The sequence below is a fragment of the Procambarus clarkii genome, chromosome 23 (genome assembly GCF_040958095.1).
Source record: "Procambarus clarkii isolate CNS0578487 chromosome 23, FALCON_Pclarkii_2.0, whole genome shotgun sequence".
Taxonomy (NCBI): domain Eukaryota; kingdom Metazoa; phylum Arthropoda; class Malacostraca; order Decapoda; family Cambaridae; genus Procambarus; species Procambarus clarkii.
The window spans coordinates 22,662,016-22,734,104 of record NC_091172.1 but is presented as its reverse complement, the minus strand read 5'-3'; the positions used below and the strand labels follow the sequence as shown (position 1 = coordinate 22,734,104).

At 43.5% G+C, this 72,089-nt stretch overlaps 1 protein-coding gene across 1 annotated transcript; it reads right to left on the bottom strand.

The window, feature by feature from the left end:
- Positions 1–35,344: 35,344 nt before the first annotated feature.
- On the bottom strand, positions 35,345–68,922 carry LOC123763870 (integumentary mucin A.1-like). Its single transcript, XM_069329725.1, has 2 exons — positions 68,698–68,922; positions 35,345–36,094 (listed from the first exon to the last, which is right to left on the bottom strand). Exons 1-2 carry the CDS (start codon positions 68,920–68,922, stop codon positions 35,345–35,347), a joined length of 975 nt encoding a protein of 324 aa, XP_069185826.1.
- Positions 68,923–72,089: the final 3,167 nt, after the last annotated feature.

Genomic DNA, 72,089 nt, shown 5'->3' with positions numbered 1-72,089 from the left:
ACCACAACACCACCACAACACACCACAACACCACACACCACAACACCACACACCACAACACCACCACACACCACAACACACCACAACACCACACACCACAACACACCACAACACCCCCACACACCACCACAACATCACTTCAACAATGACCTCCCTTGCGACCATAACGCAGTAAGCACGATATCACCTCCACTTACATACTGTGGAAAATACTTGAGAATGATACGTCTCTTGTAGTTTTTAAAAGATAAAAGTTTATTGGTGTCCTGGAGAGAGAGAGAGAGAGAGAGAGAGAGAGAGAGAGAGAGAGAGAGAGAGAGAGAGAGAGAGAGAGAGAGAGAGAGAGAGAGAGAGAGAGTGTGTGTGTGTGTTCTACCAATGTTCTTCCGTTATCAACGCACACACGGGTTGGGGTTGGGTCGCTGCTCCCACCCACTACGATAGTCAAACACTGGATTTTTCCGCTGTTATCCAGCCACACTGCCTATATCATCTAATCTTAACTCCCTAAGATATCAGTAGACACCCACACAAACCTTCACACTACAGGAACAATTATCGCTCTTTGGTGAGTCGCGAGGCTTCCCCGACGGCTTTTTCTCTCTATTTCTGAGTCGTGAGGCTTCCCGACGGCTTTTTCTATCTATTTCTGAGTCGTGAGGCTTCCCGACGGCTTTTTCTATCTATTTCTGAGTCGTGAGGCTTCCCGACGGCTTTTTCTATCTATTTCTGAGTCGTGAGGCTTCTCGACGGTTTTTTCTTTCTATTTCTGAGTCGCGAGGCTTCCCCGATCTCTCTTTTTGAGTCGCGAGGCTTCCCGACGGCTTTTTCTCTCTCTTTCTGAGTCGCGAGGCTTCCCGACGGGTTTTTCTCTCTCTTTCTGAGTCGCGAGGCTTCCCGACGGCTTTTTTCTCTCTTTCTGAGTCGCGAGGGGCTTCCCGACGGCTTTTCTCTCTCTTTCTGAGTCGCGAGGCTTCCCACCGGCTTTTCTCTCTATTTCTGAGTCGCGAGGCTTCCCGACGGCTTTTCTCTCTATTTCTGAGTCGCGAGGCTTCATCGGACGGGGGTTTAAAGTTCAGTATTGATCCACAAATCTTGTTTGCTATTCTCTTTGGCTGTTGGAATAAATCATTTTGAATGCTCTTAAAAGCTCAATTTGAATAGTAAAGTATTAGTTGCTTTGACCTCTCAGACTGTGTTGAAACTTGGCTCCTGTGTCAAGTGTGTGTGTGAGTTCCTGTTGTGGTGACATCTTTCTTTTGTCAGATATGTGTGGTAGGTTATGTCATAGGCTCTATCATATCTACACTTGAAACTGTGTATGGAGTCAGCCTCCACCACATCACTTCCTAATGCATTCCATTTGTCAACCACTCTGACACTAAAAAAGTTCTTTCTAATATCTCTGTGGCTCATTTGGGCACTCAGTTTCCACCTGTGTCCCCTTGTGCGTGTGCCCCTTGTGTTAAATACCCCTTGCCTGTCTTTATCTACCCTATCAATTCCCTTCAGAATCTTGAATGTGGTGATCATGTGTCCCCCTAACTCTTCTGTCTTCCAGCGAAGTGAGGTTTAATTCCCGTAGTCTCTCCTCGTAGCTCATACCTCTCAGCTCGGGTACTAGTCTGGTGGCAAACCTTTGAACCTTTTCCAGTTTAGTCTTATGCTTGACTAGATATGGACTCCGTGCTGGGGCTGCATACTCCAGGATTGGCCTGACATATGTGGTATAGAAAGTTCTGAAAGTGTTTGTGTGTGTGTGTGTGTGTGTGTGTGTGTGTGTGTGTGTGTGTGTGTGTGTGTGTGTGTGTGTGTGTGTGTGACATATGTAATACAGAACAATAGATCAGGATTCAATATATTAGACAATCAATTAACGATTAGGAAGATGGGGGTCCAAGAGCTAACAACTCGATCCCGCAGTCACAAAGAGTAAACACACACACACACAAGAACACAATAACACCCTACACGCACACACACACACGCACACATATAAGTATACGTACATTCAAACATATCTATATTCGTATATAATCACGTGTTCACACGAACGTGAGATTCATAAGGAAATAATGTACTGATCGCTGGCAATGTTCTCTACCCCATCACTGGAGGAGGGGGGGGAGGAGCTACCAGAGTTGGAGGAAGCCTCATGTCGAAGAACCAGTCTGTATCACTAGGCTACAGACCAGTATCCTTACCCTGCAAAGTAATGACTGGAATAATTAGTAAGAAAGAAATGAAGTACTTACAGATAATTAGATTCGAGCACCAACACGGATCTAGGGAACGAAATTGGCGCCTAACCCATGTGAGTTCTATGGCAGAATAACAGAGATCAGATCAAGAAAGGAAGGAGTGAGCGGGCTGCATATTATTAGTTTTCCAGAAAGCATTTGACACAGTCCCACATAAGAGGCTCCTGTACAAGTTGGAGAACCAGACCGGAGTAGCTGCTTGAGTACTTAATTGGGCGAAAAATTATCTATTGAAATGTAAACTGAGTAATGGTTTGAGGCGTAATATTAGAATTGAGAAATGTTATCAGTGGAGCCCCATAATGGTCAGTGCTGGGACCCATGGTGCTCCTTGTACTCTTAAGTGACAGAGCTGATAAAACAAACTTGTATATCACTGCTTGCTGACGGTTCGTAGCCGGCGAGATAGCCCGGGACTAGAAAAAGGAGAGATAGCGGCAGCTATCGATGACTTGACTCCGATATTTTTTTTTTTTTTTGCAAGGGAAATTCTTGCCCGGGCTTTAGCCTCTGGCTGGCCCACTAAGTGTTGCTTGTTTCTGTTTTACTCGGGCGGAGTATGAGTATTTATGACTCATATGGTCGCTTCAGTAAGGTTTTGCCATATGTGTTTAACAACTTCTTCTGCTCTGTTGAAATCTTATTGAGTTTGTAACTGTGCACTGTGTTAGATAATGTTCCAGTGGTCTGTCGAGCATTTCTCCCACAGTGTTGACATTTCTCTCATCTTCTGGAACCATTGGAACCTTTTTCCCATGCACATGGGTATCCAAGCCTGATGCGATGTAAGTGTACTTCTGTTGTTCTACTGCTCCCTTTCATCAAAATAAGTGATTCGTAGTTGGTTGAATTCTTGTACCAACCCGCAGATCCTGATGTTGCAACTGCTGTGTTGTGGTCACTGTACATCTTTTGCATTGTTCTGTTTCTAATTACTTTCTTAATCTGTGATAGACTCTGTGGTATGTAAATGTCTACATTTCTTCTCTTAGTTGCAAGTTTTGCAGCTTCGTTTGCAATGTCATATCCTATTATTCCCACATGACTTGGCATCCAATTGATAAGTACCCGTCGGCCTTGACGTTTGAGTGTTTGCATTAATGATATGACATTTGTAATCAGATGTATGTTATCACATATGTCTTCTTTTTGCAAGGTTTCAGTGGCAGTTCTTTAATTTGTGTGTATGATAACATGTTGTCGGTGTTCAGCAAGAGCATGTTCCAAAGCTCTTTGAATGGCTAGCATCTCTGTTTGTAGAGTTGAACACCCATTTAAGAGTCTCCAACAATTTACAGAGTTTCCTGCTTTAACTGCAGCTCCGGTTTCTTGTCCCTGCTGGACTACTGATTCATCTGTGAAGTGAAGCTGTCGGATGCCATGTTTGCTTCTATATGCATCTGTGCAATGTTACATAGCAGATGAGGATTAGTCTGTTTTTTTCCTTCAAGAGCCATAATCTTAAAGTCTGCTGGCAGGGATTCCCAAGGGGCTTGCATGACAAAGTCTGCATGTATTTCGTCGACACCCCTCTCAGTGACTGTGTTTGTTATATCGAATGTATTGATGGTGTTTATCACACAATGGGTCCACCTGTTGCTATTGGAGGCTCTTCTGTCCAGAGTTAGTGCTCCAGTGATTATATCTTTAAGTGAACTGATTCAAGGTCTAGTCAATATCTTGGTCAGCATGCACGCAGCGATTCCATTTACTCTTATTTCAGTTGACGTTAGCCTGGTTTCTAGTCTTAGGTTCAGTATTTTAATCCATCTGGGAACTCTTGTTATGACTCGCATTGCATCGTTTTGAATAACCTCAACATTTGTCCACTGACCAGGAGAAAGAGTGAGTAAGGCAGGCGCTGCATAATCAACCAGGGAACGAACGGCGTGTATGTAAAACATTCTTAACACTTTGTGTCCCGCTCCTAGACGGGGCCCTGTGATTGTTCTCATTATATTCAGTCGTGATTTTGATTTCTCCTTCAGATGTTGAATTTGCTTGTTGAATGTCATTTTAAAATCTATCCACACTCCGAGATATTGATATTGTGTAACCCACTGAAGGTTAATGTCTTGAATGCGTAGGTGCCTGTCTGGAGTGTTGCCGCCTAGTCTCATTGCCTTAGACTTGTGTAAATATTTTTAGCTCTAAAATATTGCATTCAGATGTTACTTTATCTAATGCACTTTGTGCTTTATTTAGAAGTAAAGGACCTGTAATGACTAATGCTATATCATCAGCATAGCTTAGCAATTTAACCCCTTCTGTAAATGTCATGGTAACAAGGTTTGCAAAAAAGATGTTAAAAAGACTAGGACTGAGGACTCCTCCTTGTGGAGTCCCATTCTCATGTAAGTGGTAGTTCAACACTTGTCCTTGCAACTTTACTCTGGCATACCTGTGACTTAGGTAATCTTGAATCCATGCTAACATATTTCCCTTTTATGACTTGGTCACACAAACGGTTACTAGTCCTTAATACAGATAAGTGCAAAGTAATGAGGATGGGGACATGAGCAAGGTGAACAGAAGAGCACTTTATAATGTTGACCAGACCACACACTAGAAGGTGAAGGGACGACGACGTTTCGGTCCGTCCTGGACCATTCTCAAGTGGACTTCAGAATGGTCCAGGACGGACCGTAACGTCATCGTCCCTTCACCTTCTAGTGTGTGGTCTGGTCAACATAATTTAGCCACGTTATTGTGACTCATCGCCTGCGTACTTTATAATAAAAGAGAGGAGTCTAATATGGCCAGTGAGAGTAATACTTCCATATAAAGTAATATACCCACACAAGAAGCATATGCTAAACCACCAACATCGTAAAAGTTTTCGTGAAGCTGAGCATAGATGCCTTCAGAATGCTTCATACAGCATACAGCAATCTGTTATCATTTTATTAATTCTGCTAGAATTTACCTACTTAAAATTATCTGCTTGATTAAGGACCTGCCCGAAACGCTGCGCGTACTAGTGGCTTTACGAGATTGTAAATATTATGCTATGTATTCTCACAAATCCAATGTACCTTCTTGTATATAAATAAATAAATAAATAAATAAATAAATAAATAAATAAATAAATAAATAAATATGTTAAACCATGACTAGAGTATGCGCCATCAGCATGGAGCCTTCGCCCTGAAAGCCACATTGTACAGAGATTTGCTTCACATCTTGATTCAGAATTGAGAAAGGGGATTGAGCTTTCAGTATAACCTGAAGGAACTATACATAACGATTGTGAAAGAAATGAGCAACAGAGGGGATATGGTCCTAACATGTTAAATACTCAGATATTGATGGATAATTTGAGACAATGTTTACGCTTAGCGGAGTGAAACGAGAAGGAAGGGAAGGGAACTATCAAGGGAAAACGCCAAGCCGTTACGATTATATAGCCCTTAGAAGGGGTCAGGATAATGATTAGGGATGCGACGGGAGAAACGAATTGTGCCCAACCACTTGGAGGGTCGGGGATTGAACGCCGACCTGCATGACTGCGAGACCGTCGCTCTTCCGTCCAGCCCAAGTGGTTGGGGTCATGCAAGAATGCTACACGCACGCATGAGCTATATAAATATGAGGAAATATTTCTTGAGTGTAAGGCTAGTACTCCAGTACTGAGTACTCAAGTACTCCAATATTGCCATAAGTTCTGGATGTTTATTTAAGTTAATAAAGAACAGGGAACCTATACAACCCCCCCCCCCCGACCCAGCGAGTAACAATGTAAACCCCTTTCTTGTTCCGCCCCCCGCCCCCCCGCCCCAGGTGGTAAGGGGTGTAGGGGGGGGGGGGGAAGGTGGAGGTTGGTCTTAACCCTTAAGGATCGTGAGGGTGCATGATGTGGCTGTTACAGACGCCCAGCGTCCTCTTCCCCAACCACTGCCTCCCTTCCATATATCCTGTATACACACACACACACACGTTATATATATAACGTATATATATATATATATATATATATATATATATATATATATATATATATATATATATATATATATAATAGGGGGTATAGGTGTTGTGTTAGTTGTCTCTTCAGAGACAACTAACACAACACCTATACCCCCTATTAGACTATTTTACAGGAACTTCTTTTCCACAGCTCATAAAACGGAGGAAAGGGTCCTGAAAGATATTGTTAATAGAAACGTTATCCCTACAGACAAAAATCAGAGGATACAACTGACGATTTACTATAAAACCAGAAAAACGGCCAGCCTACTCATGAGAAACTCTCCAGACACAAAACAGAACGCTTTAAAAGAGACTAACGTCGTCTATGCCTTCAAATGCCCACTTGGGGACTGTAAGCTCCAAAAAACCCAGTATATAGGCAAGACAACAACATCTCTTTCTAGGCGTTTAACGATGCATAAGCAACAGGGCTCCATTAAGGAACATATAATCTCTTCCCATAACCAAACCATCGCCAGAGAAATCCTAGTAAACAACACAGAAATCATCGATAGATACAGCGATAGCAGGCGGCTTGACGTTTGCGAGGCACTACACATCAAGAAGTCAACACCAGCAATCAACAGCCAATTATTGCACAACTATATTCTACCCACCTCAAGACTCCGCTCCAATATAGAAGCATCAAGAAATATGGACCAATAGGCTTGCTACAAACACTTCTATTCAATACCCATTGTTTCTGTTCTGTCTTGTGTTGATACTTTTAATACCCTATTAATATCCCCTCCTGTTCTGTCTTGTGTTAATGCCACATCACCCTTCCCACCTCACTCAAATGTAGATATAATATCAGAGAGACGTAAGTTCTAATCAGTTGTGTATTTGTGAAGTCTTTGAAAATGTAATAAGTTTTACGAAACGCGCCCGTGTCGCGTCAGACTAGAAATATATATATATATATATATATATATATATATATATATATTAGTATATTTTGGTAGCAGTCTTTCTTGTAAACATATATTGTTGAATATGGCCGAAAGGGTAAGATTAATGATTGATTCTAACACAAATCCTTTCAATATTTCTTACGTTTTTCTTCACTGTCGAGCGTAATTGAAAAATTAACTCTAAAGTTCATTTTCACATTTTTATTTATGGTCTGATGCCTAGAAGCATTTCGCAAGAGACTTCTCACATTTTCAAAGATAAATTTTGATGTACTCTGTTTTATGCGTATATTTGTTTTTGGGTGAGGTGATATTACATAAATGTTTTTGGGTGAGGTGATATTACATAAATGTTTTTGGGTGAGGTGATATTACATAAATGTTTTTGGGTGAGGTGATATTACATAAATGTTTTTGGGTGAGGTGATATTACATAAATGTTTTTGGGTGAGGTGATATTACATAAATGTTTTTGGGTGAGGTGATATTACATAAATGTTTTTGGGTGAGGTGATATTACATAAATGTTTTTGGGTGAGGTGATATTACATAAATGTTTTTGGGTGAGGTGATATTACATAAATGTTTTTGGGTGAGGTGATAGAACACAAACCAATGGGTAATCATTGGCTAAAGATAATTTTACATAATCAGAACACGAATTATTGCATATTTTCTCTTCTTGTTTCTGTGTTGGTTGTGGGTCCCGTAGAATGTGTTAATTGGCTGTTGATTGCTGGTGTTGACTTTTTGATGTCTAATCGCCTAGAAAGAGGCGTTGTTGTCTTGCCAATATACTGAGATCTTTGGGGCTGACAGTCCCCAAGTGGGCATGAGAAGCCATAGACGACGTTGGTTTCTTTGAAGGCGTTCTGTTTGGTGTCTGGAGAGTTCTTCATGAGTAGGTTGGCCGTTTTCTTGTTTTTGTAGTAAATTGTTAATTGTATCTTCTGATTTTTGTCTGTGGGGATAACGTTCCTATTAGTAATATATTTCAGGACACTTTTCTCCGTTTTATGAGTCGTTGAAATGAGGTTCCTGTAAAACAGTTTAATAGGGGGTACAAGTGTTGTGTTGGTTGAATCTTCAGAAGTTGCATGGTGTTTCACCTTTCTTTTAATGACGCCTTCGACATAATCATTAGAGAAGCCATTGGTGACTAGGACCTGCCATACCCTACAGAGTTCTTCATCGACCTACTTCCAACCAGAGCTGTGAGTGGGAGCCCGGTCGACGTAAGTGTTGACAAAACTCATCTTGTACCTGTCTGGCCAGGCACATTTCTATGTTCGTTTCCCTAGTGTAGACTGCAGGGGGTGAAGCCACCATTCCTTTCGTGACTGTTACATCTAGAAAGGGCAGCTTCCCATCACTCTCCATCTCGTAAGTGAAACTTAACACCGAATTTTGCTCGAATGCCTCCTTCAGCTACTACAAACGTCTGACGTCAGGTACCTGCATAAAAATGTCGTCAACATACCTGCAGTATATGGCGGGTTTCAAGTCCATGTCAACTAAGACCCTCTGCTCTATGGTACCCATGTAGAAGTTCGTAAACAGGACACTTAGGGGGAGAACCCATGGCGACCCCCATCTACTTGCTTATACATGTGCTCATTGAGACTCAAGAAGGGTGCCCCACAGACAAAAATCAGAAGAGACAATTGACAATTTACAACAAAAAGAAGAAAACGGCCAACCTACTCATGAAGAACTCTCCAGACACCAAACAGAACACCTTGAAAGACACCAACGTGGCCTATACCTTCACATGCCCACTTGGAGACTGTCAGCCCAAAGATCTCAGTATATAGACAAGACAACAATGTCTCTCTCTTGGCGAATAACAATGCACAAACAACAGGGCTCCATGAAGGAGTATATAATCTCATCACACAACCAGACCATCACCAGAGAAATCTTAACAAGCAACACAGAAATCATCGATGGACACAGTGACAGCAGGAGGCTCGACATCAGCGAGGCACTACACATCAAAAAGTCAACACCAGTAATCAACAGCCAGTTAACACATAGTTACATTCTACCCACTTCAAGACCCCGGACCAACACAGAAGCAAGAAGAGAAAATATGCAATAATTCCGTGATCTGACTATATAAAATTATCTTTAGCCAATGATTACCCATTAGTTTGTGTTCTATCACCTCACTCAAAAACATTTATGTCATATCACCTCACCAAAAAAAAACAAATATAAGCAAGAAACGGAGTACATAAAAATTTGTCTTTGAAACTGCGAAACGCTTCTTGGCATCAGACCATAAATAAAAATGTGAAAATGAACTTTGGAGAGTTAATTTTTCAATTACCCTCGACAGTGAAGAAAAACGTAAGAAATATTGAGAAGATTCGCGTTGGTCAGAATTGCATTTTACCTTTGTAAACGCACAATTAATGCGTTTACACCTCCTGTAAAAGTACACCTCGAACACTTTTTATGTTGGACAGACGTAAATCTGTGTACTTATGTCTCTAGGTTTAGCTTACCATTTTAAAAGCACTACAATGTGCTTTTATTGAACCACAAATTGTTCACTAATTCGCTGAACTATATGTTGAACAGATCTCTCACCCTGTCCATGGAAGACAGAAGAAAATGTATATATTCTGGTTAGCATTGTTAATGTCCGGCCACGTCTGTGGCAGAAAATAATAATAGAAAAGAAACAAAAAACCTGCGGGCCTATAGCGCCACTCTCAGTGCTCACACACACACCTGCTGGTGTACTGGACAGTAACTCTCAGTGCTCACACACACACCTGCTGGTGTACTGGACAGTAGCTCTCAGTGCTCACACACACACCTGCTGGTGTAGTGGACAGTAACTCTCAGTGCTCACACACACACCTGCTGGTGTACTGGACAGTAACTCTCAGTCCTCACACACACACCTGCTGGTGTAGTGGACAGTAACTCTCAGTGCTCACACACACACCTGCTGGTGTACTGGACAGTCACTCTCAGTCCTCACACACCTGCTGGTGTACTGGACAGTAACTCTCAGTCCTCACACACACACCTGCTGGTGTAGTGGACAGTAACTCTCAGTCCTCACACACCTGCTGGTGTAGTGGACAGTAACTCTCAGTCCTCACACACACACCTGCTGGTGTACTGGACAGTAACTCTCAGTCCTCATACACACACCTGCTGGTGTACTGGACAGTAACTCTCAGTCCTCACACACACACCTGCTGGTGTACTGGACAGTAACTCTCAGTCCTCACACACACACCTGCTGGTGTAGTGGACAGTAACTCTCAGTGCTCACACACCTGCTGGTGTACTGGACAGTAACTCTCAGTCCTCACACACCTGCTGGTGTACTGGACAGTAACTCTCAGTGCTCACACACCTGCTGGTGTACTGGACAGTAACTCTCAGTCCTCACACACCTGCTGGTGTACTGGACAGGAACGCTACATTGACTGTGTAATGTATCAGTTATGTAATATATGTGATAATAAGTTATGTAATATATATTATAACTTAATAGATGTCTGTGTTTGAGTGCACAATATCACACATGTTTCTAAAGCAGCCATCTTACACTGCCAAAGAACGAGAGACCTAAATCTATAAGAGAGAGTGCATGTTTGTCTGTTCAAAGTTGGAGGCCACACGGTTGGGCTAACTCTCACCCAAATTGGCAGAGAGAATGGTCTACGGTATGGGATGAACATAGGACGGTCGGAGTCCCCAGAGCTCAAAAGGAAACAGCGTGCCAGGGCCACATTCAAACCCCCCCCTCCTACCCCCACGACGATTGTGTGTGTGTGTACTCACCTAGTTGTGCTTGCGGGGGTTGAGCTTTGGCTCTTTGGTCCCGCCTCTCAACTGTCAATCAACTGGTGTACAGGTTCCTGAGCCTACTGGGCTCAATCATATTTACACTTGAAACTGTGTATGGAGTCAGCCTCCACCACATCACTGCCTAATGCATTCCATTTGTCAACCACTCTGACACTAAAAAAGTTCTTTCTAATATCTCTGTGGCTTATTTAGGCACTCAGTTTCCACCTGTGTCCCCTAGTGCGTGTGCCCCTTGTGTTAAACAGCCTGTCTTTATCAACCCTGTGTGTGTGTGTGTGTGTGTGTGTGTGTGTATCTATCCATCCATCGAAAGATGGATGGATAGATGAATAAATCGACAGATAGAAGCATAGACAAATGAGAAGATGGATGGTTAGGAAGATGAGTAGGTGGATGTATCGATGAATGTATTGATGAATGAATGGATAGATGGACAGACAAATGAGCAGGTGGACGGATGGAAAAATGGAGAGATACAAGGATGGACAGGTGGATGGGTAGATAGACGCATATAGATGGACAGTTGGATAGAGAAATAAACAGAATGATAGCTGGATAGACCTACCATCCACCACCACCAGCCCCACACACACGTTACCGGGGTTGAAGTGTATCTTATCCATCTCCCTTTAAACCCGTCGAGCAGGTTGTCAGCCGGGCGAGCGGAAGCCACTGTAGGGAGAGTGTTACGCTGTTCACACACCCTCAGCAGCAGCAGCAGCAGCAACAGCAGCAGCAAAAGCAGCATCATTAGCAGCAGCAACAACAGCAGCAGCAACAGCATCAACAGCAGGAACAGCAACAGTCGTGCAGCAGCAGTCATTAAGCACCATCGGGGTCAGTAACACTGACAGGTTACTACTCTCCACCTCACGGTGTGGTCAGTGACAGACCAGCAACAGTATGGCTGCTGACACATCCTTAAGGGACTCTGTTTATTTCTCTGAGCCACTGTGACTTATCTTCTCCTGCCGGTGACACTCTGGGTTCTGTCCGTGAGGTACACTTTTGCCCAGTTCAGTGCTCTTGCAGTTAATATTGTCAGTTTCACATGTTTGTGTAATATTTTATGTGGAAAAGTGTCAAAGTATTTTGGAAATAAACCCATAATTCTGTTCCTTCTATAATAAATAAACCTTCTTTTGTTCATATATATATAATGATACCACATTTGCTTTCTTCCCGCTGCTGGGCAACTCTCCTCGTGACAATGAATCACTCGAGTTCAATACCAGAGGCATCCTGAGGACCCGAGCACCTTCTTTTAGTATCCAGGATGATACATTATCAAGTGCTAGAGCCTTTGTTTATCTGAATGCTTCTAGTGCCCTCAATCCCTCTAGCACTATATCAGCGTGCTGCCATGACCCGCTGTGGTGTGTTCTAGCGGGCCATGGTTCGAGGCACAGAACACGTGGTGGTAAAGATTGGCATCAGCATAAGTGGAGCAGCCTCGTCCTTCAGTCAACATACTATATGTCAGCAACTTTTAATCTAGGTTTGATGGTGGCCTTGAGAGTAAGTACTTGTTAATGGCGGCCACAGAAGTGCCACTTGGGACCGGCAGCGCATGCAGTGCCAACTCGTTGCAAGGACAAGGCGGCACCATCCCTTTCTGGTGCCTCACGTCCCCCATCTCCCGTCTACACCCCCTAACTGCGCCCCCTCACCCCCTCCTTCTCACCTCATATCCCTCCTGCTCCCGTCCCTGCTCTCATAGCCTCCTCCTGCGCCTGTTATGTGGACATGGAGGCAGCTGTTGTTGCTGCCACAACAACAGGTCTCAGCCCCAGACCTGCCCCAGCACTAATAAACAACAACACAGGTGGTAAACAACAACACAGGTGGTAAACAACAACACAGGTGGTAAACAACAACATGGTGAGAACCTTGCTCGCCTCCCACATGTTGCTGTCCTGTTTCTATTACTGCAAGTTTATCGCTCACCTCCTCTCTCTCTCTCATCCAGGGAGAAGGAGGTGTATTCACGATACGCCCGGCATGCACTCAAGCAGGTATGTAATAAGGTATGTATTAGGTATTTTCAAAAAAGCATGTTTTTTCCCCCGTCACAGACGTGACATCTATATAGTATGTATATAAAAACCTGCTCAGATGCGAATGGGACATCGTGTCAAAATTTCAAAGCAATGATTGAAGAACTTTCGGAGATTATCGATTATGAACAAACGAACATTTACAATTTTATTTATATATATGTCGTACCTAGTAGCCAGAACGCACTTCTCGGCCTACTATGCAAGGCACGATTTGCCTAATAGGCCGAGTGATTTTCTTTATTTTTCATAAATTGTTTCCAATTGGTTTATTTGAATTATTATTATTATATTTTACTAGGAACATAAATTATTGACTTAGTTATATTGGTTTAGGATAGGTTAATGTAGATTAGGTTAGGTTAATGTAGATTAGGTTAGGTTAATGTAGATTAGGATAGGTTAATGTAGATTAGGTTAGGTTAGGTAGGGTAGGTCAGGTTAGGTAGGGTAGGTTAGGTTCGGTCACATATCTACATTAGTTTTAACTCAAATTAAACAAAACGAACTCATACATAATGAAACGGATAGCTATATAATTTGATTAGAAAAATATATAAATTCAGGAAAACTGGTCAGGAAGTAATTAGATGGTCATTAGTTGTAGGGCAACGTGAGCAACACAAATGCGAACAAGCCAAGACTCAGGCATATATGCAACTGAAAACTCCACGCCCCAGAAGGCTCAGCAACACGTGTGCGTTGCTGGTATGGTAATCAAAATGAAAATAAATCAAAATCTATGAAAATTCTATTTATCAATGAAATCGGAAACGTTGAAATGGAATCGTAACATATTTAGTATAGCTTGTGTTGCTCTTATGTGCAACAGATGATGCTGTTTCTTAAAAAAAAGAATGTTTTCACGTGTCGCAGGTGTTGCATCTATACTTATACAGTACCTACGAAATGAACGGTATGGTAAACTACACAGCTCAAATCAGAGCTGTCTCTGCTTCTGAATTGAGCTCTGAAGCTTCAAAGCTTCAGAGCTGAATGCAATGTCACACAAAATAATTTAATCAAAATAAAAAAAAACGAAATCATATGAAAATTCAGTTTGTTAATGAAATCGGAAACATTGAAATTGAATCGTAACATGTTTAGTATAGCATGTGTTGCTATTACGTGCAACATATGGCGTTATTTTTCAAAAAAAACTTTTTTTTTGAGATATATACAAGAGTTGTTACATTCTTGTAGAGTCACTAGTACGCGTAGCGTTTCGGGCAGGTTCCTGGAATACGATCCCCGCCGCGAAGAATTGTTTTTACAACCAAGTACACATTTTACTGTTGAGTTAAACGGAGGCTACAGTTAAGGATTTGAGCCCAGTAAATCCTCCCCGGCCAGGATACGAACCCATGACAAAGCGCTCGCGGAACGCCAGGCGAGTGTCTTACCACTGCACCACTGGGACTAATAAAATCGGATTTTTTCGGAGCTTATTTTTATCTGTCACAGGTGTGGCATCTATATAGTAGGTAAATAAAAATACACATGCATTCAAATAGAACGTTGTGTCAAAATTTCAAAGCAATCGGGTGAAAATTTTTCATAGATTACAACGTGTGTTGCTCTTACGTCCAACAGATGGCACTGTTGTTAAAAAAAAAAAAAACATGTTTATTCATGTCACAGGTGGGGCATGTATATAGTAGGTAAATAAAAACACGCACCTATTCGAATGCAACGTTGTGTCAAAATTTTAAAGCAATCGGTAAAGAAGTTTCGAAGATTTCCCTCACATAGAAAAACACATGAAAAACAAAGTTTAAAAAAAAAGTTTGTTTTTTCCCGTCACAGACGTGACTTGTATATAATATGTATATAAAAACCCGCTCGGATGCGAATGGAACGTTGTGTGAAAATTTCAAAGCAATCGGTGAAGAACTTTCGGAGATTAGCGATTTTGAACAAACGAACATTTACATTTTTATTTATATAGATCTATAAACCTTTGAGAGGAGCTTTTCGAGACGAACTGACTGAAAGATACGTCGTCTGTGCATTTATAGATTACTTAAATACTTTGAAACACGAGTATTAAATTGTTTTGCTTTCTGTAAACTGATCGACTGGTGTCGAACCCTGGTCAGTTGCTCTGTAGCTGCCTCCTGGTGTTGTCTAGCTCAAAATTACTTCATTCTCTCAGGATTTCTTTGTATCGAGATGTTTTTGTTGTCTCAAGCATATTAACCTGTTCGTCAACGACTCAACAGTCAAACACATACTGTCAATGACTGGTGTCAAAACATACTCACAATTTGTGAAGATAATTACAGTCGTTTGCCACAGTCAGCAGTAGATAATTATGGCCACGTGTTCAACTGGCGGGAACATTTGGCACCGTAACGATACAACTTCCTGCCAGCGGTTTAATTATACTATTATGTCATCTTGGCAACATGTGTCGCCTCGAGGGGGTTGTGGGAGGAGGGGACGGCTCGGCCAGCGGGCCAAGGCCACGAACCAGTAATGGGAGGTTTTGGCTACATTCTTGTGGACTACGAGCAACCCAGTTAAAGCTACAAGGCCTAGACAACCACACTACCGCATGGAGTGTACTCACCTAGTTGTGCATGCGGGGGGGGGGGTGAGCTCTGGCTCTTTGGTCCCGCCTCTCAACTGTCAATCAACTGGTGTACAGGTTCCTGAGCCTACTGGGCTCTATAATATCTACATTTGAAAACTGTGTATGGAGTCAGCCTCCACCACATCACTGCCTAATGCATTCCATTCGTTAACTACTTTGACACTGAAAATGTAAAATGTGTGAGTGTGAGTGAGTGAGTGAGTGAGTCAGCTAGAGTGTGTGTGTGTGTGTGTTCGCACGCGCGAGTGCTGTGTGTATGAGGGGGGGGGGGGTTAGATATATATTCCAATCTTGTTCTGGCAGAGTGTGGCGCCGCCCCAAAGGCCCCAGCAGCCGTGTACTACTCTGTACCACGTCTTGGCGGCTGCTTCACCACAGACCAGTAAACACCTGTGTTTCACAACCTTCCGTCTCTTATGGCACTCTCACCTACTCTGATCGCCATTATAATGCATCATATTGTATTATAATGCATCGTATTGCATTATCAACACCTGACAACAAGACCTTTCAACACATGGGATATCAACTAACTCTTTATGGTAAGTTAATAAACTGAACAATAAGATATTTTATGAATTACCTATCATTGTGCTATAACAACTTTATGGGACAATAATTGTACTATACCACATATTATGGGGACATTAATGGTGATATACCACACATTATGGGACAATAATGGTGCTATAGCAACATTATGGGACAATAATTGTCCTATAGCAACATTATGGGACAATAATTGTGCTATAGCAACATTATGGGACAATAATTGTCCTATAGCAACATTATGGGACAATAATTGTCCTATAGCAACATTATGGGACAATAATTGTCCTATAGCAACATTATGGGACAATAGTGGTGCTATACCAATGTAACACCCATACCCCCCCCCCCAGTGCTCACACCCAGGGAAGCCGTCTCCGAGAGGTCACCCCAGATGACTTCTGGATCGTCTTGCAAAAGTTAATTACAAATATTCCTGGGCTAGTCTTAGTCAGCTACTTTCAAGTAGGTGATATTTCGTGATCATCTTGTCAAACATTGTAATGGAATTACACCTCCCAGATTCTTTATATGTAAACACCCAGGGATCTACCCCTTTCTGCCAGGTCAGAGGTCAACCACCTGCAGGGGGAGTGTTGGCTGTGTAAAGATTCAGTGAGGAAAACGTTCCTTCCCTCTTGCACCCCCTCCCATAATTAATAATTCCCATCCTTAAAGAGGTGTATGGTGGCTGTCAAACATCTTAATGACAAATTCTCGAGTGTTTGTGCACGTGTGGGGCAGCCTTAATGTTGGTTAGCAACAGCAAATCTCCCCCCTCCTCCCCCCCCCCACCTTTTCTCAGCTGATAGGGGTGTGTGGCTGTTTTGGGGGGGCGTGTATATATGCCCCCTGTAGGGGAGTTAGGAGAGATAGTGGTGGGTACCAGAGTCGAGTGTTGATCTGTAAGAACATCACACAGTCAGGGAGAGATAGAGTAAATCCAACAGATTGTGAGGCAGTGGTCTTAAGGTAATGTGTGATCTCTGACGGTATTTTTCCATCTCTAAATTACTTAACATTTGCCAGTGTTAGAGTAGGGACTTATAGTTGGTGAATATCATATTTTGTTCTCAGTAAACTCATGTTAAACTTTCCCTCTGTGTCAGTTAACTGGAACCGTTCAAATTCCTCTGTGTATAGTTTTGTTAACAACCGGCCCGTAATTAATGACAGTTAAAAAAAGAAGACTCTCCAAGTCAAGCAATGTTTCTTGCCTCATTGCTTGATGTAGCCACTGGACAGCCAGGATGGTGGCAGCGCAGTTAATTGATTTGTTCCTGTGTAGAACATCACATATTATGGTACATTATGGTACCCTTCTATTTCCTTGGAAGGGTACCTTTGGTTCCGGTTTTAACCCTCAGTGGTACACCATATGTCAGTTCATATTACATTAAATATAAGTAACCAGTGTTCAATTACTAATACCCTCAAGGCTTTACCTTTATCAATTTTTTCAAAGTGTTACCAAGTGCAATCAGTAAGAAGTGTTTCTCAGTATATATTAGCATTAATCAGTATAGTCTAGTGTACAATAATTCTTAGTGTACAATCGTAAAGATTGTGTTACACCAACTACATAGAACATTCAAATGATTCTACACTAATTGTCATCCTGGCCACCCAAACAAGTACATGAGGTTGATCACAGTTGTGTCTGGGGGCTCAGGAAAGTCTTACTGACCAGGTGAGGTTGAGCACCGTCCTCTCTCTCCCGTAGTCACCGACAGGAAGCTACTGATGGTTAAGTACCTCCCCATAAACCCATCCTGCGGCAAGAGGAAGAGGTGCAGGCCCTCAGACACCAGTTGCTGACGACAGTCTCTCCCCCAGTCACCCCAGTCGCTGGGTATCACCAGTACACTCTGCACCAGTCACCCCAGTCGCTGGGTATCACCAGTACACTCTGCACCAGTCACCCCAGTCGCTGGGTATCACCAGTACACTCTGCACCAGTCACCCCAGTCGCTGGGTATCACCAGTACACTCTGCACCAGTCACCCCAGTCGCTGGGTATCACCAGTACACTCTGCATCAGTCGGGAATTTTTGTTACGTCACGTGTTTCAGAGAAACCGGTCCCCTGTGGCGCAGAGGTGAAACACTCGACGCCCCGCGCTGCGCGAGCGATTTGGCCTGGGTTCGTATCTTGCCCGGGGAGGATTGACTAGGCGGCAGTCCTTAACGGTTCAATCCTCTGTTTACCCAACAGTAAAATGGGTACCTGGTTGTTAAACGATTTGGCGGGTAGCATTCCAGGGAAAATTAGGATTAAGGACCTGCTCGAAACGCTGCGCGAGAGTAAGCACGCTTGTGTATATATGCAATAAACAAACACTAAAAGTAAAATGTGTTGCTGGTATATACTGGCGAGTATATACCAGGTATATTCACTCTGGTAAATAATAAGCTGAGGGCCGATGAAGACTTGTGGGCTGGAATAACAGACATTCATGTTATGTTACGCACCAACTTTATTGTGGTGAAGACTGATTAATTCAGGAAAGTTGTCGTCACTAGCGAGTGCTTGGCTACCAACTTCTCCACCCCTCCCTCCCACCCTGCACCTCCACCTTGTCAATCCTGCTATCTACCCCCCCCCCTCCCTTGACTCCCCCCCCCCTTCCCTTGACTCCACCTATCTCCTTCTCCCTCCCCTTTTCTCCCCTATTACCTCCCTCCCTCCCCTCACTCCCTCTACTTCTCCCATCACCTCCTCCCAAAACAATTTTGAGAAACAATGGAAAATAAGCACAAATAAACAAAAATTCCAGATAATACACATTGCAAAAAGAAACCTGCACCCCATTATCCTTGACAACTGTCCGATCCAATATGCGGAGGTTGGCAGAATACTGGGACTCATGATCAATAGAACAGGGATAACAATTCCCGTAAGGGACCGACTAAACAAAGCCAAAGCAGCCTTAGGAAAACTGAGGAGATTCCGAAGCCTCAGTACTAACATTCAGATCCACCTTAAGGCTCTAGTTCGGCCGCATCTAGAGTATCCCCCAGTACCACTACACACCATAAAGAAAACTAACATGCAGAAACTGCAAGCAGTGCAAAATAAGGCGCTAAGGAGAGCAGCAAAACACCGTCCACCATATGATCAGACAATCCAGGAGCTCCATGAACTCCTGAACATACAACCACGGGGGAGTCTGCCTGTCAACTGTCCACCCCCCCCCCCCCCACTCTCTATCCAGCTTAGTATCAGTCCCTGGTGAGTTTGAACGTTAAGGTGACTTATTTCGTGCTTTCCAAACTTAAGGTATTGTGTGATTATCAGGAGCAGACAGTCGTACTGGCCTCAATATCTTGTGTGGTAACTCTCGTTGTATATTAATCCTGACATATTGAACATTAAGTTCGATTGCTTGAATTATGATACTTATGTTAAATATTCACTTGATTAACTTACTTTTGAATCTAACTTTAATTGTGGTCCCTAGATCTTAGATTTTCTGATATATTGCAAGCTAGAGTGGAGGGCACTCTGAGATTACTGCTTTAAGGAGTATGATTACATGCTTACTGCTGATTCCAGTTAATACATGCCAAAAACATCTTTGATAATTTTGTGATACAGACAAGTGCCATTCCTTGTCTTGTATGTACTGAGTTTAGAATGGATGGTGGCAGCTACTTTCTACCTTCAACCTTTTCTACGACTCTACTTACTTCTACTCCTCTCCGTGTTCTCAGTCTCTCCCTCCGCATCTTTAAAAACGTCCCCTTTTACCTGACCACACTCCTGGCTACTCTCATGCTCCTCCCATCTCCCTTCTACCTCTCTAACTCCCTAACCTCATGCCCTCGCCACATTTAATAGCGCCTTCATTTCTTTTCAGTTTTCTTTTCCGTTCGTGGCAGTGAAATGTTCTAGAGTTCTCTAGAGTTGCTGGTAGCTGGTCAGGTACAATGCCTTGTTGATGTAGCACCTAGGTGTTAGTACCTGGGTGTTAGTCAGCTGTCACGGGCTGCTTCCTGGGGGTGGTCTGGTCGAGGACCGGGCCGCGGGGACACTAAAAGCCCCGAAATCATCTCAAGATAACCTCAAGATAGGTAATCATTTACCGAGGTGACAAGGTGTTGAACTAGAGGTGGCAGTAGGAACTCTGGGGGACCTCTAGACATAGTTAACTAAGGGCGGGCTAATGGACAAAAGAGAGCCATTACCCCAGACCTCGTTACAAGGAGAGGCAGCGTATGGGGTCACGATGCTTAGGTCATCCAGGAGAGGCAGCGTTGGGGTCATCCAGGAGAGGCAGCGTTGGGGTCATCCAGGAGAGGCAGGGTTGGGGTCATCCAGGAGAGGCAGCGTTGGGGTCATCCAGGAGAGGCAGGGTTGGGGTCATCCAGGAGAGGCAGCGTTGGGGTCATCCAGGAGAGGCAGCGTTGGGGTCATCCAGGAGAGGCAGCGTTGGGGTCATCCAGGAGAGGCAGCGTTGGGGTCATCCAGGAGAGGCAGCGTTGGGGTCATCCAGGAGAGGCAGCGTTGGGGTCATCCAGGAGAGGCAGCGTTGGGGTCATCCAGGAGAGGCAGCGTTGGGGTCATCCAGGAGAGGCAGCGTTGGGGTCATCCAGGAGAGGCAGCGTTGGGGTCATCCAGGAGAGGCAGCGTTGGGGTCATTCAGGAGAGGCAGCGTTGGGGTCATTCAGAAAAAGATGATTTTGTCCCCTAACTCCCCTTGCCACTTCGGGGGGGTATAGGGTTTTTATGTAGCTTCGGAGCCCGATCCCCCCAGCCACAGGGCATGGCGAGACGGACCCCTAAGCATACCTAATACTTAAATTATGGATTATTACATCGCCAAAGCTTTCGAAAAACCATCCTCCACAGCCCCACGGACGGGACGACCCTGTGTGCAGCTGCTTAAAGTTTTCCTAGAGTCTGGAGGCTGCATTACTGACGAGTAGAGTCTAGGACCTGAGGAACGTGTGCAAACCCCAACATCATCACTAATCCTTAAACATCCCTAATCTAACCCAAGCTAACGAAAATAAGTAATTATCAAAAAGAAGGCACCAAGCCGGGAAGACACTGTAGCCCTAACGAAAATAAGAGAGAAAATCTTGTGTCACATGTGGAGTACAGGAAGTGTGTGACGTCACTATGACCTCAGAATATTCATGCCAGTACAGGTTCTGGACGCTGCTGCGTGCTACGGGATCCGAGAATCCACTCAGTGAATCTATCCTCGCCTACACGAGCTGTCACGAATCGTTCGTCGTTCGATGATACTCGTTTGACTTTCTTGGGGAACGAATGTCATTGCGGGACCTAAACTGGGCATTAATGGAAACAACGTCAATATATCAACACGTTTGTAACATTTTGGGTCATTAGCGCGGCCATCAGGTAGTTAACTGTGTACCTGCTAAGGCCCGCGGTCACCCTGGCAACACCACACCAGCTTTGTGCTACAATGGCCGCTTTTTCTGCGTGTGATGCATGGCCGCCCTCCCCAATCATCATTCCTTCCCTCTCCGTCTCTCTCTCTCTCTCTCTCTTTCTCTCTCTCTCTCTCTCAGGTTTCTAATTAAACCCCTGGGTATAGCATTTCTAGGGAAATGCAGTATTTTAAATGAGAAGCAAAATATACTGGAGTCTAACACATCATCTTCACGTGTATGAAGTTGATGTGTTAGGCATCACATGATGTGTACTTTTATTCAGAGAAGAAAAACACGTCAAACCAGTCAATCAAACAGGTCCCGTGACAGCTTCCAGCATACTTGAGGGCCCACAACCCCCTCTACCCCACCTTCCGTTATAATGGGCTCCCAACAGCCTGTGGCTTCCCATACTTGAACCGCCGCTGACAATCACAATATCGGGGATTCCACGGCAATATATACAAATCCCTTGAAATATGGGTCACTGTGACCTAAACCTTGTAAACAGAGGTCTCACTATTATATTAAATACGCCCAGCCTCCAGTAAATGTTTAGTGTCTAACGTCCCCCCCCCTCCCCCCCGAGGCTGGCTGGGCACACAAGTACCCGACTGTTCTCATGCCTCGAAAAAGTGCCATTTTTTCCCCCAGTTATCAGAATAAAGTCAACAAGTGCCATCCTCTGCTCCTGGCATCACTGGCACCATCGCCCTCCGTGCAGCAGCGGGTTAGTGAAGCACCAGCTTGATGACTCCGGCAGCTTTATGAAGACTGGCCTCCTGGGGGCCGTGTGGGTGCAGGGAGGGGGCGTGGGGGAGTCATCAGCCAAGCAATAAAACTGCAGCTTCCAAGGGGGAGGGAGGGGGGGGGGGAGAAGTAGCCTAAGCTACTCTATCCCTTTGAGATGTATTTTCTTGTCTCAATAAACATACTTGAACTGCAGCTTCCATAATGAATCAGTGTTGGCAGCCGTCGGGTCTAGGACACTCGACGCTGTCATCAGCCACATGAGACAGTGAAGGAGGCCTCGAGAGCATGAGGTATTTCTCCAGTATAACCTAACAAAATAATAATTCGAGTGCCACTCCACGAGGAGTGAAGTGTAACCTAGAGCGCCTATCCTGCAAGCAGCTATACCTAACCCCTATCCCAGAATGCTCTCACAATGCCCACCACGAGTGATCAGAAGAAATCTCAACCTGTCCTTAGTCTATGTTCATTTAAACCGTCCTCGACTCAAGTCCATTACATCCAGCGGTCGACCCCACAGACGCATTCATAAATTTTAACATGCTGTTCATTCAAAACGGGAATTTTCTCAAATATAAATTAATATTATAAAATATTTTCATATTGTGCATATATAGGCATAGGTTAGGTTAGGTGTTTAGGTTCTGTTGGCGATTATTTGTATTTGTAGTACCTGGGTGAAGCATTTACAGCGTTGTGGTTCGAACAAAATTCGTCAGTGAAGAACTTGTTCCGGAATTGCTCGAACGAAATCAGTTGTGAGTCGTGTGTAAACCGTTTTTCATTCATAAACTGGGGTGGAGGACGGACTGAAAAATATATGAATGCGTATGTAGGGTCGACCGCTGGATGTAATGGAATTGAGTCGAGGACGAGTTAGAATTCTTCCCCCACTCACTACAAATACAAATAATCGCCAATAGAACATATCCACTTAATCTTACCTAACCAATGCCTAAATATACACAGTATGCTAATACATAACATTATTAATTTATATTTGAGAAAATTTCTATTTTGAATTAAAAGTATGTTAAAATTGATGAATGCGTCTCTGGGGTCGACCGTTAAATGAAATGGACTTGGTCTGAGGACGGGTAGTACTAACTATTCCTTTGTGGTAGATAGTAGTTAACTTATGCACGGGAATATAATGCCATTGCATAACACACAGAAATCACAATTGCGTGATGCATCAAATGAACTCCCGGTTGCAATTCTTTTGACCGTGTCGTGGCACAGTCGATTAAGGTACATTTAATGGATTAAGGTACAATCCATTAAACTACAAGATGAATTTTATAGCTACTAAAACAAACCATTCTATTAAACTTACGTGAAGTGATCAACAGTGGAACTTGATAACTAGCTAAGAGATATTAAACACTATAACAAATATTCATATAATGACTACAAATATACAAAAAATGTATATAAAATACAAACAGAATAAACGACAATTATAAAGTACTAACCAAAATCTTATAAAAACTCAAATATTAAATAAAATTAAATACCAAAAAATGTAATTATATATCCTAAATAAAAGATTATAATAATGTATAATGTCAAGACTTGTAATTTGATTTATAGTTCATTCTGGTAGTGTAATTTTATTATAATTTTGTTTAGTTTACCATGTCTTTGCCCTTTCTTACTTATTTCAAGTCTTGAACATTGGACATTATTATAATCTTTTATTTAGGATATATAATACATTTTTTGGTATTTAATTTTATTTAATATTTGAGTTTTTATAAGATTTTGGTTAGTACTTTATAATTGTCGTTTATTCTGTTTGTATTTTATATACATTTTTTGTAGATTTGTAGTCATTATATGAATATTTGTTATAGTGTTTAGTATCTATTTGTTAGGTATCAAGTTCCACTTCTGAATCACTTTACATAAGTTTAATAGAAAGGTTTGTTTAAGTAGTTATAAAATTCATCTTGTAGTTTAATGGATTTTTAAATTAGCTTTCATATTTGTGACAGTTAATAAGTTTTATTTGTATTGATCACTTTAAGTGCGCTTAAGTGTTTTGTTTTTTAAGCATTTTCCTTTCTTTGTTTACCAGCTATTTGATTGTGATTTCTGTTTTTTCTTTTAGATCTGATGATGAATACGAGAAGTATTCGAAACGTTATACATCTTAAAGTAAAGAATCTGAAACAATATGTTCAGTATATCCCTGGTTTTCCTATTCATTCCTATATATATATATATATATATATATATATATATATATATATATATATATATATATATATATATAATGTTAGACCAGTTTAATGTTGCTTTATATGAACACAAATCAGGGGTGTTAAAATGTTAATATAAAATGTTGAATTTAGATAGCAAAAATGTTTATTAATAACTTTAAACCAAATGAATAGGAATGATATGTTCTGCTTAGGTCCCATTTACAACTCCACTGTCCCTATCCGCCCCACAATCCTCATCCCTCCCCCTCCCTCACCCCAAACGTCATTTCGTCTATGCATCAATAACTATTCTCAGCACTGATGCGCAGCCAAGGGCTCCCGTTGCGAGTCAGAAATATCTAACGTGACGTTCCTGACCATTACAAATAATTAAGGATAATTTAAAATTCATGTCCTGATCAAACTAGTAAAAATTGGCCTAGTTCCCAGACAACTTAGTGTATTAGAGGTGCCATTTAGAGCAGTTACCAACTGAGTGAAGTGGCCATTTATCACTTGGTGCCACATCCTCAGTAGCCTCAGTGCCATTCAGGAGATGTTGACCACCTGAATATATACAGAGAGTACCCTATTTCTAGGTGGGTATACACTGAGAGTTTACTTTAGTCTAGGACTATGTTCAGGGATAAAGTATACTTGCTACATGGTTCGTCATAGGCTATTGTAATGGCCTTTAATAACCCCTCGTGTTGTTGTTAGGGTTTACGCCCAATACTAAACCCATCCTTAGCCAGAATAATTTGTTACATATAAGTACAATACTTATTTACCAAAAGCTTCGGTGATGGATATCTTGATATTCTAAATTTATGCTCTATTAATACAAATTTACAATACGTAATTGGTTAAAATTATTAAAGTCGTAACCTAACAATATTGATTTATCAAATTTATAACGCCCCTCTTGAATATTGTGTCCACCGGTTTGTTATGGAGGAAGAATTGACAGTGAGGACGACACAAGGGCGAGTCAGGTCCCATGTATGACAATCCCTGAAGTGGAGGAACAGTGTTGGAAGAGACTCGTGTAGTGTGCGATTAGTGAGTGTTGTCGGTAGTTCTTACACTTGTATACAAAGAGTAAAATTGACAATATATAATTATGTGTGTGTGGGTGGGTGGAGATTAGTAATTAAGCCGGTGTTGGGCACCGAGACGTTGTGTGGGATCTAAATCTAATCTAAATTTCGCGTGGAGGGCCCCAAACGGCTGGTGTATATAGTGTGACGGCGGATAAGACTACAATGCACAAATGCCAGAGTTAAACATGAGAGCGTTTGTCTTGTGTTGTAAAGCCCGGCGCTGCACGTTAGTGGCTTTGCAAGAATCCTTGAAATACGTATTTTTACAACCTACTTTCTTGTATATAAATATATTTATAAACATTTTGGTTTATGTGCTTGCTAGAGTGTCAAGTGAGATCATCAGATAACACGTTCGTCGAAAACTTTACAGTTCCTATTAATTTTCAAAGACCCTAAATGGAAGATCGGAAACATTCCACCACGCTACATAAAATGTGTCTTTTTTTCAGTAGCGGTGCCAGACACCACCGGAGCAGCGCCATCTATTTACTGATACCCACATATTAAGTTGTCGTCCTCACCTCAAGGCCAAGCAGAACAATAAAACTCGCGCTTTGCCTCTATATTATTTTGCGTTAGAGCAAGAACTTTCATAATAAACATATTCTCCCAGAACTTGTGAAATATATAATAGAATGAACAGAGAACGAGATAACCAGGGCATACACCACAAGCCATCGACGGAGACTGAGGAAAAAATCCAGAGATAAAGCCAAAAACGTTCGAATCTAAACCCAGCCAACCTATAGAGCCTATAGAGGCCGACGCACAGAAAATGTCAATATAATAGTGTTATATTTTTTAACTAAACCATCCCAATTTTGAACGATTGGACGATTCGGATAAAAATATCATGAAATAAGTGAGAGGACAAGTTGGTGCACCAATGAGTCAGCAGTACACTCTAAGTCTCTTGACGTATAGATTCAACAAAAATGTCCACTACGGGCTCGCCATAGCCCGTGCTACTTGGAACTTTTGTTCCGAGTAGCTGAATCTAAAGCAACATAGAACAACATATAATTAGCTTACGGGCTATTCAAGCCAGTACCACCTCTTGGGCGGCTTAATCTTCATCAATCGTATAGTTAGTCATGCTAATTCCAAGATGTTGAACACTGTAAACAACTTAAGATGTAAATAAATACTGCATGTAAGTAAAATGTTAAACCGATGCACGTTAATACTCTGGAGCAATATTGTGTGTTTTAGGAAGTTGTTGCTATATACGGCCACAAGTGGGGTTTCTGGATTGTTTCAAGCGCAGGTCAGACAAATACATCGTGGGCTGTAAATGGATATAAATGCTGTTCCACATGGCCCAAAAGCCTCATGCTGTATAATCCAATCTTATGTTTTAATACTGAATAATTACAAATATATAATCATTATATATAATGGTAATATTCTTCAATCCTCACTAGGAATGCAAAATCCTATATTTCACAGTCTAACTATAGAACATTTTTCTGAAACATATAAATACAAATCTTGACATTATTTACTAAGAGTATTGTTGATATGTTAACGAAAAACACACATTCCGATCTGTGTATATTTAAGAACCTGGAGCCTGATAAGATAGTCCTTGTTGTAACTGTGGAGACGATCGCACGAATGTCGACGTGATGGACATATAGAAAGTAGAATTTGGTGCCATTGATTTTATCGTCCGTAAAAATCAAGCTTAAAAACAAGTTAAATATTCCTAAGCCTAATATAGCCCATATATATATAATGTATTAGGCCTCAGCGTGTATTAGGCCTAAGATGGTTAGGTTAGGTTTCATTAGCAACAGGAATAGAAAAACTCTTTTCCGGTTTGTCCAAATTCAGCAATATGAAAGTCTGCTTGTTATTGGTCCATCACGTGGATATTTGTACGACTGACCACGTCGGTAATGTATTCTCGTTGTAGAAGGACGGGCTGATATTTACATAATTATATTACATTTTATTTACTGTTCCAAAAGACTGACAATGTATGTATATGTTACAAAATCTTATGAGAAACAGTTATGATATATTGAGAGAACACAAAAGCAGAAATAAAATCAGTTTTATCAATAATATTATGGTCATAATTAGGAAGCTTCGTACACTGCATAACATCCACACATCACATACACACAACCACACATTACACACACACACACATATATATATATATTCATGGAGATTCGGAATGGAAGCAACAATTGAGCAGCGGAGTTGCAGAATCTATGGTGAGAGTAACGGACACCGCCTTGACCACCAACTGAGAGAATGGGAACATCTAAAAGACATAAGAAATATATGTAGACTAACTCCCCCCCCCCCCCCCCCCCCCCGAAATAAAAAACTTGAGAATGGACAACACTATCTGTCAAATAGTGATACTGTTCTTATCAAATTCCCACCCACCACGCCATTTTGCACCCGCAAGATAACGTAAGATTAAGAGTTGGTAAATGTCAGTCTCCTTGTATGTGCGTATCTTGTGTGCGTATCTTGTGTGCGTATTGGTCACACACACACAACAGAAAGCATGCACACAACAAGATCGTTAAGAAATCTGGTTCCAAAGCTGTTGATTACCCCGAGAGTAAATACTTGAGTAACCCAAATACCAGAACTGGTGGGACAAACACCTCGCCCGACTTGGCCACACAACAACAGTGTTGTCCTGACGTGTCTCCCACTATCACAAGCCAACAAAGGCACGAATAAAGACAAAATAAAAACAGTGAGGCCAGTCTGCGCCAGGATGAAAGAAGGTTGTAACAGCCCATAGAACGAGAGAGACACAGATGAGATACAGAAAACGGGATATGTATTGTTGTGAGATAGTTTTGTTTGCAAACGTATCGCAGTGTTTTATATATATAAATATATATATATAAATATATATATATATATATAGATATATATATATATATATATATATATATATATACATATATATATACATATATATATACATATATATATACATATATATATACATATATATATACATATATATATATACATATATATATATACATATATATATACATATATATATACATATATATATACATATATATATACATATATATATACATATATATATACATATATATATATATATATATATATATATATATATATATATATATATATATATATATTCTTCTGTCCTCCATGGACTGTACTTGTGGTCGATCTCGAACCCATTGATTGATATGACGACTTGTACTGAATGTTGTAACTAGCTCATCAAAATTGTAACTTAACTAAATGAATTGTGGGGTTCAGTCCCTGAGCCCATTATGTGCCTCTGTAACCCTTTCCACTACCGCCCACAAGATGAGTATAGGGTGCATAATAAATGAACTAAACTAACAAAAAAGACCTCCATGGACAGGGTTAGAGATCTGTTAAACATAAAATTCAGTGACTTATTGAACAATCAACCACAGAAGGTGATTGTAGTGCTTTTAAAATGCTAAGCTAACCTACCAACATAAATATACAGATTTACGTCTGTCCTACATAAACAGTGTTCGAAGTATCTTTTTATACAAAGATACTTAGTTTACAAAGGTGAAATGCAATTCTGACCAGCTTCCACATACCCTGTATACAAATACACACATATATACATATATACACATATACCTACACATATCCACACATACACATATATACATACACCTGTCTCTCCTAATTAGTACAGGGTAAGATAGCTTCTATAGAAACTAGTGTAACATTAAACACTTAACCACTGAAGGTGATTAAGATGCTTTTACAAGCTCAGGTTACAGGTACATACATTGTATAACAGATGTATTACATATTGTATAGGTAAAATATATTGTATAACAGATGTATTACATAATCAATCTTTGGAATAATTCCAATATAGAATCCAATATATCGTCCAGTATCGCAGAGTGACAGGCAGAGTGACAGGCAGACAGGCAGAGTGACAGAGAAACAATAAGTGACAGACGGTAACAGACAGACAGACAGACAGAAAGAGACGGACAGAGGCAGGGGCGGCAAGAACATGTCGAATGAGCTGTATGAGTCACGTGGCAATATTATCTGGTCTTAAAATGAACCTTACACAACCACACTTGAGCCAGGGGCGACCCCATGGGGGAGGGGGGGGGGCTGTGCGGAACCTATTTGTCTTTCTCCCCTGGCTGTGTGCCAGACAACACACACACACACACACACACACACACACACACACACACACACACACACACACACACACACACACACACACACACACACACACACTCTCACACACACACACACACACACGTGAATACAAATAGGTGAGTACACGTGTGTGTGTGTGTGATCGATATATGTAAATGTATCTAAATGTATCTAAATGTAAATATATGTAAATGTACGATATATGTAAATGATCTCCCAGAGGGTATAGACTCGTTTCTCTCATTGTATGCTGTTGATGCAAAAATTATGAGGAGGATTGAAACAGAGGATGACAGTAGGAGGCTATAAGTTGACCTAGACAGACTGAGTGAATGGTGCAACAAATGGCTGTTGAAGTTCAACACGAGTAAATGCAAAGTAAGTGAAACTAGACGGTGGAACAGGAGGCCAGACACAGGATGCAGAATAGGAGATGAAGTACTTAATGAAACGGACAGAGAGAAAGATCTAGGAGTTGATATCACACCAAACCTGTCTCCTGAAGCCCACATAAAAAGAATAACGTCTGCGGCATATGCGAGGCTGGCTAACATCAGAACATCCTTCAGGAACCTGAGTAAGGAATCATTCAGAATCTTGTATACCACATATGTAAGACCAGGCCACGTGTGAGCGTAGGGCCACGAAGCCTATGTTTACATATTTGTATCTAGGTAAACTTGGACTATAGTGAGCAATGATACAGTAAATTAGTGAACTGTAGCACAACAGACGTAAGGATACAGTGACTGACTCTAGAGCTTTGTGTTGGATAGAGATTAACCACTAGCACCAATTAGCTGGCACTTAGTGCACAGAGAAGCATCCACGTGGAGGCGACGACGGATCCACCTCGACATTACGACATCTCTTTATATACCCTCCTAGTTTGTGTGAGCGGAACGGCTTTAGCTGGTAGGTACTGCCTCTATTTCAGTTATTCTGGTGTACAGTGTGAGGTAAAATCTAATCAAATTCTTGTTCAGTATATCACACACACACACACACACACACACACACACACACACACACACACACACACACACACACACACACACACACACACACACAGCAAAGAAACTGACCAAAATGAGGAGGGAAACAGGAGGGAACTGACCAAAATGTTGAAAAGGTTTTCAGGCTTGGAAAGTTCAACAAGGACAGGGACCGAATGATAAAGGTGGTATTCATGAGCGAAATCACGAAAGAGGAACTGCTAGCAAGGAAGAGCGGTCTAGCAAATGTTCCGAAGTTCAAAAAAGTATTCCTGCAGAGGGATATGACAAGGGAAGAGAGAATACTGGCAGCAGACGCGAGGAAGGAGCGCAGGGAGAGAGAAAGGATTCAGAGTACCACAACCCGGAACCCTACAATCCCAGAGGGAAGTGGAGAACCCTCCTCAAACAGTGCAACAGCCACAGGGATTGGGGCACCACTCCCACATTCTACCCAAAAGACACCCAACCTGCCCCATCCCCTGTCAGCCCCCCACTAAGTACCCACCTAGGGCTCCCACCCTCCACCCACCCACCCTCCTCCCACTCACCCCCCTCCTCCCACTCACCCCTCTCCCCAGGACCTCCCTTCTCCCCCATCCCCCAAGCCCTCCCTTCTCCCACATGCCTTCCCGTTTCTCCCACCCCAAGCCCTCCCTTCTCCCCCGCCCCCCTTAGCCCCCCACTCTCCCCCACCCCACCTAAGTCTTCCCCTCTCTACCACTCCCCTAAACCCTCCCCTCTTCCTCACCCACCTCAGCCCTCCTTTTTCCCTCATGCCCCCCAAGCCCTCCACCCTTTTCTCTCCCCCCCAAGCCCCCCCATCTCCCCTATCCCCCAAAGCCTCTCCTCCCCTCATGCTCCCCCAACCCTCCCTCTCTCACCCCCCCAACCCTCCCCCTCTCACTCTCCCCCCCAACCCTCACCCTCTCACTCTCCCCCCTACCCTCCCCCTCTTACCCATCCCCTTACCCTCCCCCTCTCCCCCACCACCCCCCTCTCCCCCACCCCCCAAGCCCTCCCTCTTCCACCAGTCTCCCTGTGCCAGGTCCCCCCAGCTCCCACTCACTCCAGATCCCAAAGGTCCCCCCCAGAGGAGAAGCAGAAGAGAGTCAGTTTCAGGGTGATGTACTCGAACATAGATGGGATCACAAGCAAGGCAAGTGAACTAAGGGAAAGAGCACAAGAAGTGAACCCAGATGTAATCGGACTCACTGAAACAAAACTCTCTGGAATCATAACGAATGCCGTGTTTCCCCAGGAGTACACAGTAATAAGGGAAGGTAGGGGAGGAGGCAGGAGTGGCCCTACTCATGAGAAAGGAATGGAGTTTTTAGGAGATGGCCATCCCGGGCTGTGAGGAGTTCAGAGACTACATAGCAGGCACCATGACAATGGGAGGACCAAGAATAGTAGTAGCAGTAATATACAACCCTCCACCAAATGACAGAAGACCCAGTCAAGAGTATGAAAACAACAACAAGGCAGTTAACACTATAATTGAGAGGGCAGCCTCTGCTGCCAGTAGAAATAGATCCCACCTGCTCATCATGAGCGACTTCAATCATGGAAGGATTGACTGGGAGAACAAGGAACCGCATGGAGGAGAGGATACGTGGAGAGCCAAACTATTGGAGGTGGTGACAAGAAACTTTTTAACCCAGCATGTCAAAGAACCCACAAGGATGAGAGGCAATGACGAACCAGCGAGACTCGACCTAGTCTTCACTCTGAACGACTCCGACATAAGAGAAATCGGTTTTGAGGACCCAGTAGGAATGAGCGACCACAGTGTACTGGTGTTTGAGTACTTGATTGAAGAAGGGTTATTGAACTCGAGGAGGGATACCGAAACCAAAAGGTTAGCATACCGAAAGGGAAACTATGAGGGGATAAGAAAATTCCTAACAGATATAGCATGGGAAACAGAGCTCAGGGGAAAGACGGCCCAAGATATGATGGATTACATCACGCAGAAGTGCAAGGACGCAGCAAACAAGTTTGTCCCAGTCCAAAAGGAAAACAGAGAAATGAAGATGAGAAACCCATGGTTTAATCAGAGATGTAGGCTAGCTAAGCAGCAAAGTAAAAGGGCATGGAGAAACTATAGGAATAACAGGACACTGGAGAGCAGAGAAAGATACCAGAATGCCAGGAATGAATATGTCAGGATGAGAAGAGAGGCAGAAAGACAATACGAAAATGACATCGCAAGCAAGGCAAAGACTCAGCCTAAATTGTTGCATAGCCACATCAGGAGAAAAACAATAGTAAAGGAACAGGTTATGAAATTAAGGATAGGGGCGGAAGGATTCACTACAAATGACAAAAAAGTGTGTGAGGAATTGAATAAGAAATTCCAGGAGGTCTTCACCTTAGAGCAAGGAGAAATTCCAGAGGTAAGTGAGGGAATAGCTAACCAGGAACCACTGGAAGACTTTGAGATTACCAGCGGGGAAGTAAGGAAGTATTTACTAGAGTTGGATGTGACAAAGGCTATGGGCCCAGATGGAATCTCCCCTTGGGTTCTAAAGGAAGGAGCAAGAGAGCTGTGCCTACCACTCTCCATAGTGTATAACAAATCACTGGCAACAGGGGAACTGCCAGATATTTGGAAAGCAGCTAACGTAGTCCCGATATACAAGAAAGGGGATAGACAGGAGGCACTGAACTACAGGCCAGTGTCCCTAACCTGCATACCATGCAAGCTGATGGAGAAGATTGTGCGAAAAAACTAGTGGAGCATCTGGAGCGAAGGAACTTTGTAACACAGCATCAACATGGGTTCAAGGATGGCAGGTCCTGCCTCACAGGGTTACGTGAATTCTACGACCAGGCAACAAAAATAAGGCAAGAAAGAGAAGGGTGGGCAGACTGCATATTTTTGGATTGTCAGAAAGCCTTTGATACAGTGCCACACAAGAGGCTAGTGCGAAAGTTGGAGATGCAGGCTGGAGTGAAAGGGAAGGTACTCCGGTGGATAGAGGAGTACCTAAGCAACAGGAGACAACGAGTCTGTGTGAGGGGTGAGGTCTCAGATTGGCGAGACGTTACAAGTGGAGTCCCGCAGGGGTCAGTCCTTGGACCTATACTGTTCTGGTATATGTAAATGATCTCCCAGAGGGTATAGATTCGTTCCTCTCAATGTTTGCCGACGATGCAAAAATTATGAGGAGGATTGAAACAGAGGATGATAGTAGGAGGCTACAAGATGACCTAGATAGACTGAGTGAATGGTCCAAGAAATGGCTGTTGAAGTTCAACCCGAGTAAATGCAAAGTAATGAAACTAGGCAGTGGAAACAGGAGGCCAGGCACAGGATACAGAATAGGAGATGAAGTACTTAATGAAACAGACAGAGAGAAAGATCTAGGAGTTGATATCACACCAAACCTGTTTCCTGAAGCCCACATAAAAGAGAATAACGTCTGCTGCATATGCGAGGCTGGCTAACATCAGAACGGCGTTCAGGAACCTGTGTAAGGAATCATTCAGAATCTTGTACACCACATATGTAAGACCAATCCTGGAGTATGCGGCCCCAGCATGGAGCCCGTACCTTGTCAAGCACAAGACGAAGCTGGAAAAAGTCCAAAGGTATGCTACTAGACTAGTCCCAGAACTAAGAGGCAGTGATGTGGTGGAGGCTGACTCCATACACAGTTTCAAATGTAGATATGATAGAGCCCAGTAGGCTCAGGAACCTGTACACCAGTTGATTGACGGTTGAGAGGCGGGACCAAAGAGCCAGAGCTCAACCCCCGCAAGCACAAATAGGTGAGTACAAATAGGTGAGTACACACACACACACCTGCACTTCTGGAAGGCAATAATAATACATAAAGCAGTGAGGAATAGTTCAGTGTTACAGTATTATTTTTTCAGAAATTCAATCATAAAGAAGTTAAGCTACTGAGAACCGGTGTGTAGAGTGCACTTCCACCCTCCACCCCCCCCCCTTAACCCCTCTCTCCCTCAGAACATCTCCCCCCCCCCTCTCTCTAACACCCCCTCAATCCTCTCTTACACAGTATCACTCTCACTACCACTCTCCCCTCACCACACACTCTCCCCCTCACTACACACTCTCCCCCTCACCATACATTATCCCTCTCAGCTACGGAGCCACTAAAGGAACGTCGTTACCTGCCGGAGCCCCGGCTGGAACACCCGCTGTTCCAGCCGGGTTCCGTGGAAACATTATCTTCTAATTCTTCAACAATTTAGATTTTACAAAAATCCAGACAACTTTAAACTCTACCTATGAACCTAAAAATTCAATGAAAATTCATAAAATAGCTTAAAAAAATAGAAAATCCCATCCATTATTGAATGATTTTTCAAAAGCCAACGACACTTCCAGAAGCCTGAAATATTAAAGCTTCTGCATTCACTGGAGGCTTCCAGGAAGGCTTCCAGGATCCACAAAGAGGTTTCTGGAATAGATCAAAAGTGAAATATGCGTTGGTGTCCCGCCTGGAAAGTTTGTTTTGGAGGGACTTCAAAGTTGTGTTCTTGGAGCCTCTTGTGTTGTAGGTGTTCTTGGAGCCTCTTGTGTTGTAGGTGTTCTTGGAGCCTCTTGTGTTGGAGGTGTTCTTGGAGTCTCATGTGTTGTAGGTGTTCTTGGAGCCTCTTGTGTTGTAGGTGTTCTTGGAGCCTCTTGTGTTGTAGGTGTTCTTGGAGCCTCTTGTGTTGTAGGTGTTCTTGGAGCCTCTTGTGTTGGAGGTGTTCTTGGAGCCTCTTGTGTTGTAGGTGTTCTTGGAGCCTCTTGTGTTGTAGGTGTTCTTGGAGCCTCTTGTGTTGGAGGTGTTCTTGGAGCCTCTTGTGTTGGAGGTGTTCTTGGAGTCTCATGTGTTGTAGGTGTTCTTGGAGCCTCTTGTGTTGTAGGTGTTCTTGGAGCCTCTTGTGTTGGAGGTGTTCTTGGAGCCTCTTGTGTTGTAGGTGTTCTTGGAGCCTCTTGTGTTGTAGGTGTTCTTGGAGCCTCTTGTGTTGTAGGTGTTCTTGGAGCCTCTTGTGTTGGAGGTGTTCTTGGAGCCTCTTGTGTTGTAGGTGTTCTTGGAGCCTCATGTGTTGGAGGTGTTCTTGGAGCCTCTTGTGTTGTAGGTGTTCTTGGAGCCTCTTGTGTTGGAGGTGTTCTTGGAGCCTCTTGTGTTGGAGGTGTTCTTGGAGCCTCTTGTGTTGTAAGTGTTCTTGGAGCCTCTTGTGCTCGAGGTGTTCTTGGAGCCTCTTGTGTTGTAAGTGTTCTTGGAGCCTCTTGTGTTGGACGTGTTCTTGGAGCCTCTTGTGTTGGACGTGTTCTTGGAGCCTCCCCTCTCACTCTTCTCACTCTCCCCTCTCCTCTCACTCAGCCTCCTGCATTTACCGGGATCAATACTGTCAGACTTCCCGGTAGAGCCCAGGATGGTGAGGCTCACACTCTCACTCACACTCACACATGCTCACACACTCACACTCACACATGCTCACACACACACTCACACTCACACATGCTCACACACTCACACTCACACATGCTCACATACTCACACTCTCACTCACACATGCTCACACACACACTCACACTCTCACTCACACTCACACATGCTCACACACTCTCTCACTCACACTCACACAATGCTAACACACACTCTCACGCACACTCACACATGCTCACACATTCATCTTTCCTTTTTCCTAAGAGAAATCTCACTATGGATAGTAATAGAAGGAGTAGAAGCACTATGCTAGCCACTCTTCGTGTCATACAATAGGTCACTGGTAACGGAACTACCAAAAAGTTGGAAGACCGTAATGTAGTCCCAATATATCAGAAAGAAGACAGACAGAAAATGAGAAAAGTGAGAAATATCTAACAGAACATCTGGAGAGAAGGAACATTGTTACACATCACCACCGTAGGTGATGTCCGGCAACCAGGAGGCCTGGTCGACGACCGGGCCGCTGGGGATGCTAAGCCCCGGAAGCACCTCAAGGTAACCTCAAGGTAGGTTCAGAGATGGTAAATTTTGCCTCACAGGTTTAATGGAATTCTGTGACCAAGCGACAAAAAATAGACAAGAAAGATAAGGGAGAGAGGGGAGCAGATTTCCTATATTTGGATTGTCAAGAAGCCTATAACACAGTACCCCATAAGAGACCGATGCATGTACAGGAGAAGCACGCAGAGGTGACAGGGAAGGTACTCCAATGGATAAGGGAGTACCTAAGCAACAGAAAAGAACGAGTCACTGTGAGGACTCCGCTAGGTGCCACTAGCGGAGTCCTGCAGAGTTCAGTGTCTGGACCCATCCTGTTTTTTCACATGTGTACGGGATCTTCAAGAGGGAGCAGACTCACTCCTCTCAATGTTTGCTGATGATGTCTTGTAGTACACTAAAGTGTTGCCTGACCTTGTAGTACACTAAAGTGTTGCCTGACTTTGCAGCACACTAAAGTGTTGCCTGACCTTGTAGTACACTAAAGTGTTGCCTGACTTTGCAGCACACTAAAGTGTTGCCTGACCTTGCAGCACACTAAAGTGTTGCCTGACCTTGTAGTACACTAAAGTGTTGCCTGACCTTGTAGTACACTAAAGTGTTGCCTGACCTTGTAGTACACTAAAGTGTTGCCTGACCTTGCAGCACACTAAAGTGTTGCCTGACTTTGCAGCACACTAAAGTGTTGCCTGACCTTGCAGTACACTAAAGCGTTGCCTGACCTTGCACCACACTAAAGTGTTGCCTGACCTTGCACCACACTAAAGTGTTGCCTGACCTTGCACCACACTAAAGTGTTGCCTGACCTTGCACCACACTAAAGTGTTGCCTGACCTTGCACCACACTAAAGTGTTGCCTGACCTTGCACCACACTAAAGTGTTGCCTGACCTTGCACCACACTAAAGTGTTGCCTGACCTTGCAGTACACTAAAGTGTTGCCTGACCTTGCACCACACTAAAGTGTTGCCTGACCTTGCACCACACTAAAGTGTTGCCTGACCTTGCACCACACTAAAGTGTTGCCTGACCTTGCACCACACTAAAGTGTTGCCTGACCTTGCACCACACTAAAGTGTTGCCTGACCTTGCAGTACACTAAAGTGTTGCCTGACCTTGCACCACACTAAAGTGTTGCCTGACCTTGCACCACACTAAAGTGTTGCCTGACCTTGCACCACACTAAAGTGTTGCCTGACCTTGCACCACACTAAAGTGTTGCCTAACCTTGCAGCACACTAAAGTGTTGCCTGACCTTGCACCACACTAAAGTGTTGCCTGACCTTGCACCACACTAAAGTGTTGCCTGACCTTGCAGCACACTAAAGTGTTGCCTGACCTTGCAGCACACTAAAGTGTTGCCTGACCTTGCAGCACACTAAAGTGTTGCCTGACCTTGCAGCACACTAAAGTGTTGCCTGACCTTGCACCACACTAAAGTGTTGCCTGACCTTGCAGCACACTAAAGTGTTGCCTGACCTTGCAGCACACTAAAGTGTTGCCTGACCTTGCAGCACACTAAAGTGTTGCCTGACCTTGCACCACACTAAAGTGTTGCCTGACCTTGCAGCACACTAAAGTGTTGCCTGACCTTGCAGCACACTAAAGTGTTGCCTGACCTTGCAGCACACTAAAGTGTTGCCTGACCTTGCAGCACACTAAAGTGTTGCCTGACCTTGCAGCACACTAAAGTGTTGCCTGACCTTGCAGCACACTAAAGTGTTGCCTGACCTTGCAGCACACTAAAGTGTTGCCTGACCTTGCAGCACACTAAAGTGTTGCCTGACCTTGCAGCACACTAAAGTGTTGCCTGACCTTGCAGCACACTAAAGTGTTGCCTGACCTTGCACCACACTAAAGTGTTGCCTGACCTTGCACCACACTAAAGTGTTGCAACTTAAATACTCGTGTTGCAAGCATGCACGAGGCCTGACAGTGTGGTGGCCACCACTAAAATATTAACTAGCCACTCCTCCTGCTTCCCGGTAACCCTGCTGTAATAACACCCGGGTTATCTCTCCTATTAGTCAAGTTTCACAATGTGTCGCCTTACGTCTTCTCCCTCAGGTGGAGGGTAATTGTGCCTTAACAATGGGGTGTGGTCTTGGGAGAGGATGGTCTAGGTATGGGATGTGATCTTGGAATGGGATGAGCTAGGTATGGGGTGTGATCTTGGGATAGAATGATCTGGGTATGGAATGTGATCTTGGGATGGAATGATCCACGTATGGGATGTGATCTTGGGATAGAGTGAGCTAGGTATGGGGTGTGATCTTGGGATAGAAGTGAGCTAGGTATGGGGTGTGATCTTGGGATAGAGTGAGCTAGGTATGGGATGTGATCTTGGGCTGGGAAGTGGAGAGGTGTGATGGACACCTCCACCCACCAGCTGTCGGTGGTCTGGTGCGATAATTCCCCCACTGTTATGCACTATTTATCGTAATAGTGTTCTTCTGAAGCTTCATGTTCTTGTAAATTTCATGTTCTTCTAAGCCTCGTGTTCTTCTAAGCTTCATGTTCTTGTAAACTTCATGTTCTTGCTTCATGTTCTTCTGAGCCTCAAGTTTCATGTTCTTCTGAGCCTCATGTTCTTCTAAGTTTCATGTTCTTCTAAGCATGCACTATCTCTCTCTCCAGTTTGTCCGTTCCATTTCGTCACTGCTCTTTTTAGTTTATTTTCAGCCATAGACATTGCTAGTACTCACTGGTAGTTAGTATACCCCACAGTGTTGTCGTGTCCTCCTGTGTACAGGGGTGGAGAAGGCTCAGTGTAGTGAAGTGTTCACCACTCGCTTACTTACGCTAAAACAAGTTGTTTGTTCACATTGCTTGTTACTCGTCTTCTCCTCTAGCTGGCAGCAATGTTTCCTTCAATCTGTTCTGACTTAGACTTTTCGTAATCAATCGTATTAATTTTCGTGAGGATCGTGTATGTCGTTATCATGTCCTCACTCGGCCTAGTGTGGGAAATTTGGTAGACTGTAGTGAGGGTACAGGACACATGCACCATCGCTGTACAGGAAATCTGTATTTTGCCGATTTTAAAAGTTAAGTGTTAGACGGATTCGACATGATGATTTCGTCCGTAATTTAGTGTGAATATTATTACTTGGCTTGACTATCCAATTCGACTGTGCAACCTTTAAACGATGTAACTGCTCTTGGGAACCATGGTGACCGCGCTCCCTCTATTTGGCTTCACCTCCGAGCTGGAAGCCCAGTCAGTGGTGGTCTCCCAGTCAGATGTGGTCTCCCAGAGGTGGTCTCCCAGTCAGAGATGGTCTCCCAGTCAGAGGTGGTCTCCCAGTCAGCGATGGTCTCCCAGTCAGCAGCAGAGACTCCCGGGAGTGTTGTCAACATGCTCCACCATCATACTGAAGTGACACATGTCACTTCAGAAGAGCCGAGAACACAATGTCCCATGAGAGTTGTCAATTAGATTGACAGTTGAGATTTGGGACCAGGGAGCCGGAGCTCGACCCCCGCAAGCACGGCTAGGTGGATGCACGCACACACACATGCACGCACACACACACACACACCCTGCCACTAGTGGCAGGCAGCGGGTTTAGAACCATCCGAGGGCACCACCGGAGGGCACCACCGGAGGGCGCCACCCACCGGAGGGCACCACCGGAGGGCACCACCGGAGGGCACCACCGGAGGGCACCACCGGAGGGCACCACCCACCGGAGGCAGACATGCGAGGCTTCACTAAGCTGTCAGGCACAACATAACTCTGATGAAAACGATTGAATATTTCATGAGCATTTGCGATGGTAAACAAGTAGACAGAAACACGCTTGTTATTTGCATGTGTCCGTCTACTGGACGTCCCTGTCTGAGCCCTGGCCCTAGTACTCCCTGTCTGAGCCCTGGCCCTAGTACTCCCTGTCTGAGCCCTGGCCCTAGTACTCCCTGTCTGAGCCCTGGCCCCCAGTACTCCCTGTCTGAGCCCTGGCCCCAGTACTCCCTGTCTGAGCCCTGGCCCCCAGTACTCCCTGTCTGAGCCCTGGCCCCCAGTACTCCCTGTCTGAGCCCTGGCCCTAGTACTCCCTGTCTGAGCCCTGGCCCTAGTACTCCCTGTCTGAGCCCTGGCCCCAGTACTCCCTGTCTGAGCCCTGGCCCTAGTACTCCCTGTCTGAGCCCTGGCCCCAGTACTCCCTGTCTGAGCCCTGGCCCCAGTACTCCCTGTCTGAGCCCTGGCCCCAGTACTCCCTGTCTGAGCCCTGGCCCCAGTACTCCCTGTCTGAGCCCTGGCCCCAGTACTCCCTGTCTGAGCCCTGGCCCCAGTACTCCCTGTCTGAGCCCTGGCCCCAGTACTCCCTGTCTGAGCCCTGGCCCCAGTACTCCCTGTCTCAACCCTCCCCCCCCCCCCCGACACCCCTGTTTTTTTCAGCTTCCTCTCACGCTCCTCATCACTACACTCTCCCTCATCCCTTATTCCCTTCATCACAATCCCTCCTCCAAGACATCACAATCCCTCCACCAAGATATCACAATCCCTCCACCAAGACATCACAATCCCTCCACCAAGACATCACAATCCCTCCACCAAGATATCACAATCCCTCCACCAAGACATCACAATCCCTCCACCAAGACATCACAATCCCTCCACCAAGACATCACAATCCCTCCACCAAGACATCACAATCCCTCCACCAAGACATCACAATCCCTCCACCAAGATATCACAATCCCTCCACCAAGACATCACAATCCCTCCACCAATACATCACAATCCCTCCACCAAGACATCACAATCCCTCCACCAAGACTTCACAATCCCTCCACCAAGACATCACAATCCCTCCACCAATACATCACAATCCCTCCACCAAGACATCACAATCCCTCCACCAAGATATCACAATCCCTCCACCAAGACATCACAATCCCTCCACCAAGACATCACAATCCTTCCACCAAGACATCACAATCCCTCCACCAAGACATCACAATCCCTCCACCAAGACATCACAATCCCTCCACCAAGACTTCACAATCCCTCCACCAAGACTTCACAATCCCTCCACCAAGACTTCACAATCCCTCCCTCTTACTCAGACCACGAGCATGGCTCTTAAGTCTTATCAAGACCTGAGTGAACAGACCATCTCTGCTATCACCAACCTGGTTATCGTCTTATCTCCTGTATCTCTGAGTCTCTGTCTCCTTTGTTCTATTAAGTACTTGCGGGGTTGTTAACGCGATAACCACGGGTGATTGTAGTCTGATTGTTCGTTGTCAATGACTAACAATTGTCCTCAAGTTATCTTATTTTATCTCAAGTTAATAAGAGACGCAGAATAACGCGTAGGCATAAATAATCTAGGAACTGAGGCTCTAAGACTGAAGCTTGAAAAACAGATGAATCATAGAGATGTTAGAAAGTTTTATTTCACCGTAAGAGTAATGCAAAGGAAATGAACTAAAGAAGTAGGTTGTGGAAATAGACTCCTTTCACACTTTTAAAACTAGATATGATAGAGAAATAATTTCTCAAAAGGGAGGCACTTGATTCCCAGAAGAGGAATTTCAGATCTAAGGATAAGAATTACAGTCAGGTTAACGAACTCCAAACTGAGAAAGAATGTACTCTGCACACTATATATATATATATATATATATATATATATATATATATATATATATATATATATATATATATATATATATATATATATATATATATATATATATATATATATATATATATATATATATATATATTGTTGAATATGACCGTAAAGGTAAGATTAATCATTCTAACACGAATTTTCTCAATATTTCTTAGGTTTTTCTTCACTGTTGAGGGTAATTGAAATATCAACTCACCAAAATTCATTTTTATTTTTGGTCTGGCGCCAAGAAGAATTTCGTAAGGGCTTCTTACATTTCTCAAAGACTTGTTTTCACTTAACACTTCACTTATGATACACTTGATACACTGTGTATCATATATTTAACCTACACCATTGCTTCTATATTCGTGTTGGGTGAGGTGACACAAACGTTTTGGGTGAGGTGGGTACATAGGAATGAAAGTAACTGCAGAGGGCCTATTGGCCCATACGAGGTCTTGAAGTGGGTAGAATGAAGTTATGCGTTAATTGGCTGTTCATTGCTGGTGTTGACTTTTTGATGTGTAGTGCCTCACTGATGTAGAGCCTCCTGCTATCTCTGTATCTATCGATGATTTCTGTGTTGTTTGTTAAGATTTCTTTGGTGATGGTCTGGTTGTGAGAAGAGATTATGTGTTCCTTGATAGAGCCCTGTTGTTTATGAATTGTTAATCGCCTGGAAAGAGACGTTGTTGTCTTGCCTATATACTGAGTTTTGGGGGCCTCACAGTCCCCAAGTGGGCATTTGAAGGCATAGACAACGTTAGTTTCCTTCAAGGTGTTCTGTTTGGTGTCTGGGGAGTTTTTCTTGAGTAGGTTGGCCGTTTTTTTTGTTTTATAGTAAATTGTTAATTATATTTTCTGATTTTTGTCTGTGGGGATAACGTTCCTATAAACAATATCTTTCAGGACACTTTCCTCCGTTTTATGAGCCGTCGAAAAAAAGTTCCTGTAAAACAGCCTAATAGGGGGTACAGGTGTTATGTTGGTTGACTCTTCAGAGGTTGCATGGCGTTTCACCTTTCTCTTTATGACGTCTTCAACATAACCGTTAGAGAAGCCATTGTTGACTAGGACCTGCCTTACCCTACAGAGTTCTTCATTGACTTGCGTCCATCCTGAGCTGTGGCTGAGAGCACGGTCGACGTAAGCGTTGACAACACTCCTCTTGTACCTGTCTGGGCAGTCACTATTGGCATTGAGGCACATTCTTATGTTTATTTCCTTAGTGTAGACTGCAGTGTGGAAGCCTCTGTTCCTTTCTGTGACTGTTACATCTAGAAAGGGCAGCTTCACATCATTCTCCATCTCGTACGTGAAACTTAACACAGAATTCTGCTCGAATGCCTCCTTCAGCTCCACTTAATTGGGAACTTCATATGATCTGATGTTCCCATCGCTAAAATATAAGTAAAACAGTTAAAACAACGAAATGAACAAAATAAAATAAAATAAAAAAATAAACTACACTCACGAAATGAACGTTATGGTAAACAACACAGCTCAATTCCAACGCAATGTCACAGAATAATTAAATCAAAATGAAAATAAATAGAAATCTATGAAAATTCAATTTATCAATGCAATCAGAAACATTGAAATGTAATTGTAACATATTTAGAACAACGTGTGTTGCTATTACATGCTAACAGATGGAGCTGTTTTACAAAAAAAAAAAAAAAAAATTTTACCTGTCACAGGTTTGGCATCTATATAGTAGGTATATATTTGGAAAGAGTCAGGATAGGGATTTGGGATGGGACGGGGGAAAGGAATGGTGCCCAACCACTTGGAAGGTCGGGGATTGAACGCCGACCTGCATGAAGCGAGACCGTCGCTCTACCGTCAAGCCCAAGTAAGGAAAGTTAGTCAATATGGGACATTCTACAATATAATGTTCAAGGGAGTGCATCCTTTCTCTTTCACAAAGTTGACACATTGTGTACTGGACATTTAGGTTTTTGAGAGAGTTGCCAGATACGTCTATATCCCAGGCGTGTTCTGGCCACTATAACATCATATTGCCGAGTTCTTGCTCTATTAGTTCCATGTATAAATGTCTCCTCACGGTATTCATCATAATGTTTAATGCTACAGCTTTCAGGTCTTTGAGAATTTATTAGGTCAGTAAGATTTTCATCAGATATTAATTTTTATGCTCTCTTGTCACTGCTATTGAAACACCCATATGAATTTTTACTACTGGCCTACTACAGGCTGTCTTAGCAAGCAAGTCAGCAGTATCATGCTTTGAGATGCCAATATTTGATGATATCCAATGGAATTTAAGTTTAAATTCATATTCTTTAGCAGCTAAAACAATTATTTGAATATCACTGACTATTTTCTGGGTGTCACTACTATGTGCATTTAATGCCTGGAGTGCACTCTCCGAGTCACAGTATATAAGTCCACTGCCTTTGTCTTTTAAAAATTCAGTGCATTGCTTCAAGTTGGGTTTGAGTCATACTGGCCCAGTCAGTCACAGGTTTGGTTGCTGTATCAGCGAGAGAAGAGTGTTTAAGCCTGCACATCCGGTACCTCATCCACCTTCTCCAGAACCGTCGGTATAGCACTAACACACATCGTTACCCACAACCTGAGCACTCTCAGTGATGCTGCACACTGTTAACTTTGTAATAATGTAGAGTGTACACTGTGAGATGTTTACGAAATCAACTAACAGACCCCAGTTATCTCGTGGATTTGGTTGATTTATGATAAATTGAGTTAGGTACATATTACTCTATCAAAATACGTTAGGTATTTTGATGGAGTTTGCTGCTTTGTAAACCCAAAATGCGATATCAAATTTCCGTTTCCTACAGACCTCAGGTGGGTGTAGCACCTGAGGTTTGGTTTGAAAGTTTAGTTTGAAATGACATGTGTTGCAGAGATCTTCTCAATGACTTCACACTGAGAACTGTCCTAATGGCAAAATTCTTCCACTTATCGTAAGTAATTTGAACTCTGATCTCATACTGAATTTGGAGCCCCAAGTTGCATAGCTTCACTTTGCAAAGTTTCAAGGGACTTTAGCTCTCTGCATATAGTGTGAGATGTAGAGCATTGTAGTCAATCACAGAGCTGTCTGCATATAGTGTGAGATGTAGAGCATTGTAGTCAATCACAGAGCGGATAAATGACATAAAATTCTAGCGAGTCACGTTGATGACCAGACAACACATCACAATATGGAGAAACATCGTCGTTTATCCATCTTCTGATGTGTGGGTTTGTAACAACAGTATTAAATATAAACTAATAATGTAACACTGCTACTCATTTGTAACACCACCATACAATAGCACTAATGGTTACACTGATATATATACTGAGTAACTGGAACCAAAGGTACACTTCCAAGGAAATGCTACACAGTATTAACTACGCTGTCACCATCTGCCTTGTCTATTAACTATATCAAGCAACGAGGCAAGGAACATTGCTTGACTTAGAGAGTCCTTTCTTTCTTTAACTGTCATTATTTATGGGACGGTTGTCAGCCCACTATATCCAGAGGCTAAGAGGATTCAACAATTGACACAGACGGAAAGGTTAACATGAGTTTATTGAAACAAATTATGAAATTCACCACTATAAATCCTTACTTTAACACTGGTAATACTAGCAATTGTTACGGGATCCAGACATGGAAACTTATCAAAGATCACACACATTAGCTTAATTAAGACCACTCTCTGCCTCTCAGTCTGGTGGATTCATTCTGTCTCCTGAGGCTCACCTGATGAACTGCACCCTCACACTGCCTCCGACACTCCAGCACTCTCTCACTCCTAACTATCATACAGGGGTATATATACAACTGAATCATGAGGGGGGGGGGACAATTATACACTGGTGTCGAAAAGTCTGGTGTGGTCCTATTCCCAGCTGATTCAGCCTACTCGGGAAAAAGTGTTTTGCACACCTAAATAGTTGGTCAGCACATCAGGGCGTCAGCTTCCCATGATGTGCTGAAAAGCACTCAAGTTGTATCATTAAGTTGTTTGTCAAGACCATCAGGATTATTCATAAACAGGAACAAGCTGACTAGGGAGGAGCCAGAAAATATTTCAATTAACTCTAGCTGAATCTGAGGTCACAGGCTGATCTTACCAGGACGTTCCCATGGTGAGTCATGGGTGTACTCTCCAGGCGTTACAGTTTGGTCATCATATCTTCAGGCAAGGGTTTGTGACTCAACGTCTACAAGCTCGTTAATTTCATGATTGACACCAACAAGGACCCGCAAGGGCTTTAATCTCTTATAGAGTTTCCTCTTGAGAGAAGAAAGGTACCCAGGGTCGTTAATGGGGATACAAAGGTATCTGCAAGATTTGCAGTTCTCAAGTGTTCGCCCATCTATATGATAATTGGCTGGTGGAACACCACATGGAATGAGGGCACGAGTTTTCTGTACAGAGATAAGGAGGCCACATTCCTCAGCTCTAGTAGCAAAAGCATCGAGCAGAACTTGCATTCTAGGCTCGGTGGCAGCCTGTAAACATATATCATCAGCATAACAAATGACAGTGTCTTCATTATTAGTTGGAAGATCTTTAATAAGTTTATGCATCAGAACGTTGAACAACAAGGGACTGAGAACCCCTCCTTGTGGAGTTCCCAGTTCAAAGTGTTTGCTCTCTGTGCTTTTAACACCATTAAACAAAACATATGCTGTTCTATTAAACAAATAACCCTTTATTTCAGTAATGTACCTTGTATTCCCAGCTCAGCAAGATGCTCTAGTATAATTCCTTTGTTTACAGTGTCAAAGGCTGCTGCAAGACCCATAAAGACTGCTAGAGTATGAGCAAAGTATTTAGTAAAACAAAATTTAAAAACAATTGATTAATTCATATTACAGCATCAGACTCCTCTATACTTCCTAATATTCCACCTTATCATCCCAAGCCTCTTTTTCTTTTCAAGATTTCCTGTATCCTCATCCTATTCCTTCCAGCCTCCACTAACCAGCTCCATCGACACTGGAACCACTGTTGAGTTGAGAGCCCAGGCATTGATTGATTGAGTGCATAAATCCAAACAGTTGCGGTGACAGTTGCCTCCGTGTACGATACATGAGTCGGATTAAGACAATGCGTTCAAGCACTTGACAGATACACGACGATAGAGATAATAGGCCAATAATTACCTGAAGGTGATTAAGCAATTTGAAAATTAACACTGTTGTGTCCGAGCTTCAGGTAATAACCCGTCACTTAAGCTCACTCTGTATAAGATTAATAGTGGATTAACAGGTGCTGGTGAGACTAATCTCAGTAAGCTCTACTCTCCTCTCCAAGACCGGCTGATTTGCCCATCTTCGGAGAGTGAAGGTTCAGAGTGAGGGGTCTGAAAGAAGGTTGAGAGTGAGGTGTCTGAAAGAAGGTTCAGAGTGAGGGGTCTGAAAGAAGGTTCAGAGTGAGGGGTCTGAAAGAAGGTTGAGAGTGAGGTGTCTGAAAGAAGGTTCAGAGTGAGGGGTCTGAAAGAAGGTTGAGAGTGAGGGGTCTGAAAGAAGGTTCAGAGTGAGGGGTTCTGAAAGAAGGTTCAGAGTGAGGGGTCTGAAAGAAGGTTCAGAGTGAGGGGTCTGAAAGAAGAACCAGTGGGGGTTTTGAAAGAAGGTTCAGACTAAGGGTTCTGAATGAAGGTTCACAGTGAGGGTTTTGAAAATAATAGTTCAGAGACTGAAGGGTTCTGCCAGTATAAAGTTAAAAGAGCAAACGTTCAAACAACGAGGGTTCAAAGTAAGGGCTTAAAAATTGAGGGAAGTAAGAGGTTCAGGGTGAGGGGTGAGGGGAGTGAAAAGTTCAGGTAGTGAGGGGTTCAGGGTGAGGGGTTCAGGGTGAGGGGTTCAGGGTGAGGGGTTCAGGGAGTGAGGGGTTCAGGGAGTGAGGGGTTCAGGGTGAGGGGTTCAGGGAGTGAAAAGTTCAGGTAGTGAAGGGTTCAGGGAGTGAGGGGTTCAGGGAGTGAAAAGTTCAGGTAGTGAGGGGTTCAGGGAGTGAAAAGTTCAGGTAGTGAGGGGTTCAGGGAGTGAAAAGTTCAGGTAGTGAGGGGTTCAGGGAGTGAAAAGTTCAGGTAGTGAGGGGTTCAGGGTGTGAGGGGTTCAGGGAGTGAGGGGTTCAGGGAGTGAGGGGTTCAGGGAGTGAGGGGTTCAGGGAGTGAGGGGTTCAGGGAGTGAGGGGTTCAGGGAGTGAGGGGTTCAGGGAGTGAGGGGTTCAGGTAGTGAGGGGGTTCAGGTAGTGAGGGGGTTCAGGGGGTGAGGGGTTCAGGGGGTGTGGGAGGGAGCGGCTCCGCAGGCATGGACAAGCCCGGCTGGTCTGATGGAACTTTCCACATGACGTCACTGTGGTTGATGCGCGTCGCCCCACCTGTGGGGGTCCCGCCCCCCCCTCTCTTCGTCCCCTCCTGTCCTCTCTCCTTCCCCCCCCCCCCCCCTCTCTCTCTCTCTCTCTCTCTCTCTCTCTCTCTCTCTCTCTCTCTCTCTCTCTCTCTCTCTCTCTCTCTCTCTCTCTCTCTCTCTCTCTCTCTCTGTATATATATATATATATATATATATATATATATATATATATATGTCGTACCTAGTAGCCAGAACGCACTTCTCAGCCTACTATGCAAGGCCCGATTTGCCTAATAAGCCAAGTTTTCATGAATTAATTGTTTTTCGACTACCTAACCTACCTAACCTAACTTTTTCGGCTACTTAACCTAACCTAACCTTTAAAGATAGGTTAGGTTAGGTTAGGTAGGGTTGGTTAGGTTCGGTCATATATCTACGTTAATTTTAAATCCAATAAAAAAAATTGACCTCATACATAATGAAATGGGTAGCTTTATCATTTTATAAGAAAAAAATAGAGAAAATATATTAATTCAGGAAAACTTGGCTTATTAGGCAAATCGGGCCTTGCATAGCACGCCGAGTACGACGTTCTGGCTACTAGGTACGACATATATATATATATATATATATATATATATATATATATATATATATATATATATATATATATGCGACAAGACTTGAATGGGCCCCAAGTTATATATATATCAGAAAACTGCTCCTCGTGACGAGTTCATACCCAGACAGCCAGGCGCTCCCTACACCTTCACATATCTGGTACCCAACTTAACAGTCAGTGTGGGGTAGTGAGTAAGGCTTAAGGGTAGTGAGAGAGAGAGAGAGTACAGTACTCCGATTTACACATGAAAATAGTGAAAATAACAGTCTGCCATTCTTGGATGTACTAATAACAAAAACAGGAACCTCTTTAAGCACCAACGTATATACCAAGCCCACCAACATAGGATTATGTCTGAACGGTAGAAGTGAGTGCCCCCAAAGATACAAAGCCAGTGTTCTCAATGCTTATATTCGTCGAGCGCTTACCCACTGCTCTGAATGGAGCAACGTGAGTAGAGAGTTTGAAAGAGTAACTCAGGTATTGGTGAACAACGGATATAGCAACGCGGAAATAAACGCTGCTATAAGAAGACACTTGGACCGTTGGTATAATTCAGAACCTAGAACAGAAACCATAATACCTCCAATAATATTATATTACAAATCAACCATGCACAGTGAACATATAAAAGAGGAAAGAATAATGAAAGAAATAATCCGTAAAGGAGTAAAAAGCACTACTCCTAACCAAAACATAAACCTGATAATATTCTACAAAACCAAGAAGACTTCTGAACTCCTTATCAAAAACAGCCCGAAGCCGACGGAGAACCCTCTACAGCAGTCAAGCGTTGTATACATGTACACTTGCCCCCACGAAGGATGTAACCTTCAATCTAAGTACATAGGTATGACGTCGACCAAGCTGACGAGGCGTTTGACATGCCATCTTCAATCCGGTGCCCCCAGGAATCACATGAGACAAGCCCATGACATCACCCTAACAAGAGAAATATTGAACAAGAATAGCTGCATAATAGACAAAACCCAAGATGCAAGAAGATTACAAATTCTTGAAGCAATTCACATAGGAATAGAACAACCTACCATGAACACCCAAATCACGGAACTATTTACTCTACCCACCATGAGAGTAAGGACAAGACCAGAACATAACGATGCCAACACAGAAGACAATGTTCAACATAACAGGCCAATTACACTGGATTAATCTTTGTATGTAGATAGAAGCTGCCTCGTATGGGCCAATAAGCCTTCTGCAGTTACCTCTATTCTTCTGTTCTTATGTTTCACCCCATATTTATCCCTTATGTATTCCCCCATGTTTTCACCTTTATTGTCTTATCACCTGACCCAGTGCGGGTATAAAATCAACCAGCATTGTAAAATCTCTTCATTTGAGAATGAACCATGGAGGTTCGAAACGTTGTGCAAATTGTATAAATAAGTGTACTACATTCTATAGTAAATCACTTCTTTTCTTCACCTTAAAAGTACGAAAATGAGTTTTGGAGAACTCCTATTTCAACTAAGCCCTGATGCTAAGAAAATAGTTAGAGGGATAGAAGCCCTAAACCAGAAAATAATAAATACAGAATATGCGGTCATATTCAATGAAACATTATATATATATATATATATATATATATATATATATATATATATATATATATATATATATATATATATATATATATATATATATATATATATATATATATATATATATATATATATATATATATATATATATATAACAATCTTTGGACAACACCCACCAGTGAGCCTAGAACCCAGAAAGCACAACTACCTTCCAGTAGCTGCCATAACTAGTACGCCTTAACCCACTACACCACATCAGACACTTAAAAGAAGTAGAGACTTCGAGGTATATATATACACCTCAAATATCCCCACTTCCCAAGAGCACTACAATAGTGAGGGGTTACTATACGTTTTTTCATCAAGCCACTGTTAATGTGGGAGAACTCGTGTCCACGCTATAAGCCACAACACCCACCAGTGGGCCTCGAACACTGGTGGGTGTTGTCCAAAGATTGTTAATCTTCACTTGTGGTTTATGCAAGTATAGGCTCATGTATATATATATGTATATATATATGTATATATATAATATATATATATATATATATATATATATATATATATATATATATATATATATATATACAATCTATTTCTTTAAATTTATTCAATGTTATCAGTTTTATCTTCTGTCCTAATTAAATTTATGTTCCTTTATTCATAAATTTTTAGAGATTTTGTTCAGTCAATAGAGTACCGGGCACTCCATTTAATACAGCACGGGGCACTCCTTCCAATAGAGCACAGGGCACTCCTTCTAATAGAGTACGGGGCACTCCTTCCAATAGAGCACGGGGCACTCCTTCTAATAGAGCACGGGGCACTCCTTCCAATAGAGCACGGGGCACTCCTTCAAATAGAGTACGGGGCACTCCTTCCAATAGAGCACGGGGCACTCCTTCTAATAGAGCACGGGGCACTCCTTCCAATAGAGCACGGGGCACTCCTTCTAATAGAGTACGGGGCACTCCTTCCAATAGAGCACGGGGCACTCCTTCTAATAGAGTACGGGGCACTCCTTCCAATAGAGCACGGGGCACTCCTTCTAATAGAGTACGGGGCACTCCTTCCAATAGAGCACGGGGCACTCCTTCCAATAGAGCACGGGGCACTCCTTCCAATGTGTCCACACAACAATACTTAATTAAGACGATTAATGCACATTAATGACACTGTAAAATGACACATCGAACACTTTATGTAGGGCAGACGTAAATCTGTGTATCTATGTATTTATGTCTGTAGGTTAGATTAGCATTTTAAAAGCACTACAATCACCTTCTGTGGTTGATTGTTCAATAAATCCCTGAACTATATGTTTAACAGATCTCTAACCCTGTCCATGGAAGACAGAAAAAAATGTATATATGCTGGTTAGCATTGTAAATGTGTGGCCACGTCTGTGGTAGGAAATAATAAAAAAAGCATCAAACTCTGTACTATGTGGACCTCACTGCCGCGACCAGACCAACAGGGAGCTCTCTGGCGCTTTTACCCCTACTGCAGCAAACATGATAAACACACATTCAAGGACGAGTCTCGCCACTAAACAACACCAAAGAGCCTTCACAAACACGAGCACCGCTCTTGTTTGACGAACATGTGACTGAAATGTCTCTAAGAAGATGGAAGAGCACGACTGGACTGAACCTGTTTGTATAGGCAGGGCACGGCTGGAAAGATCTTAGGCGTGGGTCCGTAAACATGACTGGAATGATCTTGAAAAACTATCTTTGATATCAAAGTCAGACTGGCGTCTGACTTTTATATAACTCATGACTTGGGATAAAAGAAAGAAGAAAGTTTCAAAATACTGTTGTTGCTTCCATGACCGCAAAAGAAACTTTGCAATTGAGAACCAAATGGCACCAGGGCCTGTAGCAAGCGGGTTCGCTCTATGGAGGAACATGGGCGAGACATGCTCCCAGCCCCTCAACACCCAATAATGACGCTGGTGATGGTGTTTTGATTTTTAGTTCTGCCACAGACGTGGCCACACATTTACAGTGCTAAGCAGCACATATACATTTTCTTCTGTCCTCCGTGGACAGGGGTCAGAGATCTGTTAAACATATAGTTCAGTGTTTTGTTGAACACTCAACCACAGAAGGAGGTTGTAGTGCCTTTAAAGTGCTAATCTAACCTACCTACATAAATGCACACATTTACGTTTGTTCTACATAAACAGTGTTGGAGGTATGATTTCTACATAATGTCATTAATGTGCATTTACAAATGTGAAATGCAATTCTGACCAGCTTACCCTTACCCTGAATACACATACATATATATATATATATATATATATATATATATATATATATATATATATATATATATATATATATATATATATATATATACAGAGGCTGCAAAGGTCGATATTGTGTTGGTGGAGGCGGTTGTACTGGCAGTGTTTCTTTTTTTTAAGAATATTCCTGCGCGGGCCCTAAGCCTCTGGCTGACGTACTAAGTGTTGCTTGTTTCTGTTTTACTTGGGCGGAGTATGAGTATTTATGACTCGTATGGTCGCTTCAGTAAGATTCTGCCACACGTGTTTAACAACTTCTGCTCTGTTGAATCTAAGTTGAAATCTTAATGGGTTTGTAACTGTGCACTGTGTTAGATAATGTTCTAGTGGTCTGTCGGGCATTTCTCCACAGTGCTGACATTTCCTCTCATCTTCCGGAACCTGTAAGCCTATTTCCCATGCACATGTGTATCCAAGCCTGATGCGATGTAAATGTACTTCTGCTGTTTTACTGCTCCCTTTCATTAAACTAAGTGGTTCGTAGTTGGGTGAATTCTTGTGGGAACCGACTCGTGAGATTTATATTTATATGAATTTATATAGAATTTATATTTACGTTAATGTATATATTTTGATATATACATTAACGATACATACATTTGTATTATGTTTAGCGGACTATTTCTGTAATATTCTAACAAATCGATCCTTACACATTAGGGGGGGGGTTATATTAAATTTATATATATGCAGCCAATCAAACTACAGTATTACACTACATATATTAGTAAATAAATGATAAGGCCTTATCTAATTGTACAGCAGGCTTAGTTCACCAGGTATAATTAGGATGTAGACACCAAATAATCCTTGTGTGAGGCTAGCTTCTAACACCCTAGTAACTGATGTACCAAGATTAATTCTTGCTTCCTCTTCTTGTTCCTGTCAAAGAGCACTAGCTGTAAGCCGGAATCCTAATATATGACAGCTATATCAGATGAAACATTTATATATTATTAGATAAGGACCAAGGCATAATTACCTGTGTCGAGTCATTCGTTCGTGTCCTAACCGGAATTAATCATATCTACCTAACATTACTAGCCAATAATGACTTAGATAAGATTTTGGAAAGACACTTCCCTTGTGGTTGTTGACAGCGTGTTGTTGATGGTAGAAGCACTAATTTGATCTCCATAACACTTCGTCCAAGAGAGAATTATGGGAAGCTGAATTTGCTCTCCCAGTGACTCTGGTCTTAAACAATGGCTGACCTCCCTCACCACTGACTGCCTGTGTGGGAATAATAGGAAATGACATTGCAGACGAAGCTGCAAAACTTGCAACTAAGAGAAGAAATGTAGACATTTACATACCACAGAGTCTATCACAGATTAAGAAAGTAATTAGAAACAGAGCAATGCAAAAGATGTACAGTGACCACAACACAGCAGTTGCAACATCAGGATCTGCTGGTTGGTACAAGAATTCACCAACTACGAACCACTTAGTTTGATGAAAGGGAGCAGTAGAACAACAGAAGTACACTTACATCGCATCAGGCTTGGATACCCATGTGCATGGGAAATAGGCTTGCGGTTCCGGAAGATGAGAGGAAATGTCAGCACTGTGGAGAAATGCCAGTTACAAACAGTTTGTACAGTTACAAACCCATTAAGATTTCAACTTAGATTCAACAGAGCAGAAGTTGTTAAACACGTGTGGCAAAATCTTACTGAAGCGACCATACGAGTCATAAATACTCATACTCCGCGGAAGTAAAACAGAAACAAGCAACACCTAGTGGGCCAGCCAGAGGCTTAGGGCCCGCCCAGTGGGCCAGCCAGAGGCTTAGGGCCCGCCCAGTGGGCCAGCCAGAGGCTTAGGGCCCGCCCAGTGGGCCAGCCAGAGGCTTAGGGCCCGCCTAGTGGGCCAACCAGAGGCTTAGGGCCCGCCTAGTGGGCCAACCAGAGGCTTAGGGCCCGCCTAGTGGGCCAACCAGAGGCTTAGGGGCCCGCCCAGTGGGCCAGCCAAAGGCTTAGGGCCCGCGCAGGAATATCCCTGCAAAAAAAACTGACGCCTGGCTCTCCTTGTCCAGATATCAATAAGTGAGAGAAGGGTCACATTTACTCTGTTTTGATACTGAAAATTAAGTATTTAAAAACACAAAATGCATATTGTATTTAATGTTATTAAATGGTGTCAGGTTTTCCGACAATTCTTGTACCAACCCACAGAACCTGATGTTGTAACTGCTGTGTTGTGGTCACTGTACATCTTTTGCATTGCTATATTTCTAATTACTTTCTTAATCTGTGATAGACTCTGTGGTATGTAAATGTCTACATTTCTTCTCTTAGTTGCAAGTTTTGCAGCTTCGTCTGCAATGTCATTTCCTATTATTCCCACATGACTTGGCACTCAGTTGACAAGTATCCGACGGCCTTGACGTTTGAGTGTTTGCATTAATGAATGATATGACATTTATGATCAGATGGATGTTGTCACATGTGTTCTTATTGCAAGGTTTCCATTGCAATTCTCGAATCTGTATGTATGAAAACATGTTGTCGGTGTTCAGCAAGAGCATGTTCCAAAGTCTTTTGAATAGCTAGCATCTCTGTAAAGTTGAACACCCATTTGAGAGCCTCCAACTATTTACAGAGTTTCCTGCCTTAACTGCAGCTCCGGTTTCTTGTCCCTGCTGGTCTACTGATCCATCTGTGAAGTAAGTGAAGCTGTCAGATACCATGTTTGTTTATATATATGCATCTGTGCAATATTACATAGCAAATGAGGATTAGTCTGATTCATTTTTCCTACAAGAACCATAATCTTAAAGTCTGCTGGCAGTAATTCCCAAGGGGCTTGCATAATGAAGTCTGCATGTATGTCTTTGACACCCTTCTCAGTGACTGTATTTGTTATATCGAATGTATTGATGGTGTTTATTTTACAATGGGTCCACCTGTTGCTATTAGAGGCTCTTCTGTCCCGAATTAGTGCTCCAGTGATTATATATTTAAGTGAACTGATTCTAGGTCTAGTTAATATTTTTGTCAGCATGCACGCAGCAATCCTTTTACCCTTATTTCAGTTGACGTTAGCTTGGTTTCTAGTCTTGAGTTCGGTATTTTAGTCCATGCAATGAGGTCAATGCATGACCTCATTTATGCATGAGGTCATGCATAAATGACCTCATGCATAATGAAATGGGTAGCTTTATCATTTCATAAGAAAAAAATTAGAGAAAATATATTAATTCATGAAAATTTGGCTTATTAGGCAAATTCGGGCCTTGTATAGTAGGCTGAAAAGTGCGTTCTGGCTACTAGGTACGACATATATATATATATATATATATATATATATATATATATATATATATATATATATATATATATATATATATATATATATATATATATATCTGAAAACTCCACACCCCAGAAGGATTCGAACCCAGACAGTCAGGAGCACTATGCACATGGCGTACCGGGTTCGAAACGGTTCGCTTTTGTTCGTAAACGACGTCCCTTTTGCGTCTTTTGACGCAAGTCGACGTCCCTTTTGAATATTTTGCTGTCTGGTTCATTTATATAATCTGGGGCATGAGAGAAGTGTCGTCCCCACATGGGACCAATTCCAGCGTCCCCAACTGCAGCGTCAACCATGAGAGGTTGACCTCGATCAGTTAAGCTTATTTCCTTCCACAGTGAATACGATTCACTACTGCCCTACTTGCAGGTCAGTCAATCTGCCTTGAATATTGCCTCTGTGCCCTACATCAGCCCTGTAGGAGAGTTGCTGCCCCCAGCTGTGGCATGCGCGCCCTACACCATTAACAGCAGGTCCTTAACAGGAAAATAAAAGTCAGACACGTAGACAGTCAGACTTTGAGCCAGACTTAGCCCCCTCCCCTCCAGATCCTGCAAGCGTTGCAGGTGCTTGGTATAACACAGTAAACATCAATCAGACAGGTAATGAAGGCGCTGACGGAGGCAATGATAACATAGATAGTGATAGTGCATTGGGAGGATTGTGTGAAAATCCTGGTCTGGCTTCAGTGGAAGCCTCAGGAAGCCCTCGTGAGCTCAATAGAACCCCAGGTTGCAGTCTTTTTGACCATGTCGAGGCCTCGTTGACTAGGGCGCGTGCGTGGGAACACCGTCCCTCCCATAGGTTCGATCCCTCAACACAGCTCCTACGGGTTTAGTCATTGACACATCACGTTCGTGTAATTACTCTGAGTGTGTGTTCTTGGTCAGCAGGTTTAGCTCCGAGACAGAAACACTGCTTCTTGCAACACAGGAGCTGAAACATTATCAGACGTCAAGACGTCACCGGGCTGGAGAGAAGAAAGATACCCCTAACAGGCCTACTCGCCCAAGCTAGATAACTCGTCCCATCCTCTCCAGTTGCCACAACGTCACAAAATTGATGTACTAAACCGCCCGAACTTAACCTAACCAAACCTCATCAATGGACCTATGAGTTGAACAAGTACTATAAACCGTAGCGGCTGATACGTTTAAGCAAGTCTCTTTACATGCAAGCGGTAAGTATATACTGGGGAGCTGTGGACTGACTCCTGGGGAAGACGAGAACTTGTCCTGACACGTCTCCTGTCTCCCACATGGACACGAAGTATCTACCGTCCTAGAATGTAAAGAGCAGCAGCACCTACAATGACCCAAGCAGTCGTTCAGGCCCCATATATATATAATCGTCTTGATTGCCTACAATATTTAAGCCTCAAGCGGTCTATAATTTTTATAGAGTCGATTTATGATGCTGAGAAGGTTCCTGCGGCTGCATACGACTCCATTGTTAACCCATTGTTTCCCTGCTGGATATCCTTTGTTTAACCTTAAACTTACTCAGTTTTGAATCTGCTATTATAGGTATATTATTCACTACACATAAGAGTCGGTACCAGACACTCTCCTTCCTTTATCTTTATAATGCGACATTATCATTGCTTTTCTCTAACCCTTTGGCAAATTACCACTGATCCTTCACGCCCATTCCACTACAATATTTAATTATTTAATTATTTTAATTATACCTCGTCAACACTTTCATCTTTCACACACTTGAATGTCTTCACTGATGTGTTCACCTCCTTGACACATGTGTCAAGTGTCACGTGACCAGTCACTCCGGCACCAGCACCTCCACTCACACTCACATTAGCCCCTCAAACATTGCCTCCATCCATTAGACCTTCAAAATGTTGTTGTTTTAGATTCAGCTGCTCGGAACAAAATGTTGCAAGTAGCACGGGCTATGGTGAGCCCGTAGTGGCCTTACCTGGCACAGGAGCGGGGCTGTGAATGCCTTCAAAATATTCCTTCCACCTGTTTTTATCTCTTCGTTATTTACACATTCATTTGCTTCACTTTCTTTCATCTCTCCAAAAGAGCTTCCTGTTTTCCGACAGATTTTCTTTGATTTTCCAATCTCTTGATTCACCTTGTGTGCTTTTTATATATTTTCCTAATGTTTTCACATATCTTGTGCTATCATGCTTCCGTTTTCTTGCCTCTCGTTATTTTATCAATAAAATCCATTCATTTTGTTATCATCAACTGCTCTGTCCACGGAGGCCAGCAGACACTGTCCACGGAGGCCAGCAGACACTGTCCACGGAGCCCAGCAGACACTGTCCACGGAGCCCAGCAGACACTGTCCACGGAGCCCAGCAGACACTGTCCACCGAGGACAGCAGACACTGTCCACCGAGGACAGCAGACAATGTCCACGGAGGCCAGCAGACACTGTCCACGGAGGCCAGCAGACACTGTCCACGGAGGCCAGCAGACACTGTCCACGGAGGCCAGCAGACACTGTCCACGGAGGCTAGCAGACACTGTCCACGGAGGCCAGCAGACACTGTCCACGGAGGCCAGCAGACACTGTCCACGGAGGCCAGCAGACACTGTTCACGGAGGCTAGCAGACACTGTCCACGGAGGCCAGCAGACACTGTCCACGGAGGCCAGCAGACACTGTCCACGGAGGCCAGCAGACACTGTCCACGGAGGCCAGCAGACACTGTCCACGGAGGCCAGCAGACACTGTCCACGGAGGACAGCAGACACCGTTCACGGAGGACAGCAGACACTGTCCACGGAGGACAGCAGACACTGTCCACAGAGGCCAGCAGACACTGTCCACGGAGGACAGCAGACGTTGGGAAACTTTAGGGGAGCCTAAGAAACCAGGTGACAATAGTCCTTGAAAGCTTGAAGAACAGCAGCTGCGGCAAGTGCCGCAGCTGCTGTTGCTGGGTTTGAACCAGTAGTTACCGCTTGTTAGTCCCGCGGCCGCTGAGAGCAGCCTAAAGTAGGTAACGTGATTGTTTAAGTTGGCAGCTTCCCGCTGGGCCGAGGTGCGGGCGCCGCCATCTTCACTCACCTCCCGCCAGGGGGCCACGCAAACACAACATTAAAATCTTGATTTTAATACGACACACATAACTGTATAATCTAAATTGAAAATTGTATAAGAAACATGTGGATATTAAAAAGAAATTGAGAACTATGTCCAGTTAAATTGGATAGGTTTTCATTTACGTAGAAGTATTACTAATCACAGCGAGCTGCACCGAGGCACGTCAGCTAGTTTTATTAGTATTATTATTTTCTACCACAGACGTGGCCACACATTTACAATGCTAACCAGCATATATACATTTTCTTCTGTCCTCCATGGGTTAGAGATTTGTTAAACAAATCTCTAACCTCAGGGATTTATTGAACACTCAACCACAGAAGGTGAGTGTAGTGCTTTTAAAGTGCTAAGCTAACCTACATACGTAAATACATAGATACACAGATTTACGTATGCCCTACATAAAGTGTTCGATGTGTCTTTTACATAGTGTCATTATTGTGCATTTACAAAGGTGAAATGGAATTCTGATCAGTTTCCACATATACTTTATACACATACGTATACATACACACACATACGTACATATACATATATACATACATATATATACACACACACATGCATTCACATACATTTGTCTCTTTTACTCTGACAGGGTGAGATAGCTGATAGAGAAACTAGTGTGCAATTAAGCACTTAATCACTGAAGGTGATTAAGGTGCTTTACAAGCTCAGGTTATATAGTTACATCACATACATACATTGTATAATTGATACATTACATGGTCAATCTTGGGTACAAGTCCAATATATCATCAAGTGTTCCAGACATTTCGGTTTTGAGAAAGCTGCTAGATACGTCTATATCCCAGGCGTATTCTGGCCACTATAACATCACATTGCCGGGTTCTTGTTCTATTAGTCCCATATGTGAATGTCTCCTCACGATATCTATCATAATATTTAATGCTACAACTTTCAGGTCTTTGAGAATTTGTTAGGTCGGTGAGATCTTCACCGACCGATCTTGAGATGAAACACCCATATCAATATCTACCACTGGTTTTCTACAGGCTGTCTTTGCAAGCATATCAACAGTGTCATGCTAGTGGTGAGAGAGAAGGGGCGACCAGAGCTCTCTGGCCTAGATAAAGGTGGTGGTGGCAACACCAGTGATGAAGGTGGTGATGGCAACAACAATGAACAGGGAGCATGAAACACCACTAGAAGCCAGCAACCATTGTGCTCTCGTCTTAGACTGTACCTGTGAGAGTCACCACAAGGCTAGGAGTCAGTGTCACCACAAGGCTAGGAGTCAGGGAGAGTCACCACAAGGCTAGGAGTCAGTGTCACCACAAGGCTAGGAGTCAGTGTCACCACAAGGCTAGGAGTCAGGGAGAGTCACCACAAGGCTAGGAGTCAGTGTCACCACAAGGCTAGGAGTCAGGGAGAGTCACCACAAGGCTAGGAGTCAGTGTCACCACAAGGCTAGGAGTCAGTGTCACCACAAGGCTAGGAGTCAGTGTCACCACAAGGCTAGGAGTCAGGGAGAGTCACCACAAGGCTAGGAGTCAGGGAGAGTCACCACAAGGCTAGGAGTCAGGGAGAGTCACCACAAGGCTAGGAGTCAGTGTCACCACAAGGCTAGGAGTCAGTGTCACCACAAGGCTAGGAGTCAGTGTCACCACAAGGCTAGGAGTGAGGGAGAGTCACCACAAGGCTAGGAGTCAGGGAGAGGAGAGTAGACTAAGTAAACAACGGGAGAGTAAGACAGTAACTGGGAAAAGTGGACCTGGAAGAGAAGCTTAGGGGAAGACAGCTATGAGTTAACTCAGATATGCAAAGAGGCTGAAGAAAGATACATATCAACAATAGAGGAAAACCGTTGTTGGAGGGACATACCAACCCATGGTTCGCCAGACAGTACCAAGAAGTAAAAATTAAAAGCAGGAATGGAAAAAATACTCAGGTCAGAAGAGAATCGGATGTATCAGAGCAAGGAACAAATACATAAATATATAAAGAATATCAGAAAAAAATCTGAAAATAACATTGCCTCCAAAGCAAAGTAGAACCCGAACTAACTTGGTCATATACGAGAACATGACGGTGTTTCTAATCTCTAGTTTCAGTGTAATGACTCTCAGTGCTAGGACTCCTAGTGTTAGGACTCTCAGTGTTAGGACTCCCAGTGTTAGGACTCCTAGTGTTAGGACTCTCAGTGCTAGGACTCCCAGTGTTAGGACTCCCAGTGCTAGGACTCCCAGTGTTAAGACTCCCAGTGTTAAGACTCCCAGTGTTAAGACTCCCAGTGTTAAGACTCCCAGTGCTAGGACTCTCAGTGCTAGGAGAGGAGGTAACCCAAGACAACAGACCGAACAATACTGATGTACTAGCAGAGGAAGAAGACAACTAGCAACACTGAGTGAAACTGAAGCTGCTGTACTAGACAGTGTATGACTTCGGGTATCACCAGGCGCGGCACAAGGCCCGCAGTGTACCTCAGTAGTGGAAAGTAGGCCTACGCATGTCCGTTTTGCATTTTTCGAGGGACACTCGTAGTCATACCTGTTTTTCGTTACTGTTTTGAGGGGACACTAGTAGGTCTACCTGTTTTTCGTTACCCCAGCGGGTGATTGCCTTATAGTCCATGAAATCTCGCTCAAGGGGATTAAAAGGTCCCTCGTAGCCACACATGTTTCTCGTTACCCCAGTGACCCATGCACAGGCATGGCTAATGGTCAATGACGTCACCAGCTAGCCGCTCAGCGTTCCTGGCACAGGCACGATCAAGGTGATTAAAAATCCGGTCTATGAGTCGTGTGTTTTGCGTTACAAAAGTGACCCTGAAACCTAATGTAAAATACCATCAACCCTAGTCTATTTTAAATTTCATATTTACTTCCAACCATCGGCCATTGCATGTAGCAAAAGGGGGAGCAACACAGAGCAAGAACTATCATGTATCTCAGCGTTCTCGCCTTGTTACCAAACCAGTATTACCCAGGTCTTTTTCCTAAAAACTTAGCCAATTTATACCCATTGTTTCGTGTTCTGTCTCGTATTGGGTGTCCCCTCAAAACTGTAAAGAAAAACAGGTAGGTCTACGCGTGTCCCTGTAAAAAAGCAAAACGGACACGCGTAGGCCTACTTTCCACTACTTATCTCCACCTCTTATCCGTAGCGAGCATGGGAAATTCTGTATATACAAATAAGTACATGGATTTTTTTTAATAGTTATAATTTATAACTGAAAAACATAAAAAAAAAAAACAATATATTTACGACAGCACGTGCACCATCCTGTACACGTGGAGTGACGTACAACACGTGTACAACACGTGTGCCATCCCGTACACGTGGAGTGACGTACAACACGTGTACAACACGTGTGCCATCCCGTACACGTGGAGTGACGTACAACACGTGTACAACACGTGCACCATCCTGTACACGTGGAGTGACGTACAACACGTGTACAACACGTGCACCATCCCGTACACGTGGAGTGACGTACAACACGTGCACCATCCCGTACACGTGGAGTGACGTACAACACGTGCACCATCCCGTACACGTGGAGTGACGTACAACACGTGTGCCATCCCGTACACGTGGAGTGACGTACAACACGTGTACAACACGTGCACCATCCTGTACACGTGGAGTGACGTACAACACGTGCACCATCCTGTACACGTGGAGTGACGTACAACACGTGTACAACACGTGTGCCATCCCGTACACGTGGAGTGACGTACAACACGTGTGCCATCCCGTACACGTGGAGTGACGTACAACACGTGTACAACACGTGCACCATCCTGTACACGTGGAGTGACGTACAACACGTGTACAACACGTGTGCCATCCCGTACACGTGGAGTGACGTACAACACATGCACCATCCCGTACACGTGGAGTGACGTACAACACGTGTACAACACATGCACCATCCCGTACACGTGGAGTGACGTACAACACGTGTACAACACATGCACCATCCCGTACACGTGGAGTGACGTACAACACGTGTACAACTCATGCACCATCCCGTACACGTGGAGTGACGTACAACACGTGTACAACACGTGTGCCATCCCGTACACGTGGAGTGACGTACAACACATGCACCATCCCGTACACGTGGAGTGACGTACAACACGTGTACAACACGTGTGCCATCCCGTACACGTGGAGTGACGTACAACACGTGTACAACACATGCACCATCCCGTACACGTGGAGTGTCCCGTACAACACGTGTGCCATCCCGTACACGTGGAGTGACGTACAACAAGGAGGGTCAATAAGTAGAAAACTCTGAAGAAAACAAAATATGGAAACCACCTCCGTCCAGAACTTTAAGACATGATGAGTGTCAAGAAAGTTACATAAGAACACAACAACGAGGCTGTTATGAGGGGCATGACAGCCTGTTCCTCGCCTCCCCGTAGTCACTCTTAGGTAATTACACCGCCACACCTGGCAAAAAAGAGCCATATGTATGTGTGTGCGTGTATATATATATATATATATATATATATATATATATATATATATATATATATATATATATATATATATATATATATATGTCGTACCTAGTAGCCAGAACTCACTTTTTGGCCTACTATGCAAGGCCCGATTTGCCTAATAAGCCAAGTTTTCCTGAATTAATTGTTTTTCGACTACCTAACCTACCTAACCTAACCTAACCTAACTTTTTCGGCTACCTACCCTAACCTAATCTATAGAGATAGGTTAGGTTAGGTTAGGTAGGGTTGGTTAGGTTCGGTCATATATCTACGTTAATTTTAACTCCAATAAAAAAAAATTGACCTCATACTTAATTAAATGGGTAGCTTTATCATTTCATAAGAAAAAAATTAGAGAAAATATATTAATTAAGGAAAACTTGGCTTATTAGGCAAATCGGGCCTTGCATAGTAAGCTGAGAAGTGCGTTCTGGCTACTAGGTACGACATATATATGTGCGTTCTGGCTACTAGGTATGTCCATATATATATATATATATATATATATATATATATATATATATATATATCTGGTAAATGAGTAAGCGAGTGGCTATCTGTGCGTGGATGAGTAAGATGATGTCCTCACCTAATGGTGCTTGCAGGGGTTGAGCTTTGGCTCTTTGGTCCCGCCTCTCAACCGTCAATCTACTGGTGTACAGATTCTTGAGCCTACTGGGCTCTTTCATATATACATTTGAAATTGTGTATGGAGATATTGTGTGTTATTGTGGATGAGGATCATTGAGTGCTTGTGGGGTGCGTGGATGAGTGAGTGCGTGGGATGAGTGGGTGGGGTGCGTGGATGGGTGGGGTTCGAGAGTGTGTGTGGAGGTGGTGCGTGAGTGAGTGTGAGAGGACCAACTCCGGCAGAGGGCTCCACCCGGGACAACGTGCTGGGGTGAGGACCCCAGCGGAACTTTCCACCTGCCTCCCCTCTCTCTTACTCTCGCTCGCACGCGCGCGCACACGCGCACACACACACACACACACACACACACACACACACACACACACACACACACACACACACACACACACACACACACACACACACAACAGTATTACAATTTTGACCTATAACAAAATAGTACATTCATATTACTTGAAAGATACATAAACTGTGGTGAGAGTGCCTGCCACTGCCTTGACCACTACGTGTGTAGAATAATAAACCCCACAATGAGTTAGGAAAACAGTATATGTCAAACATAGATAGTGTTCTTGAAAGATTCCCCCACTTTGCACCCGAAAGATAACGTAACTTATTGGACAGCACGATAACGTAAATTTCAGGAGTTGACAAATGATAATCTTCTTGTTTGATAAACTGTTCACTTGAGACAGTTAAGCAAGTCCCAGCTGTGTCTGGGTACAAGTGACAGGATGAACAACCCAGCGGGTTTTCTTCCTATTGGGAAGTGTTGTACATGCTGCTATGGCGGTATGTCCACTCACATGATGAGTGGCGCTGCTCAATACTGTCACTATGGCGGTATGTCCACTCACAGGATGAGTGGCGCTGCTCAATACTGGCACTATGGCGGTGTGTCCACTCACAGGATGAGTGGCGCTGCTCAATACTGTCACTATGGCGGTGTGTCCACTCACATGATGAGTGGCGCTGCTCAATACTGTCACTATGGCGGTGTGTCCACTCACAGGATGAGTGGCGCTGCTCAATACTGTCACTATGGCGGTGTGTCCACTCACAGGATGAGTGGCGCTGCTCAATACTGTCACTATGGCGGTGTGTCCACTCACAGGATGAGTGGCGCTGCTCAATACTGTCACTATGGCGGTGTGTCTACTCACAGGATGAGTGGCGCTGCTCAATACTGTCACTATGGCGGTGTGTCCACTCACAGGATGAGTGGCGCTGCTCAATAAATTCGGCTCTCGGGCCAAAATTTCAATTGACCACTATGTATTGTAAAGTCAATTACATGTAAAAATTAAATAATAACTAATGTGAACATGACAGAGTCGCGAGTGTGTCACTATACACATTCTGTGAGTAGTAGCTTATTGAGCACCTCACACTCATCCTGTACGTGAGTGCTAGTTTATTGTGAACCCTATATTCATCCTATGAGTAATCCCCCATACTCATCGTGAGAGTGTATTGGTAGTTTATTGTAAACCCCATATTCATCCTATGAGTTGTAGTCTACTGAGGACCCCATACTCATCCTGTACGTGAGTGGTAGCTTATTCACCCCACACTCTGTGGTGCTACACACTCATCCCGACATGGTGCCTTCTTTTGGTAATTTCTTACTTTCTCACGCCTTACTCATCCTATGAGCGGTGGCGTAAATGAATCACAATGAACACAATCAGAACTCGCTGGACGCTTGACATTAGCTTTTACAATATATCTACATCCCTTATAACTAATTATAACGACATCTCGTAACTAACGTCAGACACTCCAACTGCTACCAGTGACAACCTATGATCCTATGAAAGTAAGAACAAGGATGAACAAGTGAACAAGTGAACATCTCAAGTGACAGGATGAACAACCCAGCGGGTTTTCTTCCTATTGGGGAGTGTTGTACATTCTGCTATGGCGGTATGTTCACTCACAAGATGAGTGGCGCTGCCCAATAAACTCGCCCCTCGGGGCAAAATTTAAAAAAAAAATTAATTTAAACGTATGATTACGCATTGGAGTTACGTTATTTTGTCAATACGAGTTGGTGCTGGGCCTTCACCAATATTTTCCTCTATACTAGTTGAGCACACGACTGAGACGTTCATCAAGCAGATCGTCGAGGACGCCGATGGTAGTGAGCCAAGTAGTATAGTGATAGCCTCGTGCAGTGATCTCCGAGTACAACCACTACACACACTCAGTGATGATGCTCCTAGGAGTGTGTGTGTGCTTCACCTCAGGTGTATCACTACCAGTCCTATGTCTTACTACACACAGTCTACCAGTCTGCAATAGTATAGTTAATTTATTTATGTATCCAATACTTATACTGTGAGTAGTAGTGGATCCCATACTCATCCTATGAGTGTTAATGAACCCCCATACTTATCCTGAGTGTTGGTGAGCCCCATACTCAACCTGTGAGTGTTGATGAACCCCCATACTTATCCTGAGTGGTAGTGAACCCCTTACTCAACCTGTGAGTGTTGATGAACCCCCATACTTATCCTGAGTGGTAGTGAACCCCATACTCATCCTGTGAGTGTTGGTGAGCCCCATACTCATCCTGTGAGTAGTAGTGAACCCCATACTCATCCTGTGAGTGGTAGTGGACCACATACTCATCCTGTGAGTGTTGGTGAGCCCCATACTCATCCTGTGAGTGGTAGTGAACCCCATACTCATCCTGCCCGTGTCGGTGAGCCCTCATACTCATCCTGTGAGAGTTGGTGAACCCCATACTCATCCTGTGAGTGTTGATGAACCCCATACTCATCCTGTGAGTGGTAGTGAACCCCATACTGATCCTGTGAGTGGTAGTGAACCCCATACTCATCCCATGAATGTTAGAGAACCCTCCCCCCCCCCATACTCTAGTAATAGTGTGCCCAGTACTCATGCTGTGAGTTGAACTAGTGGACCCTATACTCATCCTGTGGGTGGAAGTGAAAAAGATTAGAGGCACATAATGGGTTCAAGAACTGGCCCCCAACAATTCATTTAGCTAAGCAAGTTAAAGTCTTATCAGCAAATTAAATAATAATATAATGTATATCAACAAGAGTTCATATTGTCATGTCAGGCGGCTAAGGAAACCTTTTCCGAGAGCTTCGACCGAGCGCCGTCTAACCTGAACCTTCCGAAGGGTCGGTGAGCGAGGTTACCAGTAAAGGTTGGAATGCTGTGCCAGCCGGACAGTGAAAGCGCCTTTGTGAGTCGCGTGGGTTGTCTTTATCTTGACTGGTAGAGGCAGGGGGAGATTCCACTAGGCTTCGTAAAATGCTGTTGCCTCGTAATTCCCCTCCCCTCCACCCCCTACCTCCCTCCCCCCTCTCTCTCTCTCACTCTCTCTCTGCCTTTGTGTAATACAGGTGCAAAGAAGGTATTTAATACAACAGTAACAGCTGTTGAACAGCTTTTACTGTTCAGGGGCCAGATTAACGAAGCAGTTACGTAAGTACTTACGAACATGTACATCTTTCCTCAATCTTTGACGGCTTTGGTTACATTTATTAAACAGTTTACAAGCATGAAAACTTCTCAATCAACTGTTGTTATTGGTATAAACAGCTACCTGATGCTTCAAGCTCATTAACTGTCTAACAATTGTAAACAAAGCCGCCACAGATTGAGAAAAGATGGACAGGTTCGTAAGTACTTTCATAACTGCTTCGTGAATCTGGCCCCGGAACAACGCCCGTCGTCACGCAGAACACAAACGGCGACAGAAGCTTCTACTCAGCCCACCAACGATGATACATGTTAACCAAACGCACGAAAATGCATGATTTAAGTTGGTAATGTTGGAGAAAGCATAAGACCAGAGATGGCGCCTCGGGTCTGGTCATGCTGACCAGCCTCAGACTCACTCGTCCCTGATTGCCATCCGCCTTCCTCAGTGATCCTTCCAGATTATCACGCAGAACAAATAGATGCTGAAATGTTGTCACATTTCGTGTCAACGCATCATTTGCTGTGTTGCTGCTTTGTATTGGCACACGTCCGTTGATACACGTCCGGTGATACACGTCCGTTGATACACGTCCGTTGATACACGTCCGGTGATACACGTCCGGTGATACACGTCCGGTCATACACGTCCGGTGATACACGTCCGGTGATAGCTCGACTCGTAATCTGGTGACCTCTTAACCGACCTGTATACAACAGCTGGTCTCTGATATATATACATATATATATATATATATATATATATATATATATATATATATATATATATATATATATAACTGAAAACTCACACCCTAGAAGTAACTCGAACCCATACTGCCAGGAGCAACGCAACTGGTAACTACAGGATGCCTTAATCCGCTCGACCATCATGACCAGACATAAGGAAGTGATAGCCGAAGCTATTTGAACCACTTCCCCGCCGGCACTCGGATGGTAATCTTGGGCATAGCATTTTATCAAATCACCTCATTCTTTGGGGCACACATGAAGAACACAAATGCGAACAAGCCTGAATGGTCCCCAGGACGCCTTAAGCGGATTAAGGCGTCCTGTAATACCAGTTGCGTTGCTCCTGGGAGTATGGGTTCGAGTCACTTCTGGGGTGTGAGTTTTCAGTTGCATATAGTCCTGGGGACCATTCAGGCTTGTTCGCATATATATATATATATATATATATATATATATATATATATATATATATATATATATATATATATATATATATATATATATATATATATATATATATATATATACAATATGTATATGCAACCCACAACAAGCTGACTTAATTCCTGGGTTCCTACTTACTACAAGGTGAACAGGTGCATTAGATGATAGGAAATGCGCCCAACTATTTATGTCCCGCCCGGGATTCGAGCCAGGAATTCTCGAGTGTGAGTCGAGAACGAAGGCGACTGTACTACCGGGACCCCTAAATAAATACTTATGATATGTTAGAATTTAAAACAATATACACAGAGATATTGAGGCCATTACAGTGACATTGTAATGGCCAGTATAACGGAGTAGAATAGTACTCTATAGTATAGACAAGTAATAACAACCATTGTCTAGGCGACATCACCGTGACATCACCAGTGCAACATCAGGCAACATCACCGTGACATCACCAGTGCAACATCAGGCAACATCACCGTGACAAGGTAACTGAGGAAAGGAGGATAGAAGCACAAATCAGTGAATCTGTACGATGGTACAACATGGTTGCAGCTGGCAATCCCAATCATTATGGACGAAGAGGAGGAGGACGCGGGAGAGAATCAGTAATAGCGAGAATCCGTCTTGGATACAAATATCCATGGAGATTCGGAATGGAAACAACAGTTGAGCATCAGAGTTGCAGAATCTGTGGTGAGAGTGACGGACACCGCCTTGACCACTACCTGAGAGACTGTGGACATCTAAGAGCCATTAGAAATATGTGTAGAATAATAAATGATGATTTCCTAACCCACACTGAGTTAGGAAAACACTATTTGTCATATATAGATACTGTTATTAAAAGATTCTCCCCATTTTGCACCCGCACGATAACGTAAGCTTTTGAGGGTTGACGAATGTCAACCCATCTAATAATACTTCTTTATTTTATTGTATTTATTTATACATAGAAGAGTTCTTACATTCTTGTAAAAATGTTAGTGGAGCCAAGTATAATATATCCACTAGTACACCATAGCGTTTTGGGCAGGTCCTTAGTCCAATGTCCCCGGAATACGATCCGCCAAATCATTAAACAACGAGGCACCCAATTACTGCTAGGTGAACAGAGGCTATAGTTAAGGATTGGCGCCAAGTAAATCCTCCCCGGCCAGGATAAGAACCCAGGCCAAGGCGCTGGCGAAACGCCAGGCGAGTGTGTTACCACTTCGCCACGGGGGACTGCTTAAAATACACGTCCGTAAATACAATAAAATTACTTCTTGTTTGAGGAGCTGTTCGCTTGAGACAGTTAAGCAAGTCCCAGCTGGGTCTGGGTACAAGTGACAGGATGAACAACCCAGCGGGTTTTCTTCCTATTGGGGAGTGTTGTACATGCTGCTATGGCGGTGTGTCTACTCACAGGATGAGTGACGCTGCCCAATACTGTCACTATGGCGGTGTGTCTACTCACAGGATGAGTGGCGCTGCCCAATACTGTCACTATGGCGATATGTCCACTCACAGGATGAGTGGTGCTCCCCAATACTGTCACTATGGCGGTGTGTTCACTCACAGGATGAGTGGCGCTGCCCAATACTGTCACTATGGCGGTGTGTCCACTCACAGGATGAGTGACGCTGCCTAATACTGTCACTATGGCGGTGTGTTCACTCACAGGATGAGTGGCGCTGCCCAATACTGTCACTATGGCGGTGTGTCCACTCACAGGATGAGTGACGCTGCCTAATACTGTCACTATGGCGGTGTGTTCACTCACAGGATGAGTGACGCTGACGCAACCCGTCCTCGACTCAAGTCCATTACATCCAGCGGTCGACCCCACAGACGCATTCATAAATTTTAATATGCTGTTCATTCATAACGGGAATTTTCTCAAGTATAAATTAATATTATAATATATTAGCATATTGTGCATATATAGGCATAGGTTAGGTTAGGTGTTTAGGTTCTGTTGGCGATTATTTGTATTTGTAGTACGTGGGTGAAGCATTTATAGCGTTGTGATTCGAACAAAATTCGTCAGTGAAGCACTTGTTCCGGATATGTTCGAACGTCAGCAGTTGTGAGTCGTGTGTAAATCGCTTTTCATTCATAAACAGGGGGTTTGGCCGGTGCATGGAATCACTTTTGGATCTTTGTTTGGAGGACGGGTTGCGCTGACGTCCACTTCCCCCACCACGCCGAGTACTGTGCAGTCACTTGCTAGACCCAGAGAAGATTGGAGGTTTAAATGGATATGAATGATCGAGGTTGATGACTTGCATCCTGCAGATCCCCCCCCCCCCCACCACCCATCCACCCAACACGGTCAAGTGGCAATGATGCAACCCATTACCCTAGCTACCAGCCCCCAATACCCTCCCACCAACCAGCCTTCCCCTTCGTATAATGCAACTCCCCCGCACACCGGTCCCACCTCCCCACACCCCACCCCGCCACACCCCACCTTCCCACGCCTGCCAACCTTGCCTCTGATCTACTGGTCTGTGCCTGGAGTCCTCTTGCTGCTGTCATATCCGGCCATTCACCAGCCCGACCCACAACCAAGGTGACGAGGTTTGTACGTGGTGTTTGTTTATCACTGATAGGACCACGTGGG

Bases quoted from the DNA above. Each gene is read 5' to 3' on its own strand.
- LOC123763870 (XM_069329725.1), bottom strand. From the start codon at position 68,922: ATGACCGGACGTGTATCACCGGACGTGTATCACCGGACGTGTATCAAC. The intron at 36,095-68,697 runs GTGAGTCTGAGG...CCAACACAAGAG, and splicing joins CGGATGGCAATCAGGGACGA to GCTCCAAGAACACTTACAAC.